Source organism: Lutra lutra, chromosome 1 (genome assembly GCF_902655055.1).
Source record: "Lutra lutra chromosome 1, mLutLut1.2, whole genome shotgun sequence".
NCBI lineage: Eukaryota > Metazoa > Chordata > Mammalia > Carnivora > Mustelidae > Lutra > Lutra lutra.
The window spans coordinates 120,027,223-120,086,210 of NC_062278.1; the positions used below are offsets into that span (position 1 = coordinate 120,027,223).

At 41.9% G+C, this 58,988-nt stretch overlaps 1 protein-coding gene across 9 annotated transcripts; it reads right to left on the bottom strand.

Annotated features, from left to right (window-relative positions):
* Positions 1 to 2,108: 2,108 nt before the first annotated feature.
* RUBCN (rubicon autophagy regulator) lies at positions 2,109 to 57,960 on the bottom strand. 9 transcript variants are annotated; one of them, XM_047734488.1, is made up of 22 exons: positions 57,705 to 57,960; positions 41,145 to 41,298; positions 30,021 to 30,104; positions 28,538 to 28,712; positions 27,804 to 27,910; positions 26,618 to 26,774; positions 25,448 to 25,981; positions 24,079 to 24,123; positions 21,890 to 21,985; positions 21,069 to 21,184; positions 20,140 to 20,350; positions 19,534 to 19,635; positions 16,927 to 17,001; positions 10,776 to 10,836; positions 9,903 to 10,035; positions 8,889 to 9,034; positions 8,235 to 8,299; positions 7,506 to 7,744; positions 6,907 to 6,968; positions 6,298 to 6,451; positions 5,113 to 5,206; positions 2,109 to 4,889 (listed from the first exon to the last, which is right to left on the bottom strand). In XM_047734488.1, the coding sequence occupies exons 1-22, from the start codon at positions 57,767 to 57,769 to the stop codon at positions 4,711 to 4,713; spliced, it is 3,054 nt and encodes a 1,017-aa protein (XP_047590444.1). In that variant the 5' UTR covers positions 57,770 to 57,960; the 3' UTR covers positions 2,109 to 4,710. The 9 variants fall into 9 exon arrangements, with proteins under 9 accessions (XP_047590444.1, XP_047590436.1, XP_047590429.1 ...); XM_047734480.1 differs by having other exon boundaries at positions 30,021 to 30,107; XM_047734473.1 differs by having other exon boundaries at positions 19,534 to 19,638; positions 30,021 to 30,107.
* Between the last annotated feature and the right edge of the window lie 1,028 nt (positions 57,961 to 58,988).

A 58,988-nucleotide genomic window follows, 5' to 3' on the forward strand; every position in this document is an offset into this window, starting at 1 on the left:
AACACAGCCTAACGTTCTCCATACTCCTAAAGGAGTAGTGCTAAGCAGATTCTCTTTCCTTGTTAATCACATTCATCTTTGATCCTGAAAACATCAAGCTTGCAATGGGTAAGCGTAGGCCATCTGGCAGCTGCTATCCCTAATACTTTAAGCAAGCAATTGGCTATCCTGGAGACTGAATATGGGAGAAGACTATAGCTGACCAGGAGAGAAAAGTCAGCAGGGTGGATGGGCAGACTGATCCCTTTTCCCCATACTCTAAGCCAGAAGTTCATAGGAAAAAGGAAGCAGGCTTGGGCCTCACTTTAACCAAGATGCTATAAAAACTATGCCTATTCTGTACCATTAGAGGATAGAGCAAATGTACACACTCCTGGGGCTACAGGGATTGATAACATAGTCATGGCCCCAATGGATGACTCCCCAACTCATAGCTCCCCTTTCTTTGGGATGTGTCCTAATACTTGGGAGTGAGTCCCCAGCACAGTTGTTACCCTTTGGCCTGCCTCACTGGCAGCCAGGCTCAAGCAGTTTGCAAATCCTGCAGCGGAGGTTCCTAGGGTTGTCCTGGTCTCTGTGCTTTCTGACACTTAGTTGCTAATTTTCATGGGTTCTGTCATTTCTCCCACTATCTTTCCAATCTCTTGATCCTCAGCCTTTTCGGTCACTGATTTAAAATGCCGGAGTCATTGTAGAACATTTGGAATGCGTCTTGTTTTCAGAGGTCTGGGGTAATGAGCGCACAGTGATGACAATATTCCACACCCTTGTCCAAATCAACATAATTCCTCTCTTGAGTCACTAGAGCCAACCCTCTAGAAGATCCCACTGCTTCTACTCTTGCTTTACTCTATTTATTCTCTGGAAAGTACACACTGACATTTTAACCAGCTGAGTCACTCCTCTGACTAGAACTCTTCGATGGCTTTCCAGTGTTCTAAGAATAAAAGCTAAAATTTGCAGTTTGGTCCTTCCTGCAGTTCCTTGCCCAAACTCCTCCTGTGTCAGCACCAACACATATGACAGTCCCCATCTGGAATCCTTTTCTCCCTATCCTGCCTCATCAGGGGACTTGTCTCCAATTTAAATTATGATATTTTTTAATGTAGTAGCATCTACTCGTTTCCTTCACAGCTCTTATTGGAGCTTGTAATTACAATATTCATTTTAGTGCCTCCATTTTTCTCCCAGCAATAGCCATAGAGCCTAGTACAGAAACTGGCAGACAGCAGGTACCCAAATATTTGACAGATGATTAAATAGGAAGAGATTGGCATGGCTAGAGATGGTTGAGATGTAAGATAAGAACCTGAATTTGTGTGCTAATGATAGAAAAGGACAAGGTAGATTTAGTTTCAAGAGAAAAATCAGCAGAACTTGATGACAGGTGGTAGGAAGGAGATAATGCTTTGTTAGCTAAACATGCTAGCTAACTTGGAGAGGAAGGAGTGGAAGAAAACCAAATTTTCAAGCTGGGGTGACTATTGGTTAGATTAGGGGGAATACGATATTTATGTTGGGTTTGGACATATTAGTGGGAGATGACCAAGAGACATCAAAGCAGAATTGTTCAGAAAGTTGCAAAGGGGGAAGCTGGAGCTCCAGTGGGCCAAGAGCATAAGAAAGAAACTCAGAGCAAGTTGTTCACAGAAGTGAGAATCAAAGAAAGATTTACCTCACTTATTGTTAATTTTCTTTTAATAAAATTTGTTATTTTGAAGTACCCTCTGCACCTTGAACCCACAACCCTGAGATCAAGAGTTGCATGCTCCACTGACTGAGCCAGCCAGGTGCCCCTACCTCATTTTAAAATAAGATATTCACATCAAAAGGATGGGTAGGGGGCACACCTCGTGCACTGGTAAGGACTAGCACCTGTATCTTTGATACATGAAGAAACAGAAATCCAGAGAAGCAAAGTGATCTGCTCAAGGTCACACAGCAAGTCAGTGAAAACACATTCTCACACACACTTTTCCTGACTTGGAAGGTCCAGTTTTCTTTGCATCAGAATTCAGAAACCTCCTGAATTTTCAAACATGCCTGCTTTACAGCAGACACTCAATACCATTTCCTGATAGTCAAAGCAGACAAATAAAAGGCGGGAATTTCATTTCCTTAGTTTATTGAAGATGACAACAGACTGTTAGGCTGTGTATGAATTACAGCGAGTAGAAATTCAGTTCAGAACACGAGTTGTACATGAACAGAACATCTCTATTTAGACTCTTGCTCCTTTTATGTTAATTAACTGAAGCTCTAAAGCCTTGGCAGAGAAAGTCAATAACAGCCTCATTAAAGTGGAAAATACCTGCCTTCCACTCTTCTGCTATGTCTTGAACCTTGTCTCTACCTTGTAAGCCAACTTGTAACTTTTTTCCCTTTATTTATAAAAAAGAACTTCTTCCCTCCCATTTCATTTAGAAGGAATGCTCTTCAGTGCATTCAAACTTTCCCCCACAACAGCTGGGGGTTTTTAGATACTGCTGTAAGTTGCAAAGTGCTTTCAAAACATCCCATACTCACTCTTCTCTCTCTTTCCTCTCAAATAAATAAATAAATGGGTATTTGGATAGTAATGACAGCAGAGTGTCAGGGTCCCTAAAACAGCTATGCAATCTAAGAAGATGGAATGGGGAAGGTGGAGAAAAATAAGTGAAAAACCAGGAGCCTGTAAGATCGTTGAGCTCAACTTTGGAAACTGTCAGGTTTTCCATCCTTTGGTCCTCTGCTAATACAAAACAGGCGGGACAATAATGACAGTGCCTCTCTCCTCCAGTGTAGTGACTTAAGACTAAGGAGCTAGATGTGTAATGTATACCAAAACTGGACACAGAGCTCAGCTTTTTTCTTTAACAAACCCCTGAGTTTGAATCTGAGGCCTAACCCTTAGTAAGACTTGAGTAGTATGAGGCCATTCCCAAAGCTCTTTGAAAGGCAACGGAGCTCCTAGTTAGCCCCTCAAAACCGGGCTGGGCTACAGGACTTGGCCTCAGAGCCTCCTCTATGACTTGAAGGGAGAAGAGCCTCAGGGTCTTCTGGCCTGATCCTAAGTCTGAGGAAGAGAGACCAATGCCATGGGTCACTTATTCCCTGCTATCTCTGGCCCAGGTGAAGCCTCAGCTCTGGTCATTACCCTACAGCCCCTTCCACTTCCTGTGAGACTCCCGGCTGTCTCCAGCTCAGTCACTCATCAGCTTCCGCCGACTGTGTGCTGCTTTCTATTCAGCTTCTTGGGGCAGCATCCAAACCAAGTTTTTTCTATCAGCAGCCAATTATGGAAAGACAGGTATACAAGAAGTCAGGCCCAGGGAAAAAGTGCTGTGGGCTCTTGTTCACAGAGCTACCAGCCCTCAGAACAGCAGCCCTGACCGGCATTCTAGGTGGGGGTCGGGGCTACGGCAACAACGTAAAGAACACCACAAACATATTCATGGTCCCATCAAAATGCACATTTTAAGAAAAGGTATGTTAAAGATTTGTTAAAATTAGTAATATGAAAAGAATGAGTGAACATATGGATATCACCAGACTACAGAATTCAGTGCATAATAGGAACATTCACACTCACACCCACAAATGGCCAAGTTTTCTCACCCCACTAATGGCAGAAATCTCCCTGCCCCCACCTTGATTTTAACAAAAGAAACTAAGGCAAGAGTTCAGCCACCAAGGAGGGTCCCAGCTCTGATGCAGGAAGGGGATGAGAATAGAGTGGGGCCATACCTTCACTCAGAACCAAAATGACCGTCTAACAGAGAACACAGTGGCAAGAGACCCACAAATAAGACAGTGGATGGAGTTTCTGTTTGCAGCTTAGGATGGCATCGGGGACTTGCCTGAGCTTGAAAGATCATATCTGCACCAGAGCTAGGTTGACTAAAAGAGACCTTATCACGTAAGAGGAGGCCAACAGCTCCTCTGACTGAATAAATGCTCTTGAAGCAACAGAGCTGCAGCCTCGCTTCTGCCTGGTGGAAGGTCATGAAGGGGCCTGGCTTAAGTAACAGTTCTGCTTCTTTGCTTCAACCCCACCAGGGTAAAGAAAGTCAGTCTGTGACATCTTCGATGCCTAGACGATCTCAAACAAGGAGGTCAAGGTGGCCTCAGGGTCATTGAGGATTCCAGGTAAGAATGCTATTTTCACGGCCTCACAAAGACCTACATAAGTTGGACAGGATGCCCATGATGCAGTCCCATTCTCTGCAGCTTCTCCTCAGGGCCCAGTCTGACTCCATTCCAGGACAGAGAGAGAAAACTCCATCCTCCTATTTCAGCAGCAAAGGAGAAGTCAGTTGGTTGCAAAAGGCCTGACTTAGAAGCTCCAGAACTAAAACAAAATAAAACCAGAAATGATACTTGAAATGCAGCTGAAACCAGATCTGGTCCAAGTAGAGAAGGCCACGGATGTCAGAAGAATCAGGTCTCACCGTCCATTCCTGACAGAGGCACTAGAAGCTTCACATAAGGACTCGTGTCAGTTCTGATGGAAATACCCGGTACCTACAAATTATCACAACAGATTGGACCCCACCAACCTAACAAAGGTTGACTTACATGGACGTTAGACAAGTCATTAAAAAAAAATAATGATAATGATAAGAATTAAAGGAAAAAAAAAACCCAAGTCGGGAAAGTCCTTGAAAGGGTGGCTCAGTTCTGCATAACATGTGACCCTGGCCCCTGGAAAGAGGGTTTAATGCGCCTTCTTCAGGTGGCCTCCAGGACGGTGGCCTCTAGGGCCAAGGCTTCCGTGGGTTCCTCCTCGTAGTCTGACATGTAAGACTCCAGGCTCTGTTTGGCCAGCAGTTCCCGCCGGGCCTGCAGCCGCTCACACCGGGGACAGCTTCCAGACTTGAAACAAGCTTTATGGTAACATGCTTTACACTCTATTTGGGTTGGGAAGAGAACAGAGAACAACTTGTATTATCTCAGGCTGGAAGTAAGTCACTGTCACAGCCCCTTCTCACCACCAAGGCTTGGTATGCCCGGGCTGAAAACAGGGAGTTGTGGAGTCAAATTCAACTCCTGTTAACAGGAAAGGCTGAGGGAAATCAATTAGCCTTGGGTTCAGTCTTGTTTGCCCACTCAACAGCGGGCACTGGCCCTTACCTTCACAGGTCCGGCACTTATGGAGCTCAAAAGGAAAGATGATGTCATCCTCATTCTGACAGAACTCACAGATGAAGCCCTTGGCTTGGCAGAGCTGGGGAGGAGAGGGACAGGCAGCAAAATGAGAGGCCTCATACCAGGGATGGGGACCGGGGGATGAACACAAATGAGGGAAAGAGCAAAATATAAATAAGACTTGAATGGGTTCTCAGGGGTTCTCGTGCCTTCTGGGAAGAGAGCCAGCTGGACTCGGGAGCCTGAGAGCCAAACTGGGGCCAGGACTGGGCAGTGTGAGACAGAGCTTTAAAGTGGCTACAAGAGAGCTTGAGAAACTCCAGCCACAAGAGTGGTTTGCGACGTGGGGACGAAAAGGAAGGAATGGTGCTACAAAGGGCTTGCTGAAGTCAAAATTCCAGAGTGGGTGATGATTCTATTTTGAAATAGGAACCACAGCCAATTAAGATAAAATGTGAAGACAAGGGCATTTCTCCAAAATAACACCCAGCCTTGAGTCAGGTTAGAGCGAAGTCTCATTCCCCCTGCTACACAGGATCTCTACATATGCCCTGTTTTAGGCTCTAATTCCGGGACTGTCACAGGAACATACACCAGGCATATTCTAAGATGTGAAATTCTAAAAATGGAACTTCTGAATTTCTGGCACATTGGGTATATCAAGGACAATAATAACCTGCATCTATAGAACGAAGAGTACAAAATGCTTTCACGTAATTATGTCATCGGTTCTCAAAAATCCTGAGAGGAAAGGACAAGGGGTATTATTATCTTTGCTTTAAAGACAAGAAAATTGAGGCTCACTGCAGAGAGGGCAACATATTTCCTTTGGTCACACCGATTGAAAATGATAAAGCAGAGACCCGGTCCAGATTCTAGCTCCAGGTTCTCCTCCCACATGAGGACAATTCTATAGTGAAGGCCCCACTCAGTCCTGCCCGTTACCCAGGGGCTATGCCAGCACCACATCCTCTTCGAATTCCAGGTTCTTCAGATCTGGATGATTTAGCCTTTCCCCAGCCCAGGGAATAGCAATCCTGCCCAGTTTCTGTCATAGTGCTGACAGGCCATGTCAACTTCCTAGAAATGCATGGCAAGAACCTGAGTCCATCCTACTCTCCATATCCCTAAGGAAGAGCCCAGTTCCGTGCTAAAGGGAGACCATCTCACCATGCATCGCTCTACGTGGGCAGCCCCTGCCTTGGCGAGCTCAGCAAGCCGGGGCCCCAGTTCCCCCTTCCTGGTTGCAGTCAAGTCATTCAGTGAGTACAGGTGAAGATCCTCGGTCAGGTGGCCTGGAACTGTGTCAAAGGAATCCAGAAGCCTACAGGAAGTGAGGGGAAGTAAGCAGGCACAGAAAATGAACATTTTGTGCAGCCCATCAAAACAGAGAAGCAGGACAGGGAAGAGAAGGGTCCCAGGCAGAGGCAACGAGGGTGGGCAACACTCAGCCAGCCTAGGTGTTCCAGACCACCCCAGACCCTCCACACTACTAGGTTTCTGGCTAGGAGAAGGGCCTTTTATGCCCTTCTACAAGTAATTCATGCCAGCTTGCAAAGCGTGGTAGGTCTGCCCTGGATAGAAGAACCAGAGACTTCCCCTTCCAGAGAGAAGAACAGAGACACAGTTCCTCCTATAGGCTTCTTGTTTACCATTTCTGGAGTTGTCTGCAAATCTCTCTATTCTCCCTCTTCACATAATAAGGGACAACTGCTGGGGCATGTCTCTTTCAGAGACATTAACCCAGCAAGAGGCCTCTGGCCTCCACACAAGACTTACTCTTTGGCCAGTCGGCATGTCTTGAACATGTTCTTCATATGATACAGCTGAATCCGCAGCAGCTGAAGAGGAAGATGTGGTGGTGGTTGGGTGGGGGGTAAGACCAGGTATGGAGACGAGAGAAAAAACCATTAGAATGACCAGGACCCTTGAACCATGGGGACCCAGAGGCTTTGCATGCAGCAGCCAGAGCCCAAAGTTTCTCTATATCCGTAACTCAACAACTTGCTTTAAAATGACCTCCCGTCAGAGAGGCACCCCCCTCTGCTTGGCTGGGCTCCCAAATCACATGCACAACTGAGAGCCACTGAGATATCCGGAATTTGAATTTCCCACCTGCTACCCTCTTCTCCCTTGAGTATACGTTCAGTGCAGGGGGAACTTTTTATGTCACTGAGTGCCATCTATGGCTTCAGAGTGGAGGTGGGGAAGGGCGGGGACTGAGAACGTATGCAGAGAAAGCATGAGTGAGGAGATGGTTCCAGCTCTGACATGATGACAGAGAGGGGTGTGGTGACCCGGGCAAAGCCTGTATGAACAGAGGGAGGGGATGAGGGATGAGGAGGGTAATCTAGGATGTTGCCTTTCAAGGCTCTCACCCGGACTTGATTGAGCAGCTTGACCTTCCTATAGAGGGCACTGTTGATGTCCTGCACATTGAAAAGAGGATCGTTCCAGATCTTAATGAGAAGGTCCTTGGAGAAGTTGCTGACATAGTACTTGCTGAAGTCCCACTTGCGCAGAACCCGGCTGGGGATGACCATCTGGGCATTTTCATGGCAGCACTGACAGAAGTACTTGCCCAAGTACTCACAGTACCGCAGCCGCTTGATATAATCTGGAAAAACCAGAAAATCAAAGGTCAGATGTGGCTTTCCCATCTACAAGCCGGTGAGGCAGCACCCCTGCCCCTTTTCAAAGCGCAGGAAGGGATGACCACCCAGCTCCATCCACCTCAGTATGCGCTCCCAAAGCTAGCAGAAACCCACGGAGTGGGGCCTGTGGTTTTTGTGTCGCCCCGAAGGCCGCTGAGGACGCAAACCTTGCCAGAGATGGTAAGATCCAACTTCCAAGCACCTGGCCTGAAGTACCCGGTCTTCTTCAGTGCACAATGTTGGTAATGTGCCCCCAGAAATAACTTCTCTCTGATTGCCAGTGATCTTGCCTAGACCTACCTTCCAGGTCCAGGCCCCTTCTTTCCCTTTCCTAGTTCTGCTCTGCTGCCTCCTCTCACTATCTCCCTGACCAGCCCCTCTGCTGAGTGTGTGAGGTGGTACAGCCGCTGGAAGTGGTATAGGGGTGCTATGGGGGTGGGAGAAGATGCTCACCAGGGTCGGTCCGAATGCCACACCCTGCGCAGCGGTAATTCTGCTTGGCCACCGCGATCTTCCTCCTGAGGAGAGGGGGAGGGGACAGCTTTGGCAGATACCAGCTACACAAGGCCTCTGGCATGTCAAGGATAAGGAGGCAAAGACAGGGCTCCTGTTAAGTAAGTATGGGGAGAGGGGGAACTCACATATTGTGTTTTAGAGTTGGACCCAACATACCCACTGGGAGAACCAATTCAAACTAAGGATTACTAGGTGAGGATTTAGGTCTAGGCAGGGACAGCCCCCAATAATGAACCACACTTCCTGTACAAATGTAAGAGATGAGAATAGGACACAGGGAAAGAACAAGAGGAAAGAAAAGCATCCATCTTAAGAGAAGAAAACCAAGAAAATCTCACAAAACTACTGGGAGGAAGGCAACAGTTGGGAAGGCCAGTGATACCAGACCTCATCTCCGGTTAGCTCTGGGAAGCAACAGGAGGAACAGGAGTAAGACTTGTGACAAGACGGACAATCCCCTCCCTCTGCTACTGAGTAAATAGAATTGTGCAGGAGTTATGGGCGGAGGCAGAGACAAAAAGGTGAGGAGACTGCCCCGATAACCCAGAGGATGTATCCGTTTCCCAAAGGACACAGACACTGGCTACTCACGTCGGGGCTGGATGAACATTAAAAATGATCTGAGGCCGGGGTGGGGCCCACTCCAAGTTGCCACGAACACGAATCCGCAGCTTGTAGATGTCAGCATGCTGCCCGTCATCTGGTGAGATGGGCAGTGAGTCAGGGATGGGCAGGAGCTGCAGGAGAAAAGCACAGGGTGATCGAACACAGATAGTCTGGGGGAACACTGACTTGACCCGTTGGCCATCACAGAAACACAGTTAATGACAGACATTTCAAGAACACTTCAGATAAAGGTGTTAGAGGAACCTTGGCCCTCAAAACAAATCATGAAGGCACCAGGCTACTAGAAGGGTGGGCCTTGTATTCCATGAAGCAAAAGGAACAGAAACGGCATTCCAGTGCGGTGGTAACCATTGCTGATGCTGTCCCTGAACCTACCCCAGGGCCCTTGCTATGCTATATGCAACTTGTAGAGCAAAGAAGAATATGAACAATTCACTTTTTCAGTGTCTCAAAGGTGGTCACAGCACAGAACTTCCACCTCTGGGTCTGGTAAGCAGTCATATGGAATAAGGAGAATGAAGGAGCCATTATCTCTTATTTTGAATATTGCTAGGGAAAACCCAGGCAAGCATCTATTCATTCATTCATTCATTCATTCACTCAACACACTTGTAACAAATGGCTTCTATGAGTAAGGAAAGAAATACATAGACTCACTCTAGAAGAGGGGTATGTGACAAAAGAGAAGAGCATCAGAAAGGCTCACACCCTCCTGGGGCTGGACAGTGGGAGAAAGAAACAGCTGAAGAAGAGTGCCTGGGTGGTACAGTCAGTTAAGCATCTGCCTTCGGCTCAAGTCATGATTCCAGCTCCTGGGATCGAGTCTCACATCGGGCTCCCTGCTCATCAGAGAGTCTGCGTCTCCCTCTCCCTCTGACACTCCCCGTATTCATACTTGCACACACTCTCTCTTTCTGTCAAATAAATAAAATCCTTTGAAAAAAAAAGAAGAAAAGAAAAAAAGCTGATGCAGTCTACCTTCTGAGGGGCATCGTGCTCTGGAACTAGCCATTCCAGCTCTGAGGCAGCTGGGAGCTGCATGCCTTCGAACTGCTTCAAGAGTCCCATGGCCACTGCCTCCGCAGACGTGGAGTGAAGAAAGCAGTGAGAGCTGGAAAGGAGATTCAAGGAAGGCTGAGTGTAGAGAAAAGACAGGAAGATGGGAGCCTTCCCTCCAGGATCTGATATTATGCCTTGTGACTTCCAGGCTGAAAACACTCCCAGTACCCCCAGTCGGCTTGACTTCTTTTCTCATCATCTTCAGACACACATAGAGAGGAAAATATATTGATCTTATGGTCTGAAGACTTTGGCTCAAATCCCACTTAACAGCATTATACAGCACTGTTAGTTAAGGATTCTATATCACTTCCCTTCTCAAAGTTTCAGTTTCTTTAACTGCAAAATGGGGGTTATAAGACCTGTTTACAAAATCAATGGAGTAAAACTGCCTTGCGAACAATAAAGGACGATTTGTTGCTCCCAAATGGCCCATTATTTCCCCTAGTTGGATCTACGATGTGAAATCGGTTCAATTAGATTTCATAATCAGAAATCATGATCACTGTTCTCTCTTTGGGGACCTGATCTTCTGGGGGCCTCTGGTATCATCAGAGTCAGCAGAGAAGAAACAATCCATACTGCAAACTTTTCCTCCACCAGAGACCACCCCGTTTAAACAAATGATCCCAGGGGGCTTGCCACCATCAGGTAGGCCCATCACTTTAACTTTTACCTTGTCTCTTTGTGAATGTGGCTACTTCATCTATGGCCTTTCCCATCCATACACCAAGAACTGGGTTTGTTTCTCCATATACCTAAGGTTTTATTGGGGGCAGGGAGAGTACTTACAAGGATTGAGAAGAAGTGAAGGATTTGCTGTTTGAGGCTGTGCTCCTTCTGATGTCAGCATCTAAATGGGAACCAGAGATAAGGGGAGCAGGAAATGGGAAGGGAGGAGGTAAGGGATAGTAATGGAAACCATTCCAAGCTTTTGCCAGCTCAGCGCTCAGGGTAGGGACTACAAGCTACATTCTACACAGGATAAGGAGCAGAGACCAAGTGAAGCTCTACACATAATTTATAGTTTGGCTCTGTTCAAGTCACAACAAGGCTGAATTAGTGACGTTATGCACAGCATGGAGACAGTCAAAATGGCTACAAATCAAGGTGGGAACACAAACTCAGATTGGTGCAAAACAGTGAATGAGAAAAGGAAGCAACCTAAGGCACACAGGGACACACCCTCTATCAAGCAGAAACACAAAGAAATTATTCCAATCTCTCCCTCATTCTCTAAATCTCAAGCCCTCTTAAATGATAAAATCTCAAGATAAGAACTCTGTCTAGCTCTTTTTTATATCAAAATCAGACTTAATGCAGAAGTTGGATCACGGAGGTAACTCATTTGATGTTAGGTGGAACTGGAGCCTTGCTCCTAACGTCTGACTACTATTGCTACTGCTTCCAAATGTGCGAAGTCTTCTGTATCCTTATAAAAGCTTCATGGAAGGATTTCCTTTCTGTCTGGTGGAACGGGAATAGAACTTCTCTTGCAGCTCCTTGGATGCCTGGTAATCAACAAATGTTCATGGAGATACTCAACACGATCTTTTCTATAGAACTCTAAGGCATAATGGCAGGAATCTATGGCAGACTTTCCAAAGCCCATTTCCGCTAAAGGATTTTGAAGAGGATTCCTAATAACGATATGCCTGAACCTCCAAGGACCTTGTCTTCCCAAATATGTTTGATGGGGAAAATGTGAAAGAGAACACTCATGTTCAAGAAAGGCAGATAGAGTGTATTCAAGTCATGAAAACAAGACTGTTGTGGTAAGTCTCATTCCTCGTTTGCTTTGATGCCCGCTGGAAAGACATTCCTTTCCTAATTAAAGCTGCACAATGATCAATTTGCTGCATTTGAGCCCCTCAGTAGAGCTTTAGTTGTCACTTGGCAATTGGCCATAAGTAGCTCAACTGTTCTTCATGCTTCCTCTGTATATATATTTTTATATGTGCCACTAGATCATAAAATCTCCTTGTGAGGAAATGAGAGCATGTCTAATTCTTCTGCTTGACCCAAAATATTTAGTACAGGGCTCTGTATATAAGCCCTGTATACTCAAAGAATATTCCTAACAAATCAATGTTTTCAAAGCTACATACACAAGAGAGCAGAATTGATGTCTGTCAATGAATTTTCATATGCTCTCTAAGCACAGAAAAGATTTAAGAAAGCAACAAAACTTTTGACTAGTAAATAACAAATTCTATTTTATTTAACAAAGTTCACCTATATCACACTTTCTATCTGACTTTATACTACCAAAATCCAGATCTCAATACATTGCTAGTTGCCTATTCCATTCTAAATAGTACTAGTGAAGGAAAAAACAATTCTAGGCAACAGCAGACCTTCACAGACCATTTGGTTTGCAGCATTTATATGAATAATACTTATACTGCTTTGAATTTGTATATAAGTCTTGTCTTGCTCTTATAAGCCTGACTGTTCTGTACATAATAGGTTTTCAGAAAATATTTCCTAAATCAATGATTAACTGGCTAAAAGAAAAAAAGCAAATACCAGCCTGCTAAGGGAGTGACAGAAAGAAAAATGAGAGAAAATCTTGGATATCCTTGAATAAAGAGCTAACCAATATTGCTACTGTAGGCCCAGGCTATTAAAGAAAATTCTGCACATCAGAGAGAAGTGGTGATAATTCATGGTTGCTAAGGAAACCATTGTCTTCGAAAAACTATTTAGTAGTTCTTCAACCTCACAGAGAAGAAGTTATTTTTTTCTTTGAGAGGAAAAAAAAAAAATCATTCTCTGCTCTTTGGAATACATAGTCCAGTCCTACTTTACCACATTTCCTCTTTTTTACCAGAGGTATGATGGCTTCCTACCTAATCATGAATACTTCCAAGAGCGTGGAGGACCACACAGGTTTGGCTGTGACACTCACCCTGGGAGCAGAGAGGGAGAAGTAGCCCCTGACATTGAAAGAGACATCCCACCTGACACTGGCCAAGTACCGTGAAGGCCCTGTGGGTCCTGGGCCTCTGCTGCATTCTGCCGACTCTCTGGCCAGTTCAAGCATGTAATTACGTTAATGTGGTTGTACACTAGTCGAAGATCTGGATGAAAATTAAGGATTTTTCCAGGGTCCAAGACAGAAAATTAAGAAGTAAAGAGCAGAGGAGGCCATTCAATTGGACAGATATTAACCTAATTATGAAACTTTGAATTGATTCTTTGGCAAGGATCTGTTCCTAAGAGAACTGATTTCAAATGCTCCTGATGCTTTAGATAAGGTTATTACTACTGACTGAAAAAAATTCAAAATGACATGCTATAAGAAATTTTGCATGCCCAGACACTGGTATTGGGATGATCAGGAAAGAACTGCTTAAAATCTCGGCAAAATCTGCAAATTTTTAAACAAAGTGAGGCACAGGAAGAGATTCGACTTCAGAATTTACTGGCCAGTCTGACATTGGTTTCCTTCCTGCTTTCCTTCCAGCAGATAAGGTGATACTCAACGCACTTGAAGGTCTAACTCCACTGAATTTTCTGTAACTGCTGACTAGACAGGAAACATTTTAAAATAGAGAATCACAATTACTCTGCTTTTTAAAAAAGAAAAAAAATATTCCGAAGGGCAGTGTGGGGAGAAGCAATTGATTACCTGAATTGGACATAATTGAAAAACTTGTCAGAAAACATGGTTTATGAACTTCTTTCTGTCTTTTTTTTTTTAAAAGATTTTATTTATTTATTTGTCATAGAGAGAGAAGCGAGAGTGAGCACAGGCAGACAGAGCGGCAGGCAGAGGCAGAGGGAGAAGCAGGCTCGCTGCCAAGCAAGGAGCCCGATGTGGGACTTGAACCCAGGACGCTGGGATCATGACCTGAGCCGAAGGCAGCTGCTTAACCAACTGAGCCACCCAGGCGTCCCTTTCTGTCTTTATATATTATGCCAGTTATCAACTTATTGCCTTTCAGCTCCAAACCTGCCCTCCTTTTTGTCTGCTCCATGATGATGGAACCGGACTCATACAGTGGCCCTCCACCAGACGGCACCATGTTAAGCTTTGTCAGGAGCCGGCACTGTGGGGACATTGAGGAGGAAGGGGTTTCTCTTGCCGAGTCTGCTGTGCTCCTCTAGGCAGACTCCTGCATGTAGGACACATGACTTTCCCCTGGGGAAGCACACCTTCATGAAGGTGGCGTTCTAGCAGAGTGCCACCGGCGGAACTTCTCATAAACAGCTTACCCCGGCACCTCCTGGGAAACCTTCAGGCAAGTGCCACAGGATTGGCACCTCCCATGCACAACCTTCCCCAGCGTCTCTCAGCTCAGTTCTGAGTATCTTGGCACCTCCCTAGTGGCTGCCTCTGCCAGCTCCCCACAGAAGGGTTTCCTGGTGCTGTTGGCCTGGTACAGCATCCCCAGGCCCTCTCTTAGGGCAGCTCTGCAGCCTTAGAGAACGTATCCACCTCTAGGGAGCCAGGAGGTCTGGATCTCAGCCTTGGGGATATGGGTACCTTCTACACGTGTTCCTTCCTGGGTGCTCTCCCTCGGGCCCAAGGATACTGACTGCTACCTGTATCTGCTATTCCTGTATTCTTTAGAGTTCTTTTCATGCCTTATGAGCCAGTCTCCTATTACTTCAGTCCCCCATGACAGTTAATAATTCTTATTTTAAATCTTCCCTATTCAAATTACTCTGTGGTTTCTGTTTCCTGATTGGACCATGACCAGATACGTGCATGTGGAAGACTGAAATTCTAGAAGAACCAACAAAGGAAGATAAAGAACAATGGATAAAGCTGTGATATAAGGGGAAAGTGGGGTGGAGAACAAAACCCCAAACCTCAAGAGGCTGAAAAGACTGTCTGGGATTGGGAGCTTATGAATGACCTCATACCAGTGTGGCAGATACCATCAGAAGGAACTGATGAAATAAAAGCAGCCAGATGCAAAAGATCACATGTTGTAGGATCCATTTATAGGAAATGTCCAGAAAAGGCAAATCTATAGATACTAAAAGCAGATTAACAATGGACTGGGGCTTGGGGTGGGAACAGAAATTAACTGTAAATGGACACAAGTAATCTTATTGGGATGATATAAATATTCTAAAACTGGATTATGGTGATGGATGCACAACTTGGTAAATTTACTAAAAATTACTGAAAGGAGTAGGTTGATGAATATATAGCTTTCTATGAATAAGCTTTCTGTGATCACAAGGTTTATATCTACTTTATTGCTGGGAGGAAGTAATTTCCAAATCTATTTCCTTCAGAAACACTTCTGTTCCATATGCTCTACTCAATGAATCAGGATCTAAGAAATTACCGTCCATAATGATGCTTAAGCATTTAAATTTTTCCAAGGGTGTTATAGATTTTAATGACCTTCCTCTGAAAGTATCCTGAGAAGTTCTTCAATAGCATAAATCACTTTGGATGATCAAAAAGATACACATCTATAAACCGGATATAATCAGAAGACTGCTAACGAGAAGTATAATGACACTTTTTAGAAATAATTTTGTACTGTTAATAAACCAGAAACAGATGAAAAGGAAGAGAAAGCATAAAGAAGTCTAGAGTAAAGAAAGATGAAATATAAATGATATTTTCATAAATAAGAATCCATATGTAGAAAGAAGATAAAACAAGCTACTACTTTCGAGAGAACTTGTTCTGATTGCTTTCCTTCTAACTCCCATAATGTGCTAGGATTGCGGGTACAAGAAAAAGTAGTTTTTTAGTTGAAAAATGTTTCATATATGTAAAATGTATGAATGTATAAAAATGTATGAAAAACTTTAAAGCTCCCAAAATGGGGGAAGAAAAGATGCCAGGAAGACCAAATAAAAGTCTGCCTTATGGTTAAAGCAGAAGGAACACGCTCTGACAAATGGCAGGCAGTCAATCAATGTACCTACAAATGGACTGTGGTTGTAAACACATAAGAAACCAGTTAAACAAGTGATAGGATAATTACTTCTCAAACAAACAAGGGAAGATGATGTTGGAATAAATTACAGCTGTTTGGGGATAGAGAAAAATGGGCCTAAATACCCTTATTTCTTCAAATCTTTACCTAATCTTACATAAGTATTTCAAATTCTAGTGGCTGACACCATCAACAGTTAAAATGAACTGTTTAGGGGCGCCTGGGTGGTTCTGCGTTAAAAGCCTCTGCCTTTGGCTCAGGTCATGATCCCAGGCTCCTATGATTGAGCCCTCATTGGCATCGGCTTTGGGCTCTCTACTCAGCAGGGAGCCTGCTTCCCCCTCTCTCTATTCCTGCCTCTCTGCCTACTTGTAATCTCTGTCAAATAAATAAATAAAGTATTTTTTTTAAATGAACTGTTTAATAAAAAGTCCTGAGTTTTGCTGGTGTGTGTTTAAAAGCACTTTGAGTTGAAAATTGCTCCTTCCATTTAACCCCACCTCAGAAAGCCTATCCATTTGAATCATAAATCAATTACTAAGGCCAAACATAAAGCAACAGTAAATCCTAATTGTACACAAAATACCAAGAAGAGATAGCTTTCTGCAAACTGACTCTGCAAATTAAAAACTCTAAAGACACATTCCGCTTCCATACCATTCTATCTGACTTTTGCTGTCTGAACACGTAGCTGTGGCTTAGCTAGTGGTTTGAACTAAAACCTCTTCACCTGACCATTGCTTTCTAAACTGTCTACTACCTCCATTGGTCGTAATGACCACTCAGACTATAAATATCGCTGTAGGGAAGGATCAACAAGGACGATCTCAGGAAGGAGGATTACTGGGGGTCATATGAAGAAGAAAATGAGCATTTGAAATATTCTTTGCTGGCTCAAGTCTGGTTTTCCCCGACTACTTCTCTAACCCTTATAGACAGGTGTCACAAGATAGAGGATGTACATAAGCTGATGCGAACATTCACACACATGCATGTATGAGCACACCCACACTTCCAGCACAGGCTACCTGAAAACATCGAGGCCATTGACACTGAGAGTCCGTTCTTTGACATGTGAGTCAGGTTAGATCCTTCGCTACCATCTGTGATAATGATTATAAAAGGGGCCCTTTAGTATTCAGACAGGAGGTAAATTGATGAGAATGACAGTTCTGTACCATATGTTCCTAGAATCAGGACTTGACATTGCTCCAAAAGATGAACTGCTTATAGGATCACATCCACAGGTGGGCACTCAGTATATCCTGGCACACAGTCATTGCAGCTTCCCCAAATCAGCCTGGCCTTAAAGACCTCGAAGGTAGTGGTTCTCAACCAGGGGAGATTTTGCACCCTTGCAAATATTTGGGTGCAAGCCGGGGAGGAAGCTAAACATTCTATGATGCATTGGACAGTCTGTTACAACAAAAAATTATCTGGCCTAGAGGTTGAGAGACCCTCCCCTAAAGTCTTTTCCTTTAAGGATTTCCATCCTGAGCTGACCAGAGTTAGCTGCCTAAACAACTCCTGTGGGGCCACAAGTGTGACAACAGCTTCCCATAGGAATGCATCCCATGCCTCCACCACAGGCTGTTTCGAATGGGGTTCCTTCCAGACTGAACAGCTTCCCAGGGCTCCCTGCTTTGCCAAGGAACACTTAGTAGTCAAGTGGGCTGCTCCACACATAATGAAGCAGTGTTTTGAATTTACCTTAATATTACCCTCGTGAGAATCTGCTGATCCGAGAGATAGGGCAGAACCCTTTTTTTCTAATTTGGAGATCAAGTCAATCACAGATTGTGGTATAAGAAACAATATAGAGTTGGTCTCTGCTTAGTTTCCGGCATAGAGCTCCTAAAATCTTGGCAATTTCCAGAGTGATACGAATGTCTTTTGTTATTCATAATGAGTCCCTTTCTGTTATATCTGAATTTATGCTAATGAGGTAAGCTTGGGGAGCATCCAGATAACTTCAGGATGGGGCTGGCTGCCAGAAGAAAAACCAACCACCAGGTTAGAGGATTAGAATTTTTAGTCCCTCCCCCATTACCCCCAAAAGGGAGAGGGACTGCAGATTGAGTTCGATCATCAATAACCAATGATTTAAGCACTCATGCCTACCTATGGAATGAAATCTTGATAAAACACTGACACTGGTGACTGTCAGTGGGAGAGCTACCTGGTTGGTGAACATACTGATGGACTGGCAGTCTGGCCCACCCTGAGTGCACGGACACAGAGGCTCCTGTGCTTGGGAAACTGGGTCCTTGCCCTAAGTACCTCTCCATCTGACTGCTCATTTGTATCCTCTACGATAAAAAGTAATCTTAACTGTAGTGTTTTTGAGTTCCGTAAGTCATTCTAGCAAATTATGGAAACTGGGGGTTGTGGAAAACCCCTGAATTTGTAGTTGGCTAGGGAAAAGAGCAGGTAACCTGGTGACCCCATTTGTGGTTGACATCTGCAATGGGAGTATTCTGTGGGATTGAGCCCTTAAACTGTGGGGTCTATAATACCTCCAGGTATTCATGTCAGAATTAAATTGCAAGATACTCGGTTGGTGTCAGAGAACTGGAGAAATATTGGAAAACCACATACAAAAAAACCCTCCAAAATGGAGTTTTAAGTGGTGATTATTGTCATGAAATCAGATATATTAAAGAGAACAAAGAAGGAAGACTACCTAGAGACCTGGAAAAATATGTCTAAAAATTGTATTTCTGAATGGGGAGGAAATCCAAGTACCACCAGGTACTTCCAATATTACTATTGGAAGACTGTGCAGGTGAAAAGTAAATTACCTCAATTCTCTAGATTGATATAAACAGATCTATAAAAAAAGATCTATTCATCATCATCTTACAATGGGAATTACAGATACAATTCACCTCTATAAGAAAATAACTCATGGAGGAAAACTTATGTCCCAGAACTGCTTTTTGGTTTATTTGTTGCACTGATGGGAACTTGAAGAAATTTATGATTTGCAGTAATGGATTAATCCACTAATCATGGGCTAACCTGATTTAATGCAACTGCCTTCCCAGATTAGACCCCTTCCCCTTCTCTGTGCATATACTTACAACAACTACTACTACTACGACAATGAGGGTCTGTGATTCTGCTAAGCAAGTAGCACTGATAGAACAGAATAAAGCTCTACTTCCTAAACTTCATTTTTCCCCCTGTTTTGCTTTCTCCCCCACAATGACTCTTTTTGTCCTTTTCTCTTAGGATTATAACAAAGCTCCTTTTAAACACTTTGAAACAATTTTGATTGTGTTTTGGAACACAAGAGAATAGGATTCTAATTTCAAGCAGGTATGGGCCAGCCCTAGGCTGTAAGCAGGAGAAATCAGAGTGAAAATCCAAGAGAAAGGTGCAACTGAGACCCATCAAGGTGGCTCCAGCAGCCAGACCACTCTGAAGCACTTCCTTTCAGTGTTCTCTGCTGCTTAAATTTTACTAAAAGGGTTTTGTTTTTGGCAAGAGAGGCTGTCTCTTACAACTACTGACAACGTTCCAAAATGGGCCATATTGAAGATTCTCTATACTTAGGGAAAGCTTCTCAGTCTATGACTTCAAACTGAAAGAAACAGGTAATGAATGTGGCTTGAAATAGCGTCACTCCTTACCTTGGATTTCAAATTCATCAACCTCGTCCGCAGAGCCAGAGTCAGAGAACTGCGTTGAATCACGTGAACTAAACTGGGAGCTGCTAGAAATGACCCGAAAGCCTGCTATGTTTAAAAAAGAAAGACAGAAAGGTAATAAGTGGGACAGAAGAAGGTTACCTATTCCAAGGGTCACAATGAAAGGCACCTGGTACGCCTTCAACAGCAAAGGAAATAGAACCTTGGCCAGGAGTGATGCTGGGGGAAATGGAAACAGCTCTTCCTGCTAGGTGTCCCCCATTTTATTCCCAAAATTTTGAAAGTTTCACAGAAACAGGAGATACTACTGTCTCAGAAGTGGCTCTGGGACCAGCAATCTTAGTTCTCATACTGGAAACCTATTTTTTGGAAGATATTTCTGAAGTAGGAAATGGATGAACTCTAGGACTCTGGGTCTGACAGGAAAAAAAATTAGAACAACATTTAAAAAAAAAATCTTTCTGACACCAGAGGAACCCTTGGCTTGGTTACATCTCAAAGACAGACAAGAAAGGAAGTGCACGAGGAACCAAGTCTTAGCCCGAAGCCCTGCAGCAGCGGAAATAAGGTGCTCGAAGCCCCACTCACTTCCATGCTCAGTCTCCTGGTACATGGGGAGCAGGTTTTTGGTGCGGATCTGCTGGCGCCTAAGGCGGATCTTCTGCTTCAGTTCCTGGATCTCTCTGTCACTGTCCTCCTCCTCTTCCTCCTCCTCTTCTAGGCACTGGCTCATCATGTTACACTTCATGAGCTCAATGGCGGCAATCAAGGACTCTGAGATGCTGAAGTGCGCATTCTCCTGGGGGAAGGAGAGCACCAAAGAAGCTGATGAGTGAGGGGCTTGATGTGTTGAACCCCTCACTGGTTGGAATGCTGGAAAGCAGAGCTTCTAACACACACATTGCTTTCATTCAAAACACTCAGGGTGAACAAACACGCCAAAAAACTGTTCTACTTCCTCTTTGCTCTCAAACCTGCTATGCCTGGCCTTCCTGTCCTACTTTCTACATAAAACTATGACAGAGAAGACATCCAGAATTTGGTATCTTTCTTTTTAGGTCTTTCCTAAAGCCATACCCCTGTAGACAAAGCATTAAGGTAAATGTAGTAGCTCAGGATAAAGTGCTTTATAAGTTCTAAAATGCTACAGAGACATTATTCATTCCATATCTGAACATATTAGAACAAAATAGAGAAGCTGATTCTGGAAACAGCTTTGACCTAAGTTCCAGGGTCAAGGAAATGACAACCACGTGGCTAAAATTCAATACTTCCCAAGGCAGCTTCTACCACAAAATTAGTAGTATTTTGGACTCAGGGAGGAGCAGATACTCCCTGCAAAGTTCTCTAGAGATTGAACTTGTTGAGCTCATCTTTACTCTGAACTCACTTTCACCCGTGGTCTTTGCTCATCTTCCTGCTGTGTATCCAAAACCTCTTTAGAACAAATGGCCCCACAGCCCCTCAAGCCAGATGCCCTAACTCACGAGCTCTTCAGTGTCCCTTAGACTCCTCACCTTTTCCAGGTCTGCACAGCTTCCAAAGTCTTGCTCAGACAGATAGCTGATGAGGGACTGTCCTTCTGATGGTCTTCGGAACATGCCCTCCCCAGAGCACAGGTACTGACCACCCTCTGTGGGAAAACAGAATGTGGACGTGAAAAGCTCTGACTTGGAAAGCAAATCAGTAACAGACAAGCTTCTTAAGAAGTCTGATGATTTTACCACTAGAGACACTCCCAAGTTCTCCCGGGTAACAGGTTGGAAAGAAGATGTCTACCTTCTAAAGGAATTTCTCTGAATCTCAGAATCCCCAAGCACTAAGCCTCTTGGTTAAAGAACAGAATAAATGAAGAGAGCCCAGAGACAATCCTTTTGCCATCAAAATGTAAAGATGACACACTTGGCCTCCTACCCTATAAAAAAGGAAACAAAAAAACCTGTGCTGAGAATCAGACAAGGGAACAAATAGCTTCCTCCTGTGGATGATTTCCATGTGGAGCTTATCCTCTGGTAACTCAGCCTCAACACTCAAAGCTTCTTTTCAAGGTCCCTCTCACCCACTCAGAGAGCCATTCCATCTGGAGCGACAGACATTCATAGTGATAACACCCACAGCCTAAGAGAGGGTGGTACCCTTTATGTCAGAAAGGAGCAAGAGAAATGGCAGGGCTGTGTGATTTCTAGCATGGGGGCTATAAATGATGAAAGGAAGGGTGAGACTGTACGGTGCGTACCCTCCACGGAGCCGACATGAGCCAGACAGCTCAGAGCTTAGCAGGCACGAGGGGAGAGCCAAGGAAAGACACAGCTGCAGCCCTGGCCTTCCTAGTACTCACCATACTCCATGTACAGAGAGCTGGGTGTGCTGACTTCACTGCTTGGGCCAGAGTAGGGCAAGGGGCCTCTCAACTTCGACTTATCATTGCAGGATTCTAGTGTCAGTGACCACCAGGGAGTAAAAACACACATACGAGGTGAGCAACACATACATTCCCAACTTAGGAGTTTCCACATTTAACTGCTCCCATTCCCAATGCCCTCCCACGCAGGAGAGAGGTGGCACACCAGTGGGGAACAGTCCAAGAATGCAGGAACACACATGGAGGAAAGGAGATGGGGACTCAGTATATTCTAAGAGGAGAAGAGAAAACATGACCCAGAATGCAGCAACACAAAGGTGAAAAAGAATCAAATCAAAATGGACTCATGAATTCAGTTCTTTTTTCTTCCACCTTCTTACCAAATGTTCTAGGAATATTGGCCAATTTCCATCCTCTTGACAAGAACCAATGTAGAAAACAGTGACAAGAACCAATGGTAAAACAAAGGTAGGTACACTGAAACTTTTCTGATACCTTGACACTGGGCTTTTAAACAATCTCAGAATGGTTACACTAGGAAGACTAGGACACAGCCTCTCTTGAACCGGAAATGAACCTGAAATTTGTCATACCTATGTATTTAACCCGCTTCTGAATTAGAAAAACAAAATAAAATCCAGCAATTTCCTTAAAAGAAGCATCAAGAAAATGCTCGAGAAGCCAAGGACGATGGCCCTATATCCAAACGGCTTGGCCACAGGGCTGCACGCCCAGCCTTCCTGGAGAAGGAAGGGAGAGGTTTCAAGAGAAGCCTGGCAAAGTCGGAAGTGGCGGGGTAGAAGTTTTCAAGGAACAATGAGAGGCTGAGGTAGAGAAAGAGAGGCAGGCAGGGCTCGCAGGAAATGAGAAAATGATACTCTCCAAAGGAAAACACAAAATTCCCAGTGCTACCTAAGGAAGAGCAGGCAGAAAAGCAGGTGGGTGCCTGGGAAATGAGCAGGATGCTCTGGAGAGGGAATGACTGAGCTGCATCCAACCCACATCCCCCAGAGATGGTGCCAGCTTGTCAGCTGCTCCTCTTATTTAAAAAAAAAAAAAAAAAAAGCTACTATGTGATAAGAGGTAACTTTGTGTTTTCCTTGGGTCTCCAAGATTTCTGCTGGTCCTGGCAGTGGGCTCTCCTCACTACTAAAGACAGACCAGCAGTCACCAGGATGCCTTGGTAAGAAACTATGACTTAGAGGGGACCTTTGGGGTCCCCAATAAAATTTAGTGCCCAACACAAACTCCAACACCAGCACCATATTCCTTTACAACATGTAAAGGCCATCCAGCCTTTGCTTCCTGAGCTAACTACCTCCTGACATTGCTCCTTCAAGTGAGCAGCTCTGATTCTTAGTCCTCACACTCACTTGAGTCTTCTTACAATTTCTCAGCTCCTTAAGCACAACAATGCTCTTCCAAATAGTGGTCCTATCAACCTCCTCCTCTTTAACTTTCCCCTTTCCAAGCTAATTTACTCTGTGGCTTCCCCAGGAGGCCACAGCTCTCAGCCCTCCCTCCCTACTCTATCGTGCAGACATATTCTACTACTACTATCTCCCTGAACCCAGAACTGAACACAATATTTAATTTGAACACCACCAGGAAAACTAAAGAAACAGACTTAAGTCACTAGAAAACGCCTATGCAATAATGGGAATGGGGGTGGGATGGGACTTATGGAGGAAGGAAAATAGGTGAAAGAAAAAGGAAATGGGACTCTGGGAGAGGCAGAAAACATGCATCCACATCCAAGACCACAGAAAGGGGGGAAAACACATTCTGGTGTTAATTCAAGGAAAATAAAGTAAGCCATAGTAAGTACTCAGTTATTAAAAAAAAAATTCTCCCACCGATTCATCATGATGCCTTAGACAAATAGCAGGCTTCGGTTTCACCTTCAGGCAAATCAGGATTGACAAATCTTGACTCTGCCTCCCAGAAGCTGTTGGGAGACTGACTGAGGCATCTGGAAGTCATGGGCAGAAAATGTAGGATGCAAAGTATCGGTGGCATCTCAGAGACAGGTCCAAGAACCGCAGCAGGATTACCCAGCCTCGCCAGACTTGATTTGACACCAGAACGGAAAAGGAGGTTCTGAACTAAGCAAGATGGGCACAGAGGAGGAGGAGGTGGCAGACAGAAAGGACTGGCTCCCAAACCTGCAATGGGATCTTCAACTATAATGGTGATATTCCTGGGGCCTCCTGTTCGTAGACAGACAGGTGCAGAGAAGAGTCCAAACAGAGGAAATGAGAATAGAGTGAGAAAAAGAGCGTCCTTTTATCTAGCGGAGGTGGGGACTTAACCCCCAGGAGGGAACTGTAGTGCTGAAATCCTCAGCTACGACGAACTGAGGCAGCTGACTCACAAGAAGCTACGCACGACCCTCTCTCCCTCAGACCCTTTTGCTTAGGTTTTCTCTGGCTCCCCTTTCCAATGCAGGTTACTGTGGTTTCTGGAATCCATGTGGATTCAAGAATGGGGGCAGGGAAGTTTTCCATGCTCAAAGACCAGGGGCCTGGGCTACACAGACAGCAGGCCTGCAGCAGGAGATGTGAAGCGAGGAGCTAACCCAAGTACTCTTCACATCTAAGGAAGTTCGTGGGAAGACAGGCTTTGATATGGAGATTTTTTTTTTTCCTAGAGAGTTCCAATAAGGCAAACTGCATCTTGAATGGAAAACAGAAAAAAGTTTGTCACTCACAAGTTTCAGATGAGGGCCTCAGATCTCACCTTTCTAGAAATTATAATGAGAAATCAATGGCAGCTCCAGTTGCTACAGGAAATCTTCCTCTTTTTAAAATTTTTTTGTATTTTATTTCTGGAGCTTTCCTACCCAGAACTGGCTTTGAGCACAGAGATCCATGTTACACTTGCTGTTATGGAAGTTTTCCTACAAATGAAACCCAATCAAAGCCTGCCAGACACTAACAACCCATGACAGAAGATGGCAGGGAGATGGCCAAAGCAACGAGCCCCAGGTCTCCCATGCTGAGGGTGCCCTCTGCTAGCAGCTGGCGTTTGCGTGAGGATGGGCTCAGTGGCCAGGGCCTCCTTACCAGGCTGCCTTCCAACCTGGATTAGTGATGCAACAGTCAGCCCCCGCAACTGGTTTCCTCGGTCCCATCATCCCACACTCATCTATCCTAGTTTTAATGAGGAAACCCCAAGATCACTTTGCCTCTCTCATATTACACCTGACCACATTTCTCAGGAATCACAGAAAGGGGAGGAATGTAATGGGATTATTTTCAAAGCTCCTAAGAATTTCCCCTCTGTCTGAGAGAAACATTAAAAACTCAAACTGTGACAAGTCGCACTATCCCCTGATGCTAAGGAACTGCCAAAAGAATCCAGGGAAACGTTTACTATTTGGCAATGTATAAAGGAACAAACATCAATGTTCTCAGAGAGATCTCCTGGGTATTCAAATCACACTACCAACTTTCCTCTTTCTTTATAAGCAGGACAGCCCACCATGTCATCAGAAACATAACTTACTAAGTAGAGGCTGGTGACGATCATTACCTGGGGCTCCTCTGGAGGCAATGTTGGTGTCCGAATGGGAGCGAGTGTGGCTCTTCTTTGTTCCGCTGGTGGCAGTGAGTGTCTGCCCCTCGGAGAAGCTGGACCTGCGAAGGACGCTGGACAGCTGGCTCTGCCCACCTCCCTCCTGCTCGCCTAGGGAAGAGGCAGCAGAGTCCGGCTTCTGCGAGCTGCTGGAGGAGAACAAGTTGGAGCTGCTGCTCTCAGCATTGCTGCTGTGACTCTGACAGCTGGCAGTCCGGCCTCGGGGATCCAGGTTGCCAATGGCCAAGTACTCAGGCCCCTCGCTGGCATCGCTTGGAGAATCATTCTGGCTGCTGACCTGGGATGCTTCTAGGGGGCTGGTCAGAGTGCTAGAGCTCATCTCATTTGGGGTTGAGGGGGGATCCCCAGCTAATGAGGAGACTGCAAGCAGGGGGGCTTGGAAGGTCTGATCCTGCGCTGGTGAGACATGCTCTTTGCTTTCTTGAGGTTTCCGGGGAGGGCCAGAGAGTGAAAAGGAAGTGGATCTTCTTTCTAGGATATAAAAAGGGGAGAAAAAGGTGAGCTGGAAAGCTCTGGTACATAGGAAGGACTTCTCGACAACTAAGGGCCAAACTCCCTATCGTGAATGGGTGCCCGGGACACCGGTACCACCTTAGAAAAGGCGCATCATGTGAAATAAGCAGAAATTGCTTAGAAGCAGGTAAGCTGGGTAAGGTAAGGTAAGAGCGTGGGCTCTTGACACAGTGGCTTCGGTGCTTCCTGGTGTACACTTCCCACCTATAAAATGAGCAATGACAACAACACCCACGGCAAAGGACTGTTCTGAGGATCAGATGAAATAATACGTATAAATTGATTATAACAGAGCCTGGCATGGGGCGAGCCCTCAGTAAGTGTTACCTATTATTACTGAAATACCTTCTTGGCAATGGGGATTAGAAATCCAGGGGAATCTAAAAACATCTCTCTTTCCTCTACTACTTTCATGATTCTGCTAAATTACCTTAGGCTAGTTACTATACAACTTAAGATATCCACTATCAACACATGGAATGTGACCAAACTGCACCAACCCACAGCTCTATCTAGACCTTTGTGCACCCACAAAGTTCCCTCCTTTCCGGGGCTGGGCATGCATGTCCTGACTACCCCTTCCTGCCCCCATACCTGAGCTGTGGTTGGGTGCGGACTGGTGGAGGCTAGAGAAGGACCCAAAGTAGGGATGCTGAGCGTAGCTGGTTGAAGTCGTGCACGTGGATCCAGGCAGAGCTGTCAGGCTCTGGCTCTTGGTTACCAGCAGCGGGCTCTCATGCTTCCGGGCAAACTACAAAACGAACGTGTCCGAGCTGAGGACAGAGGCCCTGTGAGGAGGAACATTCAGCCCCACAGAAATGCTGGGAGAAGCTGATCTTTGGCAGCAGGCTTGGAACTACAGCCAGAGCCCGCAGGTTGGACATAGAGCCCTACTGCTCTATTCGAGCACACAACTTTGAAACCTTGAAGTCCTGTGATACAGCACAGCTTCTGAAATTGGAACCCCAGGCGGGACACTGGGAGCGCTTTATCATGGAAGCAATACAACAAAATTCTTCAGACTATGCACAAAGAGTCAGAAATCAGATCAGTGTTCATGTCCAGACCCTACTGCTTACCAACTTGGAGCAAGTGACTTACCTGCTCTGTCCCTCAGCTGGCTTCCTTTATAAAATAAGATTAATATCTCCCTTATAGAGTCATGAGAATTCAATGGATGACACATGTGTTCCAGGCACACAGAAAGCAGGTGGTAGGTGGTAACTAAGAATCAAAATTTTAAAACCACGAGAGAGGGGGGCTCCCTCCTGAAAAGGAGTCGGGACTGTGATTCCTTTCTAGCTGAGGCACTGATATTAGTAAAGGGGTAAGTGAACTGGACGGTTAACAATAAGCAATATCAAGCAACACAATTTTCTTTATACTTCAAGGATGAAAATGGTCCTGTGTCACACTAGGTCCTACCAGGTAGGACACTCTACAATCCTACTCTGGATTCAATCCTACCCCTCATTCAAAATCATCCTCTTCCCCTGGCTTGTCAAGCCTGCCCTTACGGAAGTGCTTACTCAGGCTACGGATTTTAAAAAAGGATTTAGAAAAAAATAGACACCTCCTTCCTTAAACAGACTTTATGCTTAGACTTTTTACTTCAGTAGATACTTAATGGTACCTCCCCTTCTTCTCCAAGTATTTTTTTTTAAACGAAAGCCTTTCAGTTCACAACTGCCTAAGCAAAGAAAGAGTTTGCTACAGAAGGTTCTATCATGGGGAGGCCCAGGGACCCAGCACAGACAGAGATCACTCCTTGCCCCCTTACCATAGATGCATCAAGCTGAGCCAGGAGGCGGGGGTTGTTCTGTTCCACGGCTTCCAGGCATTGGAGCATGGCCGTGACGTGGGCATTGCTTAGCAGGAAAGCAGTGTCTGGGGAGAGAAATGCTACCATTGCAATGGAGCCCAACAGGGAGATCTTTAGCTTCCCTGTACAGCCTGGGAGAGGCTCAGGGAAGGAAAGACACAACAGGTGAAAATGACTTAAGGAGAATCACGCCACTGCAGGGACAAGAGGAATCAGAGATACATAAGTACAGGAGAGGCTAAGTGATACACACGCAGTGTAGGAGAGGCCATGCCCAGAGGCTTCAAAGTCACAAAGTCCCAGATTTGAATCCTGGCTGTAGGTGACTTGGCCTCTCCAGGCTCTGCTTCCCTGGTCGGAAAACAGGGGTACAAATACCCAGCTCTCAGGGCTGTTGGGAGGGGTGCATGTATCAACAGAACATTACAGTGACTGGCACCTAGGAAACTCGGAGTAAATCGTGGTGGTTCTTATCGGTTTGCACCTGTGGGAGTCGGGGAAGACCTTGGCATCCAGCTGGACTGTGTTCTGCACAAGAAGGAGAAGACCAGATGCATCCTTCTGATTAGAATCTCTGTTCCACCAAGTGAAAGTATCGGGCCCTGGGGGGAGAGTCAGCCTCTCGAGGAAGAGTAAAGTGGAAGAGATGGAGAAGAGTGTGCGAGGATCCTGGGTGAGGGGCCTCCACGTACCAGTGTAGAATTTTCTGATGTACTGCCTGTCCCCCAGCAAAGGCCGGAGCTGGGCAGAGAGACAGTGCCGCTGCAAACTGTGCTGCAGCCACAGCTCAGCCACGGCGCGCCCGCTGTCACTGTCCCCGCTCTCACCATCCGCACCGCTCTCGCCGTTCTCATGCAGGCTGATGAACTGGGAGGCAAGGAGGCATGGGTCAAAAGGCACATCCTGGTAAAGATGGCAAGACTGAGGCCTAAGGACCTGAGAACTAAGTGGAGACAGGGAATAGGCAGCGATCAGAGGGACTCTGCCTCCAGGGAGCATCTAAAAGTTACAGAGGGAGGACAGGGGAGGAAGGGATTAGCAGCCCCACTGCTGGACTAGACCACTGGAGAAGACTGAAGCAGTTGTGACCTGATATGCAGCTCTAGGAGAGGACAAAGCTGCTACATATGTCTCTTTATGTTCTAGATCTGAAGAGACATCTAGCCTACGGTACTCAGAGGAAGGATAAACTTGACCTCTTGGCTGCTCTCACAGAGTCCTCCGTTTCAGGTGGTCTATGGAAAATAATGCAACAAAAACCTGGGGGGAAAGGATCTGGGAGGATGTCACCTAAGATTCGCCACCAAAGAGAAGCCATCTGAGCATCTCGTTTGGCTCTAGTCATAGCATTCTCTATTTGGAAGCTCCTTCTACTTGGCTGTTTCTAAAAGTAAGGTCTCACAGGCAGCTTCTAAGAAGAAACAACCACAGCAATATATTTTAGAAAAGGAAGTTAGCTGGAGGTGAAGGGGAGGGGTGGTAATAAAAATTATGTGAAAAGGACAAAGAGAGTCTATGTAAGAAAACGACTGGGCTCTGGATTTTTCTCACAAAAAGAGGCCAGTCTGACACCTTGTGATTTGGTTCCCGATCTTTTAAAAACAAATTACTCTTCCTGACATCATCTCAGCAATGAACCTGGCAGTGGGTGGGATATACCTGAAACAAAACTGACTAGATATTGATAAGTATAACAGATAGATATTTCAGGGTTCTCTTAATTTGGTATATATTTAAAATCTTCCATCATGAAGAGTTAAGTAAATATATACATACATTGGGCAGTGATTGCTCTGGAACTAGCTGGCCAAGTCACTAACCTCCACGAGCTGTTACCCTGATCGGAAATCTCAGTCCCGCTTCCCCAACCATTTCAGGGAACCTCTTGACATTTTCCTCGGATTTTGAACAGCTTCATTCTGATCCTAATATGCAGATCTTTTAAAAATAACAAAGCTTTTTCACCCCTTCCCCAGAGGAGAGAAAATGGGTCTCGGGCAACGGGTCTAACGGGGTTTATTTTTTAAGGCAAATAATCCTCCCTTCCAAATTAGTCCTACAGGAATAACTTCCTCAGTTAATAGGAACCTTGACACACACCATCTTTCTAGCCTAGGAGACTCTTCAGACAGAACATCAAACAACAAAGCCTTGTGGTTACTTTTCCTTTCTTACCTTCTCCACATGAAGGGCTGAGTGGGGACTGAGCCAGCGGATGTCCTTCACAAACTGCCAGTAATCAGTCTGGCGGCAACAAACCTGCTGTGGGAACATACAAGGTGAAGAAATCACTACCACTTTAGACCAAATCTAGTTCTGGTGTTGACATTCAAAGACAGAAGGAGAAAAAAGTCTAACCTTCCCTGCCTCAACAAAGGTTCTCAGCAGCAATCAGGAGATAAACACCTGTTCACCCTTTTTAAGGATAATGTTAAAACCATTTTTAAAAAGATTTTATTTATTTATTTGACAGAGACACAGTGAGAGAGGGAACACAAACAAGGGAAGTAGGAGATGGAGAAACAGGCTTCCCATGGAACAGGGAACCCAATGCGGGGCTTGATCCCAGGACTCTGGGATCATGACATGAGCCAAAGGCAGACGCTTAACAACTGAGCCACCCAGGCGCCCCCAAAATCATTTTAATTGTTCTTTTTTTTTTTTAAAGATTTTTATTTATTTATTTGACAGAGAGAAATCACAAGTAAGCAGAGAGGCAGGCAGAGAGAGAGGAGGAAGCAGGCTCCCTGCTGAGCAGAAAGCCCGATGTGGGGCTCGAACCCAGGACCTGGGATCATGACCTGAGCCGAAGGCAGCGGCTTAACCCACTGAGCCACCCAGGCGCCCTTAATTGTTCTTTTGATCAGCTAATGCATGCATATAACATAGAAGGTCACACAATGAAAATAACCTGATGTCTCCCTTAACTCTCCACCATTCAGCCCTAGAAGGTAAATCTTAAAACTAGTGAAGAGTTTAAGTTATTTGTTAAAAATCAGAGATGTATGGCTTCAGTTCTTACTGCAAAACCAAGTAAGGAAAGACCTGCTTTTCCCATGCTATCCAGATCAGGAAAGGGCTGTATTTAGAGTCAAAGAAATGATCGATGCTAGATAAAATAGTCTCATACTGGAGAAAGCCTGAACTGGAGAAGGCAAATGTTTATACTAGGAAAATCTAATTCTTATTTTTTAAGAATCCGTTCTAAGATTACTGGGCACAGATTAAAACTGAAATCTAAATAATTGAGAAGTACAAACCTAGCACAAGCATTAAGAGACAGACTAACCAACATTACAAAACAAACAGCCTAGAAAGAGTCCTTAAATTGGAACTTAATATATGACCCAAAAAGCAACTGAAATATCATCTCAAATGGGTGGGTTCTCACCTAGACTGGTAAGGCAGAAGTGATAATAAGAGGTGTCAACTGTACAGGCTCTTTTGCCAGCTGGAGTCATGGAGACCTTTAAGATCTTGGCAGCAGTGTGGCAGTGTTCTGATCTCTGTTCTGTGGCTTCGTGAACATTGAGTGGCCAGGGATGGGCAGCAGTGTGAATATCAACTCCAGCATGTCCTCTGGTTAGTTACATCTATGTGAATAGGATCTAAACCTGGTTTCCCTTCTTTAGATAAAATTCTAGGCTAACTCAGAAATAAAACTGGGGACATCACTATAGATATTATGGACGTTACAGAGGAATACTATCAACAACTCTACGGTCACTAGTGTGACAACCTAGGTGAAACAGATCAATTCCTTGAAAGATACAATCTGCCAAATCTTACCAGGAAGAAATAGATAACCTAAGTAGGCCTATATCTCCTAAGAAAAATGGAATCAACAATTAATAACTTTCTAAAACCAAAAGCACCAGGCCTAGATAGGTTCACTGGTGAATTCTACTAAACATTTAATCACGCCAATTCCCTATAGTCCCTTGAAGAAAATACAAGCAGAGGAAAATACTTTTCCAAATCATTCTATGAGGCCAGGATTATCTTAACACCAAGACCAGGGAAAAAAAACACAAGAAAATTATGGATCAGTATCTCTCATGAACATAGATGCAAAATTCTCAAAAAAAATTAGCAAATCAAATCCAGAAAGAATTATACGCCATGACCAACCAGGATTTACACCAAGTATGCAAGGCTGGTTCAACATTCCAAATCACATCAATGGAATGTGATGGTATTCATTACATCAACAGCTAAATAAGAAAAAAAAAAAACACATGATCATATCAGTAGATGCAGAAAAAGCATGTGACAAAACCCAACACCCACTCATAATAAAAACTCTCAGTAAACTAAAAATAGAGGGAAACTTTTTCAAATTGATAAAGAGCCTACAAAAACCTATAGCTATCATTATACTTTAATGGTGAGAAGCTCAAAGCTTTTCCACTAAGATCAGGAAAAAAGCAAAGGTGTCTTCTCTTTCCACTACTTTTTAACATCTTTCTTTTTTTAAAAGATTTTATTTATTTATTTGACAGACAGAGATCACAAGTAAGCAGAGAGGCAGGCAGAGAGAGAGAGAGGGAAGCAGGCTCCCCGCTGAGCAGAGAGCCCAATGCAGGGCTCAATCCCAGAACCCGGGGATCATGACCTAAACTGAAGGCAGAGGCTTTAACCCACTGAGCCACCCAGGCTCCCCTCCACTACTTTTTAACATCCTAATGGAAGTCCTAACTAATGCATTAAGGGGGAAAAAAAGGACATAAAAGACAAACAGATTGGGAAGGAAGAAATAAAACTGCTTTTGTTCATAGATGACATGATTATCTAAGTAGAAAATTCCAAATAATCAACCCCAAAATTCCTGGAACTAGTAAGTAATTATAGCCAGATCATAGGATGCAAGGTTAGTATGAAAACCAACCACCTCCCTATATATCAGCAATGAGCAAGTGGAATTTGAAAATAAGAACACATTACCATTTACTCTAGCACTCCCAAAAATGAGATACTTAGATATAAATCTAATAAAATATGTATAAGATCTGTATGAGGAAAACTATAAAACACTGATAAAAGATAGCAAAGAACTAAATAAATACAGAGATAATCCATATTCATGGATAGGAAGACTCAATATTGTCAAATGTCAGTTCTTCCCAACTTGATCTATAGATTCAATACAATCCAATCAAAATCCTAGCAAGTTATTTTTTGGATATCAACAAACTCATTGTAAAGTTTATATGGAAAAGCAAAAGACCCAGAATAGCTAAAACAATATTGAAAGACAAGAGCAAAGTTTTTCTTCAAAAAGGACTGACACTATCTGACTTGGAGACTTATATAAAGGCACAGTAATCAAGACAATGTAGTATTGGGAAAAAAACAGAAAAACTGATCAGTGAAACAGAATAGAGAGCTCAGAAACAGACACATAAATAAAATCAACTAACCTTTGACAAGAGAGCAAAGGCAATACAATGGATCAATGATAGTATTTTCAACGTGGTGCTAAAACATTGGACATCCACATGCAAAAAAATGAATCTAGACACAGATCTTACACCTGTCACAAAAATTAAGTCAAAAGGAGCCATAGACCTAAATGTAAAATGCAAAACTATAAATCTCCTAGAAGATAACACAGCTAGAAATCTAGATGACCTTGGGTATGGTAATGACTTTTTTGATACAAGACCAAAAGGATGACCCATGAAACAAAGAACTGATAAGGCAGACTTCCCTAAAATTAAACACTTTTGCTCTGTGACCAACAATGTCAAGAGAAGGAAAAGACAAACCACAAACTGGGAGAAAATTTTTGCAAAGCCGCATATGATAAAGGGATGTTATCCAAAACATAAGAGGAACTCTTAAAAACACAACAATAAGAAAACAAACAATATGACTTTAAAAAATGGGCCAAAGACTTTGACACCTTGCCAAAGATATACAGATATGTAAATAAGCACATGAAAAGACATGCCACATCATATATCATCAGGGAGATGTAAATTAAAACAACACACTACCACTATATACTTATATTAGAATGGCCCAAACCCCAAACAATGCCAACACTAATTGCTGGTGAGGATGTGGAGCAAAGGAACTCTCATTCATTGCTGGTGACAGTGCAAAATGGTACAGCTACTTTGGACTTTTTATTTTTTCTCATTTTTAATTTTTTTATTTGACAGAGGGAGAGAGAGCACAAGTAGGCAGAAGAGCAGGCAGAGAGAGAGGGGGAAGCAGGCTCCCCGCCGAGCAGAGAGCCCGATGTGGGACTCGATCCCAGGACTCTGAGATCATGACCTGGGCTGAAGGCAGAGGCTTAATCCACTGAGCCACCCAGGAGACCCAGTTCAGCTACTTTGGAAGACAGTTTAGCAGTTTCTTCCAAAACTAAACATACTCTTGCTATAGTAAGTACTATGAATTGTATAAGACTGATGAATCACAGACATGTACCCATGAAACAAATAATACATTATATGTTAATAAAAAAAGGAAAAAAATAACTATACTTACCAACTTTGAAAAAAAAAAGACCTAAATTAAACTAAACATACTCCTACCATAGGATCCAGCAATTACATTCCTTGGTATTTACCCAAAGGAGCTGAAAATTTATGGCCACACCAAAACTTCTATAAAAACTTGATGTCATGGGGCGCCTGGGTGGCTCAGAGAGTGGGCCTCTGCCTTCCGCTCAGGTCTGATCCCGGGGTCCTGGATCAAGCCCCATGTCGGGCTTTCTGTTCAAAGGGGAGCCTGCTTCCTCCTCTCTCTCTGCCTGCTTCTCTGCCTACTTGTGATCTCTGTCTGTCAAATAAATAAATTAAAAAAAAAAAAACTTGATGTCAAATTATGTAGAGGCAAAATGACTTTCAAAGTTAGAAGGAAAAAAAACTAAAAATGTTGGTTTTATACTCACATTATAGGATCTTTAAATTGCCAGCCCAGCATAAAGAAATTAAAATCGTAAGTCCTGTATCACAGATTATGAGTACAAGGTATTCAAGGAAGATGATATGAAACTTCATCAGTGGCTCCATACTCCCAGAAAAGGTTTTGGCTCTATTATCTAAAGACTGTTGAACAAATGTAATTTTAGATGTTTTAAAATAAAATAAAATGTGTGAGTGACTCCTTAACTGCCCTCACTTAATCAGAAAATGATTCAGATCACATTGTATAAGATTTTCCTGTCTTATCCAAAAATGATGAAGCAGTTAAGGGGTAAATAGAATGACAAATGTTTGAATGTCGGGGGAAAAAATCAACAACATATGTCTTTGTACAAGTGAGGGGCTATTCCTACCATAATGAAAAGCTACATAATTAAAACTGAGTGGTGATGACACAAAATAGAGAACAAGAGACCATAATAAAAAAACCCAGAAATAGAATCTGTGTGTCAAGAGAATTAAGTATATTCAAAATAAATTACAGATGAAATGGTTTAAATGTAAAAAATTGGGTCATTAATAGAAGAAACCATGGAGAAATGTTTTTAATATCGTACAGTGGGGAAGCCCTTTCAAAGCATCATACAGAGCCCAGAAGCCCTGAAAGAAATGATCAATTTGACTTACTAAAATCAGAGAGGTGCCTGGGTGGCTCAGTTAAGCGTCCAACTCTTTTTTTTTTTTTTTTAAGATTTTATTTATTTGTTTGTCAGGGAGAGAGAGACAGAGAGAGAGAGAGAGAGCACACAAGCAGGGGGAGCTGCAGGCAGAGGGAGAAGCAGACTCCATGCACATAGCAAGCAGCCCACTGTGGGACTTAATCCCAGGACTCTGGGATCATGGCCTGAGCTGAAGGCAGCCATTTAACTGACTGAGCCACCCAGGTGTCCCTAAGTGTCCAATTCTTGATTATGGCTCAGGTCATGATCTCAGGATTATGAGATCAATCCCCGTGTGGGTCTCCATGATCAGTGAGGTGGGGAGTCCTGCTTGATATTCTCTCTCTCCCTCTGCACCTCCCCACCACGAGTGCATATGTGTGTGTGCTCTCTAAAAAAACAAACAAATAAATAAATAAATAAAAGATTCTCTGTCCCTCTCCTTCTGCCCCCCCATCAGATATTTCTGCATATAAAAGCCACCATTTGAAATGGCAAAAGACAAACCAGGAAAAAATATTTGCAATTCACATTACAGACAAAAGATTAATACCATTAATAAAGAACTCTTACAAATCTCTGGGAAAAGACTAACAATCTAAGAAAAATGGGGGAAAATTGGAAAAAGTTCACAGAAAAATAAGGCTCTCATAAACATCTTTGATAATGAGAGAAATGTAACATTTACCTATCATATTGGGGATAGTTTACAGTTTAATAACACGCTATACTGGTGCAAATACTCTTATACCTTGTTGGTGAGGATGTAAATAGGCATAACTTCCTGAAGGGCAATTTAGCAGTATCTATCAGAATTGAAATGCTCATAACCTTTAGCCTAAAAATTCTACTTCTAGGAATATCCTATGGTAAAGGATTTATCCATTATAGCACTGTTACTAACTATAAATGACTGGAAGTAATCTAAAAGTCCATTACCAGGGAACTGGCTACATAAATTATGGTACATACAATGGAATATTATAAAATGATAGATGTAAAAAAGAAAAAAAATGCTTTATATAATGATTTGGAATGAATCACAAGATATATTAAGAGAAAAAACCAAGATGCAGAATAGTAATTATAGCATGCTTTTATTTGTGTGAAAAAAATCAGGAAGTGTAGCAAAGAAAATTATTCATAAAGTCTTTTATAAACATAAAAATTCTCTAGAAAGAAACTGGTAAACAGTAGTTACTTATAGGACTGGAAGGAAACAAGATATTTCACTGACTATAGTTATATGCTTTTTTAAAACCATATAAATGTATTGTTTATTTAAAAAATTAAATATTTTATTATTTTTTTTTAAAGATTTTATTTATTTATTTGACAGAGAGAAATCACAAGTAAGCAGAGAGGCAGGCAGAGAGAGCGGAGGAAGCAGGTTCCCTGCTGAGGCAGAAAGCCCGATGTGGGGCTCGAACCCAGGACCTGGGATCATGACCTGAGCCGAAGGCAGCGCCTTAACCCACTGAGCCACCCAGGCGCCCCATAAAAAATTAATATTTTAAAAGCAAGTTACAGAATGATATGTATAATATAATCTTAATATTTAAAAAGCACATAAATGTGTAGAAAAAAATAAGATCTACCAAAATGTTAAGAGCAATAATACTTGGTGTTGACTTGAAGGTGATATTTACTTTCTTCAAATTCTTTTTTGCTATTTTCCAACAAATAAAAATATGTAACTAATATATCCAGGGGAAAAAAAAAAAACACAGAAGTCTTTGTGTTGTTACGGTTATTTTAAAAATTAGACCACCTATATTGCCAAGAAGAGGCTTCTTCTTGGTGGTGGAAAAGAGGGGGATCTTTTTATTTCTCGTATTTAGCTGAGGAATCTTAGGGACTGAATGTCTCCACATTTCTAAGCAGTAGAAAGGAAAAGATCAAATATGCCTTGCCTTACGGGAAAACTAAAAGGTAGCCTAGATGTAGGCTGTCAAGAAAAATGAGATATCTCTAAAAATATGATCATGATGTTATAGCTTTCATAAGGCCCTGAGTGATTTAAAAAATAAAGTTCACATTCCATAACACATCCTTATGAAAGCACAGAATAGATATGACCAGCATGAATCACTGTATCCCTTCCCCCTCTCCAAGGGCACAACACCCAGAATAGCTTCCTGATGACGCAGCAGCCAGAAGCCTTTGAAAGCCTTAATCTTTCGGGAGGAAATGAGAGGGAAAAATAAGTCCCTGACACAGCCATTAATTGTTAGGTCTTCACAAGGCAGAAGAGAGTAGCAGTGAAACGGTATGGATTTCTGGTCATGATTCTTTCCACTACAGTCTGCAGTTGAAAAGTATGTGCATGACAGCTTTGCCTGGTTTACTCTGTTTTCACTTATTAACACTAATTGCTTTTTGCAGATGACCATAAACTTTAATATTTTTCATTCTGATAACCACATGCTTTCACAGATATCACTCGTTAATAATTCTAACAAGATACGCTAATACTGTTTCGCATTTACCAAGCATCCTTCATTTGGAATCCCATTACTTTACTATTTCATTATGACATTTTCTCTTTCTGGCACAGATGGGAAAACTGTCTTGTAATATGGGGAAGTGATTACTCTAGACGACAATGTAAAATTAGTAACAGAGCCAAGAAAGAACCTTTTGCTATCAAGATGCAAGTGCTTAACCACTAAATGGTAGCGACACTAATCTGGTAGTTATTTTGGTCAGTCAGCCTGGGAAACTTATATTGAGTTTTTATACAACATGTGGCATGATTCCCAAGGTTCTGGCTTGGGAGACTAAGTGGTTGGCAATGGCCACAAATCAGTGTTAAAAATAGGAGGAAGGGCAATCTCATGAGGAAAATAAGTTTGTTTTGGGTCATGTCCTGCTTGGCCTATACGACAGACTGCTAGATGTAACCTATAGCAGACAGCTAGTCTTACGGATCTGGAGTTCAGCAGAGGTGTCTGAGCTGGGGGTCTTTAGTACATAGGTGATAGTTAAAACAATTGCAAGTGGATGAGGCTGTTTCGGAAAATGTACAAAGTGAGATAACATAAGGATGTAGGACAGAATCCCATTAAAAGCTAGAATCCAAGAAGAAGAGATTCCAGGGAAAGAAACTAAGAAGGAATGGTCACAGAGGTAGGAAGACCTCTACGACATTAGAAGATAATAATGCTGTATAAGTCAAGGTGTGATGATGGTCACAGTAAAGAACATCAGATAGGGTTCAAAGGAGAAGAAACGTTCATGGATCTAATAACATGGACATCATTTTACCTAAATTTCAGTAGCAAAATCACCAGTGGTATGGCCAAAACCAGACCTGTAGTGGGTTAACTAATTTGTTCTATAAATTCCCGTCTTCATAACTATAACTATTTTTTTTCCCATCAGACTACATGTAACTTGAAACTTAAAAAATGAAAGAAACATTATTATTTCCTGTGTGCCACAAACTGTACTATGCAAATTTTACACTAGTTTATTTAATCTTTCCATCAAACATTATGATGTAAATAATATTATCCTCATTTTTTTTAAAGATTTTTTATTACTTATTTGACATACAGAGATCACAAGTAGGCAGAGAGGCAGGCAGAGAGAGAGATGGTGAAGCAGGCTTTCTGGCAAGCAGAGAGCCCGACGTGAGGCTCGATCCCAGGACCCAGGGATCATGATGTGAGCTGAAGGCAGAGGCTTTTTTTTTTTTTTTAAAGATTTTATTTATTTATTTGACAGAGAGAGATCACAAGTAGACGGAGAGGCAGGCAGAGAGAGAGAGAGAGGGAAGCAGGCACCCTGCTGAGCAGAGAGCCCGATGCGGGACTCGATCCCAGGACCCTGAGATCATGACCTGAGCCGAAGGCAGCGGCTTAATCACTGAGCCACCCAGATGCCCCTGAAGGCAGAGGCTTTAACCCACTGAACCACCCACGTGCCCCATCCTCATTTTTATAGATGAGAAAAACAAGGCTCAAAAATTAATATTATCTAATAGTTAAGATCAACTGTCAATTTCTTATGTTTTTTTAAAGGTTTTCATGTATATCATCTCATTCAATTCTCACAATAATCCTATGAAGTAGGTACCAGTGTTACCTCATTATACAAATGAGTAAACAGAGGCATAAAGCAGTAACTTATCCATACCACATAGTGCTGAGGCTGGGATTAAAATATGAACAGTCCAACTCAGAAATCTGTAACGGTAACTACTATTTCACTTTTTTCCCCAAGGACCTGAGCATTGTGTTTAGATTTCAATCTGGGTTCTATCTGATTCCAAAGACTTTTATCATTCTACTATACAATGCTGCTTCCAAATTCATAGAACGGTGTGTTTGAATAACAGTAACCATTAAGAAACTCTTGGAGGGGCACCCAGGTAGCTCAGTGGGTTGAGCCTCTACCTTTAGCTCAGGTCATGATCTCAGGGTACTGGGATCAAGCCCCGCATCAGGCTCTCTGCTTGGAGAGGAGCCTGCTTCCCCTCTCTCTCTGCTGCCTCTCTGCCTACCTGTGATCTGTCTCTCTCTGTCAAATAAATAAGTAAAATCTTTAAAAGAAGAAAAAGAAACCCTTTGAGAGAGCCTCACTTTCAGAACTTATTCTGAATAAAGAAAATCTAACTTAAGCCAACTTCTCCACTGAGTTCTGAAAATATCCAGTAAGAACATTACTTTAAAGATACTGTTCAGAATATACACATATTTTTAGAAGGGAGGGTAGCACATTAAATCCTATCAATTATGAATTCCTTAACACTAATTATTTGATTAGCTCTTTTTCAGTGTGACTGCTAGTCTAGTTGAGAATAAATTCTGATTAAAAAAGAAAAAGACAGGACGCCTAGGTGGCTCAGTGGGTTGAGCCTCTGCCTTTGGCTCAGATCATGATCTCAGGGTCCTGGGATCGAGCCCCGCATTGGGCTCTCTGCTCAGCGGGGAGCCTGCTTCCCCCTCTCTTTCTGCCTGCCTCTCTGCCTACTTGTGATCTCTCTCTCTGTCAAATAAATAAATAAAATCTTTTTTTAAAAAGAGAGATAAAGAAAAAGGAAAAGAAGAAGAAAAAGAAAAAGACAAGCTTGGCTGAAGGGAGAGAGTTCCAGGGAAGAGTACTTAGACCCTGACATGGGATGAGCATGAGTGTTTGGAAATACATGATTATGCACATATTTGTGAGGTCTGATTTTTTTTTAAAGTAGGATACCAGAGCCAATGACTCACTTGACAATTATACCCAGATCTGAACCTTATCTAAAATACTGCAAATGGAGTAACTGCCAAAGACGAAGCAAAAACCATTAAGTATTATTACATTCCACTCATTATCAATACTCCAAGTTATTAGTGTTTGAAGATATTAAAGAAAAGAAACTCAACATTAATAAAGTTATATTTTAAAAAATTAAGCTATAACTTAAACTACCACTCCCAAGAATCAACCAGTTACCTACAAAATGATGCTCAAAGGATATTCTAAAAATGACAATATTCTGTAAATACTTCTCCTAGGGTGCTCCTAAGAGAAAAATCCTAGTTATTCATCATTATTGTCCTTATTGTCCTCCTCATCATCATCATGTTACAGTCCTACCCTCAAGGACTCTCAGACTAGAAGCCTTCATCTTCTCCCTGCCAACACCTTAATGCAATTTTGTCTTTCCAACAAGTGGTGTAGTCAATCTGGCGGAAAAGAAGAAGTTCACATACCTGGTCATGGATGAGCCCATGATAGAGGATGCTTTGCATGTCCCTGCAAAGCCGTTCCAGGCCACCATACTTGGACCAGACGTTGGGACTGTTGGCTGACACCAAACCCTCCACAGTAGTCTTCAAATTACCCAGCAATTGCCAGTGCTCCCTCCTGCAAGGGCATCAATTATACCAATGGTTAGTTAACTTTGTTGTACCTGATCCTAATCATGTCAAAGAAAGTCTAAGCCAAGAAGCCTCCTGCCCTATATCCTAACATTTTATCCCCTATTAATTTTTTACTTGGGCATAAACCCAATTCTGAAAGAACTTAAGTTGTAAAGAACACTAAGATTTAAAAAAAAAAAAAAAAAAGACAAAGAAAACTCCCTCAATCTTAATGTGCATATTATGCATTGTAAGCTGATCTCATCTATTATCTCATTTAATTCTCACATAATAACCTATAACCCATGTTTCTAGGAGTATGACCATTAAGATCCATTTCTGGAAATGATAGTACATGAGCAACATATAAAGGAGATGAGGGCATTGCTCAAAACCAGAAATCTTTTTCCAAGTAAAAAAGTCAAAAATGAATTTTTATTCACTATATTTCCATGCACTGAGTATATATACCTTGAACACAAGTATTATGGTTAAGAATACAAATTATCCATGACTTCCCCCCATAGTTTTTTTAAGCTAAATAAAGACAAAAATGTTTTGTTTGCACTAAGTCATTTAGGGACATGCCCCCAAATCAGTCAACTTTTGGCTTATTCTGAACAATCTGAAGGTAATGAGAGGAAAAGTCTGAAAATTGTTATACTGCACACTTTACCTTGCCCTTCCATTTCTCATTAGAATACTACTCCTAATACTTTCCAAGGACAGTCACAGGAATAATTTTTTCAGGTAACTTTCATCATAGTATTTTACATCAATTTAAATACCTATGGGGTAGAAGCATTCTGAATCTTTCTATCTGTATTCAAAACTATTTATACAAAAACATTATACAAATTTATACAAATTATTCAAAACTATTTATACAAAACTATGTATACAAAACTATTTATAACTTATTTGTACACTTTCTGAGTCATTTTTAAAAGTGGATGAGTACAGTAAAGACAAAAAAAGATGAACGAAGCTAGGTCCAGTATAAAAGTGTTATCTAAAAAGAGAAAGTCAGATGAATCTCAATCTGGTCTTCCGCTCTCAAGACCTTAAGACCAAGAATTTATTCAAACTGGGAGATAACCTTACACCATTCAACATTCAAGTCACCAAACTCACTTGTGCCATTTCTTTCTTCCCCACTTTTATTGAGATATAATTGACATATTATATTACTTTAAGGTGTATAACATAAGGATTTCATATACATATTGTAAAATGATTACCACAATAAAATTAGTTAACATTCATCACTGAGCATAGTTACAAATTTTTTTTTGTGATGAGAACATTTAGATCTACTTTCTTAGCAACTTTCAAATATACAATACAGTATTGTTAACTATAGTCACCCATGCTGTACATTACATCCCCAGAATTTATTTATCTTATTACTGGAAGTTTGTATCTTTGGACCACCTTCACCCTCATTCCCCACACCCCCACCTCTAGCAACCACCAATCAATCTGTTCTCTGTTTCTATGAGTTTGACTTTTTTAGACTCCACATATAAGTGAGAGCATACAGTATTTGTCTTTCTCGAACTGACTTATTTCATTTAACATAAAGCTCTAAAGGTTCATCCATATTGTCAAAAATGGCAGCCCTTTTTTAGGGCTGAATAATATTCCCGTGTGTGTGTGTGTGTGTGTGTGTGTGTGTGTGACATTTTCTTTATCCATTCATCTATCAGTGGATACTAAGGTTGTTTCCATGCCTTGCCTATTATAAATAATGTTTCAGTGAATACCAGGGTACAGATATCTCTTTAGCATCCAGTTTTTGTTTCCTTTGGATATAGACCCAGAAATGAAATTGCTGGACCAAATGTATTTCTATTTTTAATTTTTGAGGAATCTCCATACTGTTTTCTACAGTGGCTGTACCACTACATTCCCACCAAAAGTGCACAAGGATTCCCTTTTCTCTACATTCTCACCAACACTTGTCATTCATCTTTTTGATAACGGCCCTTCTAAGAGGTGTGAGGTGATAACTCATAGCAGTTTTGATTTGCATTTCCCTGATGACTGATGATGCTGAGCACCCCTCCATGTACTTGTTGGCCACTGCCCTGTTCTATTTCCATACCAGTCCTTAGAGATATCTCAAGATAACTAAGATGCACACGGGACTTAGATGGCCATTAAAATGCCACTTATTGTTACATTGTGAGAAACTACCATCACAGAGGCCAACTGACTACCAACTTCTGCTTCAGTGATTCTCCATCTCCTATGCTTCCTTAGGGTTAATCTGATCTGTTCAGATAGACACGGTTTTCACATTCCAACAGGTTACAATCACGTCTGGTAGGCCTGAGAGCAGTTTGTTTACTAAAGCAACTTTGCATATCTATGTTCTGATTTATTCTGATTTAATCTTTTTTAAAATTTTTTATTTAAACTCAGTTTAGTTAACATATACTATATTACTAGTTTCAGGAGTAGAATTTAGTGATTCATCAGTTGCATATAACACCCAGTGCTCATTATTACATCAGGTGCGCTCCTTAACGCCCATCACCCATTTATCCCATTCCCCAACCCACCTCCCCTCTAGCAACCCTCAGTTTGTTTCCTAGAGTTCAGCATCTTTTCTGGTGTGCCTCCCTCTCTGTTTTCATCTTACTTTATTTTCCTTCCCTTCCCCTATGATCATCTATTTTGTTTCTTAAATTCCACATATGAGTGAAATCATGTGGTATTTGTCTTTCTCTGACTTATTTCATTTAGCATAATACCCTCTAGTTTTATTAATGTCATTGAAAATGGCAAGATTTTATTCTTTTTGATGGCTGAGCAATACTTCTGATTTATTCTTGATCTTACAAGCTTAACTGTCAAAGAACTATCGTGATAAATTCTGAAAGCAGACACCAAATACCCCATCATCCTACTAGGCTGTGATTCCAAAATTATATAAAGAATCCTGAAATCCAAGAAACCTGAGCATTCACATCTACTACCAACTTCTGGACAAAGCTAAGGAACTTTCCTTCCCCACACAATAGTGTCCCTAAGGTACCAAAGCTACAAAAGAATGTGGCTCTTATTCTAAGATATACCAAATCACTTACATTTGGTATATGCTCAAAGAAAAGTAAGCTTTTAAAATTTTTGATTTACATAGTCTATTTAGTATCTTTACCTTTTGAGGTTCCTTTACCCTAATGATACAGTTACCCTTTCAGAGAGTTGAAATGCTAAACTCAACTGAAGCCCATACACAGTGGTGGGACTAATCTATTCATACCTGAATCTTGGATGCAAGTAAACAGATCACCATGAGAAATCAAATACGACTCTGCATTCTTGAACCACATTTTTAGCAAGTAAGGTCAGTCTTTCTTGGGGTAAACCTGCTTGGTAATAATTATTTGAATAGTATCACCTGGATTCATATGTAATCTTTACCTGGGCAAAGGTAAGGTCTTTGAAGTATATTAGGTTCAAAGTAGCTCTTTGCAGAGCCACTTCTGCAAGTACACAGAGTGCTCTCCCTTAATCACCATAAATTAAAAGTCTTTCTTAACATCTCACCCTGTGCCAAGGAAGAATCAGGCCTAAGTGGCAAGGGACAGCATAATCCATCCCTACCCGAATCACTTTCATCAAAAACCTCAGAATAAAGTCCCACATATTTTTGGGGGGGAGAATTTTGACTTCATTCCTCCTTTAAAAAGGAACAGAAATTGCTTAAGCAACTCAAATAAGATTATTCACAGAAAAAGTTTTCCTAAATGCCAGCTCGGTCTTAAGCTTGTCATGTCATATCATGTCACAATCAGAAGTAACACTAAAGGGGCCAGCATTACCGTGATACTAAAACCAGATACGCTACAAAAAAAAAAAAAAAAAAGAGAGAGAGCGAGAGAACTATAGCCCAATGTCTCTGATGAACATGTATATAAAAATCCTCAAAAAATATTAGCAAACCAAAAGCATCAATATGTTACAATAATCATTCACTACAATCAAGCGGGATTTATTTCTGGGATACAAGAGTGGTTCAATATTCACAAATCAATCAGTATGATATACCACATCAACAAGAGAAAGAATTAAAAACTACATGATCGTGGCGCCTGGGTGGCTCAGTGGGTTAAAGCCTCTGCCTTCGGCTCGGGTCGTGATCCCAGGGTTCCGGGATCGAGCCCCGCATCGGGCTCTCTGCTCAGCAGGGAGCCTGCTTCCTCCTCTCTCTGACTGCCTCTCTGCCTACTTGTAATCTCTGTCTGTCAGGTACATAAATAAAATCTTAAAAAAAAAAAAAAAACTACATGATCACTTCAATAGATGCAGGAAAAGCATTTAACAAAGTACAACACCCATTTATTATAAAAACCCTCAGCAAAATAGGTTTAGAGGGAACATACCTCAACATAATAGAGGCCTTATATGAAAAACACAACGAACATCATACTCAGGGCAGAGCTTTTCCCCTAAGATCAGGAACAAGAGGAACAAAACAAGAATGTCCACTTTCACCCCTTCTATTCATAGTAGGGCAAGTCCTAGCCACAGCAATCAGACAACAAAAAGAAATTAAAGGCATCCAAATTGGTTTTAAAAAAAAAAAAAGGAGTAAAAATTTCCTTATTTGTAGATGACATGATACTATTTACAGAAAACCCTAAACATTCCACCAAAACACTGTTAGTAGTGATAAATGAATTCAGTAAGATCACAGGATACAAAATCAATGTACAGAAATTTGCTGCATTTCTATACACTAATAATGAAGTAGCAGGAAGAGAAATTAAAAAAACAATCCTATTTACAATTACACCAAAACAATAAAATATCTAGGAATAAACTTAACCAAGTAGGTGAAAGACATGTATTCTGAAAACTATGAAACACTGATGAAAGAAACTGAAGACAACACAAACAAATAGAAAGATATTCCATGCTCATGGATTGGAAAAACAAATACTGTTAAAATGTCCATACTATCCAGAACAATCTACAGATTTAATGCAATCCCTAGCAAAGTATAAATAGCATTCTTCTCAGAACTAAAACAAACAATCCTAAAAATTGCATGGAAACACAAAAGACACCAAACAGCCCAAGCAATCTTGAAAAAGAAGAGCAAAACTGGAAGTATCACAAGCCCAGATTCCAAGATACACTACAAAGCTATTGTAATCAAAACAATATGATACAGGCACAAAAACAGACGCACACATCAATAGAACACAATGGAGAGCCCAGAAATAAACTCAGGATTATATGGTCAATTAATTTTTGACAAAGGAGGCAAGAAGATGTAACTGGAAAAAAGACAGTCTCTTCAAAAAATGGTGTTGTGAAAACAGGACAGCTACATGCGAAAGAATGAAACTGGACCAATTTTCATATACACAAAATAAACTCAAAATGGATTAAGGACCTAAATGTAAGACCTGAAACCTGAGAGCTCTAGAAGAGAGCACAGGCAGTAATTCTCTGACATTAGCTGTAGCAATACTTTTCTAAATATGTCTCCTGAAGCAAGGGAAACAAAAGCAAAAATAAACTACTAGGACTACATCACAATAAAAAGCTTCTGCACAGCAAAGGAAACCATCAGCAAAACTAAAAGACAATTATAGAATGGAAGACAATATTTGCAAATGACATATCTGATAAAGGGTTAGTATCCAAATATATAAAGAACTTCCAAAATTCAACATCAAAAAAATAAATAATCCAATTAAAAAGCAGGCGCAAGACATGAACAGACATTTCTATAAAGAAGACATACAGAGGGGCACCTGGTGGCTCAGTGGGTTAAAGCCTCTGCCTTGGGCTCAGGTCATGATCCCAGAGTCCTGGGATAGAGCCCCGCATCAGACTCTCTGCTCAGCAGGGAGTCTGCTTCCCCTCTCTCTCTGCCTGCCTCCTCTCTGCCTACTTGTGATCTGTCTGTCAAATAAATAAATAAAATCTATAAAAAAAAAAAAAGAAGAAGAAGACGACATACAGAGGGACTCCTGGGTGGCTCAGTTGGTTAAGCAGCTGCCTTCGGCTCAGGTCAGGATCCCAGCGTCCTGGGATCGAGTCCCACATCGGGCTCCTTGCTCAGCAGGGAGCCTGCTTCTCCCTCTTCCTCTGCCTGTGCTCATTCTCTCTGACAAGTAAATAAATAAAATCTTTAAAAAAAAAAAAAGAAGAAGAAGACATACAGACAGCCAACAGACAAATGAAAAGATGCTCAACCTCACTCATCACAAAGGGAATGCAAATCAAAACCACAATAAGGTATCACTCTACATCTGCCAGAATGGCTGAAATCAAAAACACAAGAAACAAGTGCTGGTGAGGATGTGGAAGAAAAAGGAACCCTCCTGCTCTCTTGGTAGGAATGCAAAGTAGTGCAGCCACTGTGGAAAACAGTGTGGAGTTTCCTCAAAAAATTAAAAAATAGAACTACCCTATAATACAGTAATTCTACTACCCATATTCTTTACGTAATATGAAAACACTAATTTGAAAAGATATACGCAACCTAGCGCAGAGCTGGTACAGGGTTGGATGTCATGACCCTGATCTCATGACCTGAGCCAAGATCAAGAACTGGATGCTTAACCCACTGAGCCACCCAGGTGCCCCCAAATTTTATCTTTTTAAAACAGTGCAATGCCCCAGGTGATATATGGAAGTGTCCAATCACTATATTGTACATCTGAAAATAATATTACACTATTTAACTAACTGGAATTTAAATGAAAACATAATAAATAAATAAATAAATGAAAAGTGCTATGCCATATAACTAACACATAATCACTAAAATAAGTGAAATATATGACAAATAATATATACATAATAAGTGATTGTAAAGTGAGATTCAATCCAAGAAATACATATAAGCATAACTTCAATCCCCAGTGCCCTTTTTAGGAAGGACAAGGAAATAGCTTCAACTTATTGGCATACCCCCTCCACAGTGTGCCGTTTATCTGCAATGAATTGTGGTATCTACCTGAAATTAAGACTGAAGGTCAGGTTGTCCCAAGTCAGATTATGATTTGATCCCTAAAATGTGAAGACAGGTATGTGATATCTAAATGATGGAATATCATGAAACCATTAAAATCTTTGATTAGAAAAAGTTCCCAAAGTTAATGATATATTAAAGTATAAAAGGCAGAATATAAAATTGTATTTATGATCCCAAGTACAAATATTGAGAGAAATGGAGATATGTAATAATAGTTACCTCTAGTTCTGTGAGGGAAATCAGAGGAGAGAAACTGTTTAGCCCTTCCTTCTTTTTAGTTTTTCTTTTTATTTTTAAAGATTTTACTCATTTATTGGTCAGAGAGAGAGAGAGAGAGACAGAGCACATGAGCACACAAGCAGGCAGAGTGGCAGCCAAAGGGAGAAGTAGGTTCCCTGCCAAGCAGGGAGCCTGATAGGGACTCAATCCCAGGATTCTGGGATCATGACCTGAGCTGAAGGCAGATGCTCAACCAACTGAGCCACCCAGGCATCCCTGTTTAGCCCTTCCTAAACAATTCTAACAATTAATGAAAGATCAAGAATCTGAACAAAATTAGCAAACAAGAGGCTGGAAAGTACCATCAAGGATTTTTAAATCCCAAAGTGGCAAGGGCATCTTAGGTTGAAAGATTGTGGTCAGGCAAACACCCGGGACTTTTAATACCAAAAAGCACTCCCTGAAAAGAAGTGATCTTTAAAGTAGAGGAAAACATCGTTAAGTGAAATAATTATTGGTAACACTTAAGTAACAATAGACTACTACATTTAATTTGTTTAATTTTCTTATCTGGCTCCATACTTTCTGGTTTCAATTATATAGTATTTAATGAGTACAGCATGCAGTTAATATTTATGATGTTTTTAAATAAATAATGCTAATAGAAAAAAACATCCTTGACTTTACTATAGTTTCTCAGCTCTGGGGCACCTAGGAGAACCTAACTATTGGCTAGGTCCATCTCTTTAAAGGCTGACAGCAGAATCTTAATGTCTAGGGGGGAGTAAGTGGTCCTCCTAGGCATGCCTATAATTTCAAATCTACTCAACAAATCCCTCACCAACCACACTACATTTGAATATTAAATTTATTGAATTTCAACAATGAGCAGATTTACCAAAAGGAAAATCCCTTATGTCAGAAACCTAACCATTGATGGTATATAAACTCCTTGGTATGGAATTCAAAAAGTCTCCATTATGTAGCCCCAGTCTAAATACCAATGTTCCCACTCAGTACTTCTCAATTTGAAAACAGTCTCTCTCCCCACCACACTCTGTTATAAACATGCCAACCTCATACCTACTTCCATGGTTTTATTTAGATCTTTCCACTTAAAATACTTCTCCTCTTGTCTCATTCAGGGATTCAGGTTCAGCTCTAGTTCAACCTTCTCCTAAGAAGTTCTAAAGAATTTGACCAACTATAACTCCCTTGTTGGAAACCCCATAATATATGCTGTGAATATACCATTCCTCCTGATGATCCTTTAAAAATATGCTATTTAATTGTTGCTGTATGCGATTTGTTTCCTTAAGGATAGAGACCGTGTCTTTTCTATTTCTTATGTGCTGTTATTAGAAAGAGGGAGAAAATGTCATGCAGCAGAAAGAGAGCAAGGTTCACAGTCAGGCCAACCTGAATTTGAATCCTAGCTCTCCACAAACTAGCCAAGCAGTCTTAGGTAAGCCATTTAACTTTTTTAAGCTTCAGCTCCCTCAGTGTGATTGATAATCTACAGAAAGCACCATCATAGGGTAGATAATGATATTCCTTTTCTTTTCTCTGTTCTTTTCCCTCTTCGAATTTCCAGTGCATAAATATAGTAAGTCAAAGTACATCAGAAGGGGTACCTGAATAAAGCCTTCTTACCTATTCTGCCTCAGAGAAAAATCTGCCAAAACTATCTAGGATAGGGCTGTCTGTAACACAAATTAAGACTTGTCACTGTGCTCTGCATCTAAAGAATATCTCAACTGATTTTAAACCAGGCTAAATCTCCACTTCATAAGCACAGATTCCAAGGCCTGATCATGCTCAGGGTACTCTTGCTTAAGCAGGAAAGCTAGGAAGACTTCCTCAGAAGTCTCTTGGAAGTATCTTATATATAACAGAGATTCAATCTGCTTACTTAATAGAATGGTAGAAACATAGAAGGTTTTATTGTAAAACAGTAAGGTTAATTTCCTGAGTCATAGAAGAAAGCCAATCTCATTACCTTACAGTCACATCTGGATAGCACAATGCTTTACGAGCAAGGAGGCACCCCCCCCCCCCACCTTCGATAGCAAAAGCAGGGGAGGAAAGACAGTGCTTCAGTGGCCTCCAGTTTTAGGGACACTATTTTAAAGTAAAAGCTAATCATCATTACAACTAAAACTAGATTATCTTAAATATTGCCAAGGCAAAGAAAAAGCAAAAGAACATAATAAAAAGTCATTTTTAAAAGATGACAGAATTAAGATAAAACAGACATGAAATAAAATAAAAGTCAATGAAATAAACTCAACTATTTAAAACCAAAGAACCAATCAAGCAAAAGGTAGGCAGAAATTACAATATTACATCAAGACTGCATTTAAGGCAAAAATCATTTAAAAAGACAACGAAGCCATAATGAAGATATAGCTCTCACTAATTTCATGTATCTAATAACATGGCCTCAAATATAAAACAAGGGAGTCTGGGTGGCTCAGTCAGTTAAGTGGCTGACTCTAGATTTCAACTTAGGTCATGAGCTCAGAATCATGAGATCCAGCCCTGCTTTGGGCTCTATGCTCAGCAAGGAGTTGGCTTAAGATTCTCTCTCTCTCTCTCCCTCTGCCCCTCCCCATTCTGTGCACTCATGCACTCTCTCTCTCTTTCTCTCTCTCAAATAAATAATCTTTTAAAAAAATTTTTTTAAATTAAAATTTAAAATTAAAAAAAATTTTAAATTTTAAATTTTATATATGTGTATATATATCTAAAAGGTATATATATAGAATATAGATTAAAATATATAAAATATATATAAATAATATATATAACATATAAATATATAAATAATATATAAAAATTACATATATGATTTTACATATATGTGCATACATATACATATATATATAAAACAAAACACACACATGAAGCAAAAACTACAGAAAACATACAAAGAAAATTGAGGGGTGCCTGGCTGGCCAAGTAAGTGGAGCATGAGATTCTTGATCTCAGGGTTGTGGGTTCAAGTCCCACCTTGGATATAGAGATTACTTAAAAATAAAATTTTAAAAAAGTGAAAATAGAAAAGAAAAAACAATGGTAATGGAAGATTAATTATCAGATCATGAAAATCAAAAGTAAAAAAGTGATTAGAAGAGATGAATAATAATATTATATATAATAAGGTTGTTCTTTAAATCTAGAAAACTACATCCTGAAGGACATTTTTTTTAAGCATAGGACAATCACAAAAACTAGCCTTGTACTAAAGTACACACAATAAAAAAAAGTTAATCAATCCTCCAAGGCATATTCTCTGTCCACAAAGCAATAAGACAATAAGCAGATAACAAAAGTAGAACAAAGAGGGGGAAAAAAAACTTGGAAAATTTAAAACTTTCAAAGGATTCTTGAGGAGGCAAAAATAAAATCATGGTATGAAGGGGGTGGAGAGGGAATGATGTTATGGCTCTGAATGCTTTCTTTGCCAAAGCATCCAAGTGAGAAAGCTCATAGGGAGACTGTCTTAGAATCTTTTAGAAATTATGGGATCCTGCTATTTTCTAGTAAAAAAATCATTATCTCTTCACTCCTATGATCTAGCAGGATTTCTGTAAATTTCATGGCCTTACAAAGGAAGTTTGCCAAGTCCCTATTTAGTCACTAATAATTTATGATTTCCTTTAATAATCCTCTCTCCTCTCAATCAAGTGTGGGTTAAACTTCAAGTCAGCCTGATGCAGAGGAACTAAAAACATGCATGACCTAGTTGTTTCCTAAAAAACTCAGAATTAAATCTGTAACAGCATTGTTCAACTGAACTTTCTATGATGCTAGAAATGTTCTATATGTATGCTGTCCAATATGGCAGCCAGTAGCCCCAGGGGCCACTAAGCACTTGAAATCTGGTTGGTATGACTAAAGAACTGAAATGTTAGATTTTATTTAATTTTAATTAATTTAAACTTAAATCACCACATGTGGCCAGTGGCTATTATGTTGGACAGAGCTAGTCTATAACCACCCAGATAGGCAGACTGGTGAAACTTAGGGAGGAAAGATTACAAAACACATACAAAAAGATTCCATTTAATAAAAGAAGTGATAAAGGAGCTATAAAAAACAGAACAGGGGTGCCGAGGTGGTGCAGTCAGTTAACCAGCCGACTCCTAGTTTTGGCTCAGGTCATGATCTCAGGGTCCTGAGATCAAGCCCCATGTCAGGCTCCACACTTAGCGTGATGTCTGCATCAAGATTCTCTCTCTCCCTCTGCCCCTCCCCCAGCCGGCTTGTGCTCTCTCTCTCTCTCCCTCTCTCAAATAAATGGATAAATCTTTAAAAAAAAAAAAAAAAAAAAAAACGCAGACCAGCTGTGGGGAGGATAGATACTGGGATAAGCTTCAGCTTAGGGTCCCTGCTGTTTGCTGAGAGGCCTCCCTCTCCTGTGTTCTGCACAATAGCATTTCCCCCAAAAGCTTCAACAGTATGTTGTTGGGGGTGGGGGGGACAGTGGACAATGGGGGTAGGTGTACTAATAACTGGACCAGCAGTATGGGTTGCTCAAAAATTATTTGATCCTCCTGCTTTACTACAAGTTCTATATAAACTGCCAACCCCTACCTCGGTCAAAGAAAAAAGAGAAAGAAAGGAAGAAAATAGAAAATGAAGATAAATGTAAAAAAGTGAAAATGAATAGGGATAAAGGGAAAAAGAGGCCCTTCCAAAGGCAACAGTACCACTGGCAGCTGCCCAACTATAAGACGCATGACCAAACTGTTAACATTTCCATTCCTTGAATAAATACAGAATGTCGATTACGTTAGGCACGGGGGGGGGGGGGGGCACTGGGCTTATGGTGGTTAAAGACGAAGAGTCTCCATCTCTCAAGGTATTCAGAATGAAATGGGGGAAATGGGCACTTACATAACAATGTTCTGCAGAGAGAAGTGTTACAAAGAGAGATGGAGAAGGGCAGGTCAGGGATGCCTTCTAAAGGAGCATTATTTAAAAGATGACTAATTGCCTTCCAGGTGAAGGAGGAGGGACTGCAGGGAATGTGGAGACACAAGGATGAGAGTGGTGAAGAAGAACATGTAGGAGGGAGTGAATGCCATGGTTTTGTAACTGGGAATGTCGCAGGGATTAAAGTACGGATTAAATGTCAGGGACGAGTTTTGACTATTTTCTATTTTTCAAGAAGAAAAGATTAAACATTTCCGAGTAAAATAGTATAATAACTTTGCTTCCAAAAGATTAAAGTGGTGGCTATGCGGAGACTGTCTGGAATTAGGGCCAGAGTTCAGACTGGAAGGTCAGTTAGGAGGCTACTGAGATGGCCCACAATGAGAGATCATAAGGGTCCTCGATGAATATATTGGTTATATGTGCCCAGAATTCATGTCCTTTTCTTTTGGTAACAGAACTCTCCTTTTCCACAGGGGAATCACCCCTCTGCCATATACTCTGGTCCATGAAGTTCCAAGAAAGTATACCCTTGCCTCAGGATCCAGGGCTGGGCACATAATTTGGGCCTGAGTGGCATATTCCATACCCTGATTATAAGAAGGGGAACATAACTCAGGTCAATCCAAAAATACTCAGCCTCCAAATTTTTGTTTTTGTTATACCTATTGGGATTGCTTTGTTTGTTTGTTTGTTTGTTGTTTTGGTTTGATTTGGTTGGGCTTGCTTAGGGTTATCCTGTAGAAAAGTCTGAATGAAGGCAACACATAGGGAAGAGGAGCCCACAGAGAGGGACAAATTCTTATTTAAGCACCTATACTTGGTCAGGCCTGAAGCAATACTACTCCCTGGATTTTTCAGTAATACAAGCAAATATATTTGGAAATGGAGAAAGAAATAAAGCTCCCAGAGAAAAATCAGGAACAAAATTCATAGGACCTGGAAACTACCTGGATAAGGGGAATGAGGAGGAAAGCAAAATTTCACTTTGAGGCTTCTGGGTTTGCTGAGTGGGAAATGCTATTAACTGAGATAGAGAACAGAAGATGCAACAGTTTTAACCAATGGACTGAGCTCAGTTTGGAGACACTAAAAAGGATTTCAATACTTCAATTTTGACTCTATCTGGATCACTGCACCAGAAAAACTGCATATAGCTGGGTTCCAAGTTCAGACTGCACAGCCCAACGCAGTGTAGGGTGGCAGAGTAAAGCCAGAAGAACCATTCCTTTCATCATTTAGTAGTTTCACCGAACAACCTCCAAATGACTGGCACTTACTACCCAACTAAAGAAAGAGAAGCATTATCCCTAAGCAGTATAGTGTTTTGCTAGAGTGATAACTAGCTAGATGAAAATTAAGGGAACCTATGAAATAACTAAACTCCAAGGATAAAGTGAAAAGCTAGGCTAACACTCCCCATCCTCAGAGTGGAGTGCTGAACTCAGAGAAGCCATGGAAGGAAGAAGAACAAGAAGTACAATTGAGAACAACAACCAGAAAAGCACATATCCACCTTATTTCCAGAAAACTGGGGAGGAGACAGAAAGTAGACACTTTTTGCACTTAGCACATACCAAGCACACCATGAAGAGTTTCGTGCAAATTATCTTTTCAAAATCTCACAAGTTACCAGTCAGGAGGGCATTATTTTTCCTACTCAGATGGATGAGCCAAATTAAGCAGTAAAGCTAGGATTCACAGGCAGGTCTACCTGGTTATAATGCACATTTCACTACATCAATTGCTTTCAGAAAATATATTGATATTTTCAGAAATATATTGATAAGTTTATCCTTTGTATATAAAAATGATGCCATCTCAGAACGCCTGGGTGGTTCAGTTGGTTAAGCATCCAACTCTCGATTTCAGCTCTGGTCATGAACTCAGGGTCATGGGATGGAGCCCCAAATTGGGGTCTGTGCTCAGCTCAGAGTCTGCTTGTCCCTCTCCCTTTGCTCCTCCCCGCTAATGCTCTCTCTTTCACTCTATCAAATAAGTAATAAAATCTTTCTTTTTAAAAGATTTTATTTTTTTTATTTGACACAGAGAGAGAGAGAGAGGGTGGGAGGGGCAGAGGGAGAAGCAGATTCCCCGCCGAGCGGAGAGACGAGAGACGGATGCGGGGCTTGATCCCAGGACCCTGGGATCATGTCCTGAGCTAAAAGCAGATGCTTAACTGACCAAGCCACCCAGGCGCTCCAGTAAATAAAACCTTTTATAAAAAATGATGCCACCTCATCATGAAGATTTTTTCTGAACTGGGTATTTTATTGACCATAGAAAGTTAGGTTAGGAGTGACCCAGCCACAATGCCTCAATTCTCAGGCACCGGTATGTATATGCCAGTTGTCTACTTGGAGCTAAGGGGGCCTTGATGCCATGAAACTTCATCAAACAACACATTCTGAGTTAACTCAGCCACCAACAAAGAGTAGGCTATAGCAACAATACTAGTGACCTCGTGGGGATAATCCCACTGCAGAAATTAAATTTTGACTAGAGTTGCTTGGTTAAGAGGCAAGCATTAGAGGGGCACCTGGGTGGCTCAGTCGGTTGAGCGACCAGCTGGGGTTGCAACTGAGCCTAATGTTGGGCTCCACAATCCACGGGGAGTCTGCTTGGAATTCTCTCCCCATCTCTCTGCCCCTCCTGTGCTCTCTCTCACTGATGAATAAATAAATCTTAAAAAGAAAAAAAGGTAAGCATGGAAAAAATAATAGAAAAATATACCTGCAAAGGAGCTGTCCCTACTGTCCTGAACGATACGCAAAGAATACTATAAAATTCATTATCTTATACATTTCTTTGTCCCAGTATATTAACATAATGAGGCAGCATAGCATAAGTATTAAAAGTTCAGACTCTGGAGCCAAATTGCCTGGGCTTGAATCCCAGTTCCACCAGGATTCACTGTAGGAAATTGGCAAGTTATTTATCCTGTTCATGTCTCAGCTTCCTCATCTATTAAACAGGGATAATAATAATAATATCTGTTTTGTTTGGCCGTCATGAGAAATAAATAAATTAATACTTGTAAGGCTCCTAAGTAGTGCCTGGCATGTGATAAGTGTTTATTTAAATACATCAAATAAATAACTAACCCAGCTAGATGGGGAGGAAATGTGAATTTGAAATTTCCAACCCAGCCTCTCCCACATGAACTGGTAAAGGAAAAGAAAACTGAACCAAAACCTTATTTAAAATTTATATGGGACCTTTCACCCAAAGCATTTCACAGACATCTGGAGGAAGAATAAATAGCCAAATATACATAAGCAGAAACTGAAACGTGGAAAAGGGAAGTAAGATGTTCAATTTCACTGAATTCATCTTTCATACATCTCAGGCAGGAACCCAGGCTTGTCAGTCCACATTTTGTACACAGGCCACAAGTTAACAGTGTACATAAAAGAGGAGTCAAACTTAAAAACAGCCAGGTCTTCACCTGGGCACAGTATCTCATTAATTTCCCCCCTGCTGATGTTTTCTCACTGAAGCAAACCTAAATATGGGAAGCACCTATACAGAGAACAAGTCACCATTTAATCAAAGTAGTTTGTAAAATCTTAAATCCTCCATTTCTAAAGGGTATGAACAAGATGTCAATAGTTTCGTATAAATAAATGTGAAATTGCTAAATTGCATTGTGGGGAAAGAGAGAAGGGTTTGAAGACGAAAAGGAAATGACAGAGAGATCCTGCCACTCTGACAGAGGCACGCACACAATTTCTAGTTTCATTAGCAAGCCCGCTCCCCCACACCATGACCATTACAATCGTCCACTTTCATACACAGGCCCTCCTTCTCGTCGTCTTCCTCACAGTCATCTCCGCCGAAGCTTCTTTCTAGGCCATAGTGCCTAACCTTTGCGCCCAGAAATTCTTACAACACCAACCTTCTTAATATTGGTCCCATATGCTGTCACCTCAAGTTTCACTCAGGCTACCAACATTGTGCCCTACTCCTATCTATAGACTCTCGCCTGCAATATCTCACAAAAGCACCTCTCAATAGCTACCTCCTCTCCTGCTCCCCCTGCCCTCTGCATATCATACCCACATTAAACCCGTTCCCGTCCTACTCACGCCCTGCCAGTTCTTCTTCTCACAATTTCTTCCCAAACAGGTCGCCCAAAGTCCATCACGCCCGACACTTCTGCCGGTGGTCTCCGAGCCCTCCCAATCCTCCCGGTGGTTCGGTACACCATCGGCCTCCGACCCCCAGCGCCCTTCCCAACCCACCTGCTCTCCTCCGGCAGGCGCTCCTCGCAGCCGCCGAGCTCCATTCCCGCGCCCTCTGGCCGCATCCGGGGCTACGAGGTCGCCTCCTCTCTGAAGAGAGGCGCCCCTGCCGCTTCGTCCCTAAGGGCTCCCGAAGCCCTAAGAAGCGGAGGAAGGCACCCTCGGTGGGTGGGCTCAGGGTGATGCACTACACCCGGGTTGACAGCAGGAGCGGTGATTGCTGTCTCAGCTGCGGTTTCTAGCCCTGCCACCCCCACTTCCGGCTCCAAGAACTACAACTCCCAGCAAGCACTTCGAAGATTCGGCCGCTCCCGGCATGCTCTGCCCGGTCCAATCCGAGGCCGCGCTCGCGGCGAATGCCGCCTCTGGCTGCGTGCTCGCGACCGCGCACTAGGCGGGGAATACCAGCGTTAGGTTGTGGAATACGTATGGGTGCGAATCCTTACACACCCAGGTCGTGCTTCGCTCTCGGGGCCGGAGGGGATCAGAAGTTTAGACTAGGAAATAACGCTGATCTTAATCCAAGTACAGTTAACCCCTCTTCAGCCTACCCGGGTTTAACACCTATCGGTGATGTTTGGGGACCTCAAGCATTTTAATGAAGAACTCATAAACTGAAGAGCTCAGCTTGCTTTGGGATCGCAAAGGAAAAGCAGGAGGGAAAGGCTTTGCGGGGAACTTTTCCGGCAGAACTGGTCAGAGCAGAGTTTTTAAGGATGAGTATGAATTAGCCAGGAGAAGAGAAAGTGGAAACAGTGGCCCAGGCATAAGGAAGCATGCTGGTTTGGGAAGTACTGGTTCTGAGTAGTAATAAGACCTGGGAAGAGGTGGGGAACAGAATGGTGTTGGTGAGCAAGCACCCTAAATCGTGAAGTGCCATTTTAAAGAATTTGGATTTTATCTTTAAAACAATTAGGAGCAAATTAAGAATATGCAAATCAAGAAGTGGTTTGACCAAACTTGCTTAGAAAACTACTTTTGACAATGTGAAGAGGGAATGAGGAATGTACCATGTTGGAGGTAAGACTGGAAAAATGGATATGAGAGGAGATTGAAAATCCCCATAGAGGCCAAGCATGTAATGCCAATGAGAAAAGTGAGCTGGTTGTTGAAGAGTGGCAGAAACTCTGAACTGGAAAGTTCGTCCAAGAAGGGAGGTCTTACCTTTTCTACAATTGAATGTTGCAAAATGGGTATATAGGCCTAGAATTGCCTAATATTCTGATTTTGCAATAGAAGCTGGAGTCTGCATTTTTAAGTACAACTTTTAATTTTTAGAAAAAA

What these genes read in the sequence shown, in the direction of transcription:
- RUBCN (XM_047734473.1), bottom strand. Translation starts at nt 57,769, where the DNA reads ATGCGGCCAGAGGGCGCGGGAATGGAGCTCGGCGGCTGCGAGGAGCGC. An exon ending in ATGGGCTCATCCATGACCAG is followed by an intron (nt 30,108 to 41,144) that starts GTATGTGAACTT and finishes ATGTTCCCACAG; the next exon opens with CAGGTTTGTTGCCGCCAGAC. An exon ending in AGTTGAAGATCCCATTGCAG is followed by an intron (nt 21,986 to 24,078) that starts GTTTGGGAGCCA and finishes CACTGACACTAG; the next exon opens with AATCCTGCAATGATAAGTCG.